General features: G+C 49.5%; 2 protein-coding genes across 4 annotated transcripts; one reads left to right on the top strand and one right to left on the bottom strand.

Moving 5' to 3' along the window:
* Positions 1-23,442: 23,442 nt before the first annotated feature.
* Positions 23,443-47,805, top strand: LOC109435494 (cytokine receptor common subunit beta). Of its 2 annotated transcripts, XM_088796688.1 has the most exons (14): positions 23,443-23,580; positions 30,740-30,981; positions 31,949-32,072; positions 34,641-34,831; positions 37,840-37,991; positions 38,075-38,243; positions 38,837-38,975; positions 39,140-39,297; positions 40,361-40,500; positions 41,506-41,665; positions 42,731-42,821; positions 43,023-43,080; positions 43,874-43,977; positions 44,611-47,805. In XM_088796688.1, the coding sequence occupies exons 2-14, from the start codon at positions 30,906-30,908 to the stop codon at positions 45,731-45,733; spliced, it is 2,685 nt and encodes an 894-aa protein (XP_088652814.1). In that variant the 5' UTR covers positions 23,443-23,580; positions 30,740-30,905; the 3' UTR covers positions 45,734-47,805. The 2 variants fall into 2 exon arrangements, with proteins under 2 accessions (XP_088652814.1, XP_088652816.1); XM_088796690.1 differs by lacking the exons at positions 23,443-23,580; positions 30,740-30,981; positions 34,641-34,831.
* A 2,720-nt stretch (positions 47,806-50,525) lies between these two features.
* On the bottom strand, positions 50,526-68,523 carry LOC109439819 (cytokine receptor common subunit beta-like). 2 transcript variants are annotated; one of them, XM_074326333.2, is made up of 14 exons: positions 68,382-68,523; positions 63,245-63,435; positions 62,163-62,286; positions 60,067-60,257; positions 59,418-59,569; positions 59,164-59,332; positions 58,434-58,572; positions 58,111-58,268; positions 56,909-57,048; positions 55,742-55,901; positions 54,563-54,653; positions 54,304-54,361; positions 53,409-53,512; positions 50,526-52,774 (listed from the first exon to the last, which is right to left on the bottom strand). In XM_074326333.2, exons 2-14 carry the CDS (start codon positions 63,318-63,320, stop codon positions 52,000-52,002), a joined length of 2,337 nt encoding a protein of 778 aa, XP_074182434.2. In that variant the 5' UTR covers positions 63,321-63,435; positions 68,382-68,523; the 3' UTR covers positions 50,526-51,999. The 2 variants fall into 2 exon arrangements, with proteins under 2 accessions (XP_074182434.2, XP_088652812.1); XM_088796686.1 differs by lacking the exons at positions 60,067-60,257; positions 63,245-63,435; positions 68,382-68,523 and having other exon boundaries at positions 51,860-52,774; positions 62,163-62,288.
* Between the last annotated feature and the right edge of the window lie 1,472 nt (positions 68,524-69,995).

Below are 69,995 nucleotides of genomic sequence, written 5' to 3'. Positions count from 1 at the left end.
GGTAGTAAATGGCCATCAACTGATTGGATGGCCATCAGCTGTGGCTACTTGGCCGTCAGCTGTAACCAGTGAGCCATTGGCCACTAATATAACTGCTGTGGCTACGCTAGCAAAAAATGGGGGCCCAGCAAGAAGATGGTGGCTGAGCTAGAAAGAGCGGATTGCAGAGAGGCAGATGCCGCCAGCGAGAATATAGTGGTATGACTCCCCTACCTATGGCTCCGTGGGTGTTCCTTTTGGGCCTGACCACATCCTGCATTCTTATGTGGGGAGAGGGAGCTGAGACCCCGCAGGCCGGGTACAAAACCGGGTACAAGACCGGGTACAAAAAAGTAATACAAATGCCTACACTGTGTTTCAGCCAGAAATACAAGGGAGGTTTAGCATTTAAACATCTACAAGTATTCCCCACTGCATCAGACATTAAAGGAGAAAAACTATATGGTCATCCCAACAGATGTGAGAAAAAAAGTTGATATAGTTAGAGATCCATTCATGATTAAATCACACACACACACACACACACACACACACACACACACACACACACGTCTTAGTGTACTGGGAATAACCTGACAAAGACTGTCTTCAAAAGAATCTACAGGGAACATCATTCTTAATAAGAAAATATTAGGATAGTAATAGCAGGAAGTAGTAGTTTAAATCCTTTAAAAAAGCAGGAAGAAGTCAAGAATGCCCATTAGTGCCCATCTTTTCAAAACAAGGTCCTGGTGAGGCCAGCATGGCAATAGAAAGGCATTAAAGTGTGAGGACTGGAAGGCAGAAGCACAGCTGTTACTACTCACAGTTGATATAATTATCTACGTGGACAACCCAATAGAATGTACAGGCAAATTATTAGATGTGATAATAAAGTTTAGTTTAGATAGTAGAGTTTATATGACAGATTCTATTAATACTAAAAGTTGATTGCCTTCCTATACACCAACAATAAACAATTTGAAAGAATTTTACAACATCAACAAAATCTTTAAGATACTTGGAAATAAATCTACCTAAAAGCGTGCAAGACCTGTATGTGTAAAAGTATAAAATTCAACCGAAAGACTAAAAAAGACCAAAATAAATCGAAAACAACCGATGTTTATGGATGGGAAGCTAATACATTAAGATGTCAGCTCTCCCCATTGACCCACAGATATCCATAGGTTTAAGGTAATTAGGAAAAACACTCCAATAATTTTTGGGGGTTTTGGCTTGTTTAGAGTTTCATAAACGTATTCTAAAATGTAGATAGAAGAGTAAAGGAATTGGAATAGCCAATGTAGTCCTGAAGAAGGCAGTGATGAAATGTGCTCTCCAGATAGCAAGACTTACTATTATAAAGCTATGAAAATGAAAACAGTGGGTTTTTGGCACAGGGATTGACAATTCTGCAACAGAGCAGAAGAGAGAGCCCAGAAATTCCATGAATATTTGATATGCACGGTATTTGTTATGATGGAGGTAGCTTTGCAGATCAGTGGGGAAAAGGAGGAACAAAATCAAAGAATGGGGTTTGGGCAAATTGCTTAACCGTATGGAACACAAAACCAATGAGACTGGATCCGTAATTCGAACCATTCCAAAAGGCAATTTAGATGTATTACGTCATAAGAAGGAAAAGCAATACTTTGAGAAGATATATAGGCTACTATCTACCTAATATTGAGGTAGGGAAGGATTTCTTAAAACAAAAAAATACATAAATATTAATAAATTTGACTACATTAAATTTAAGAAGTTCTGTTCATGAAAAAATGCAAAGGAAAAGATGAGCCAAAAACTAGGGGATATTTGCAGGACATATAACTGACAAAAGACTCGTATCCAGAATATATAAAGAACTCCCACATATCAATAAGAAAAATACAGGCAATTGTATTAAGCATGAGCAAAAAATATAAGCAAGTATCCCACTGAAGAGGAGAAAATAAATGGCCAATAAATATATGAAAAGATGCTTAATAATAATAAGAGGAAAGGAAATTAATTCAACCTTTTGGGAAAACCACTGGCCATTATTTTGTAAAGTTGAACAATCGTGCACTTTATGCTCCAACAAGGAACTCTTGCATGGGACCAGGAGACATAAGCGGAAATATTCATGGCAGCTCTTGTTGCCATAACCCCCCACTGATAGAAACAACCCAAACACTCTTCAGGAGGACAGTGGGACTGCACGGGGAGGAAGACACAGGTAGATAGAAATGATTGGTAATATGTTCTAGTGGGTCTGAATGGTGGGTTTATAGCTGTGTGTTACATTGCACTTTGCAGCTTACATATATGTTACGTTTATTCTTTTCTATGTTTCAAATATGACTTTAAAGGTATAATAGAGATTAAAAGTTGCGAAGTCAGTTTCCGTGGAGATTCGTATTTTCCAGTTTTCAGACCTTTGGCTTCATTCTATGTGAATGAATTATTTTGACCTAGTGTATGAAAGTGCACTCGCTCGCTCCCTGCCTTGGCTCGCTCTGCACGTTTTTGGACATGAAGTGACACCGATCAATTCTTTCTTTCCTGGCTCCAAAAGGGGCACGGCAGCAGCCAGGGGTGACATGGCCCTTCTCTACAGATGATGCTGGTATTTCTGAAAAGGAGTGACTTCTAGTCTTTATGTGCCCAAGACTGCAGCAGGCAGTCCGCGAATGTGACGGATGTCATGGAAGTGAGGCTTTCCTGAAATTAGGGCCGGATGAGGTTGTGGATTGGTGAGCCTGGCCTTGGAAAAGAAGGGCTGAGGCAGGAGTCTAGTGCTGTCGTGAGGAAGGGACTTGGAACTCTCTTCCCAGGCTGAAAACTTTGGGACTTTCCACCTTTGAAGTTCTGGTTAATGCTCCATTTCCCTGTACAAGCAAATACAGTAAACCCTTAAAATAGCCTTGGTTTGGAAGCTTGTCATTAGGGCCCAGGGAGGAATGGGACTAAAGGAAGGAAAGGCGGGTATATGTAGCTGGGCTGGGCATGGGAGGGTGGAGGGTGGAGAGGGGAGTTCACGCTAAAAAGGAAAGGGAGGCAGCTGCCCACTTGGAAGCTGCTGTGAAGAGAGGGGAAGCCGGGGACACTGTCTGGCCCTGTGGGTGAAAACCTGGGTCCTGTCTCCATCACTCCCTAGCTGGGTAACTGGGGTAAGAGACTCAGTTTCCTCATGTGTAAAATGGGCTAATAATAATATTACCTTCCTTTGTCATAGAGTTTTGTGAAAATGAAGAAATGTATCTTGCACATTGACTGGCATACAGCACCCACTCAGTAAATGCAGACTTATATAAAAAGAGGACCACCTACAAAGAGGTCACTAAGCTTTCACAAGAAGCAGCATTTGAGCTGGGGAGCGTGGCATGGCAGGGGACCGGGGGCACAGGGAAGGTTGGCTGGAGTCTGGAGGGACACAGACACATAGATCATACTGTCCCACCACCTCCCTGCCCAACTTGTCCTGTAGCAATTCCTCGGGAGAAAGCTGCCCCGCTACCCCACCCCATGTACACTGAATCATCCAGGAACTGTGGTTGGTGATACAGCTATTACTGTTAAGTGGCCATTTGTAAACTGTGTTCTTTTCCTCTCAAGCCTTACGAGAACTCATCAGGTTTCCTGTAAGGGCAGGATTGACTTGTTCATCCATTTGACATTTAAACAATGTACACTTGGACCCAAATAACACCAGTTGGGATGTTTGGTGATTTGGGTCCAGGGCTTATGTTCTTTCTGACAAGAAAGTGAAGCCTTGGCGTAACAACATTAGCTCTTGCAGATCTGAAAGCTTTACAATCTCAGAAACCTGGGCAACCAGAGGTCTGCCTTTCCTCCTTTCAAGTTCAAAATTGTTATCATTCCAAACTCTCCCCTCCTCCCGCAGCCCTAGGGCTGGCAGCTTCTTCCTACAGTTGCTTCCTCCATGACAACTTAACATTCTCTTTCTCTCTCTCTTTAAATGTTTAGTTACCTAGTTAGCTTTATAGTTAATTAACAATTCTTTATGTAAAGTTTTCTCTGGTCACGTAACTGGCGTGATTTCTGTCTCTGGCTCAGACCGTGACTTGTGCAATAAAGATAATTATATGCATTCCATTGTCATTGTCTGGGACTTAAAAAGTCAGTGTTCCAGACCTGATTTCACCAGCAGTTTATAAAGTAATCAAGTAAACGATTCCTTGGCTTGTCCTCTCACCATGTTCCCATCCTCTTGGGTTATAAAGTTCCACCTGCTACACTGCTCTTAGTTCCAGGATATGCTAATAGCAATGTTAACACTAATACTGATATACAAATACTGATCCGATCCTACTAGTAACACTAATACTATCATTGGTTATACATTTCTTATGTACGTCATAGTTCCTTATTTGTATTTTCTCATTTAGCTTTCAAAACAATTCCATAAAGTATTATCCTCACTTTATACACAAAAGACATTGATACCCAGAGAGGTTAAAAGACTTGCCCAAGCACTCAGAGCTCTAGGAGGCAGGACCAGAAATCAGCCCCAGGTAGGCTGACTCCAGAAGCTGTGTGCTTCACCTATTGGCTGTGGTGTTATGGAAAGAAACAGGCTCTGGACCACAGCTTGGCCACTAACGTGATGAGTGACCAAGAGGCTGAGATATTGGATGTTCAATCGTGTGAAAGGACAGCCTAAGGAATGGAGGGAAGGAACCAGGGAGCCAGGTGTTCAAGCCATCGGTGAGTGATGGGGGTGGACTGTTGGTAGATGCCCCCAACACCGAAGGGAGTGGGGGTACAGCCTGACACTGTGAATTTCAAGAGCTGAGGTTTTTAAAAGGCAGGAATGGGAGGAAAGCATCCTCCACTGGAGAGAGATGTGGAGGAAGCTGTGTCCTCCGGGGAGGACAGGTGTGTGGGCAGAGCTAGAAAAGTGTACCAGCTTCCTGGGGCTGCCTTAACACAGTACCACCGACAGGCTGTTTAACCATTTAGCCAAAGTGTCCTGTCTCAGTTCTGGATGGCAGAAGTCTAAAATCAAGGTGTTGGCAGGTTGGTTACTTCTAAGGGCTGTGAGTGAAGGGTCTCCAGGCCTCTGTCCTTGGCTTGTAGACAGTCATGCTCATGTTACATGGTGCTCTCTCTGTATGTGTGTCTGTCTCCAAATATCCTCTGTTCATAAGGACACAGGTACATTGCCATAGGGGCCCATTTTGACCTCATTTGACCCATACTAAGCTAATTTTCAGTTGGCTGCCTCTGTAATGACTCTATGTCCAAATAAGATCATATTCGAGGGAGTGAGGGTTAAGACTTAAACATGTGAATTTGGGGGTGGGGGTGCAATTCAACTCTTAACAATAATGACGGGAAGAGTCAGAGCAGAGACTAGAGAATGGGAAGGTCATAAATCCCTTGAGTTCCCATGAGTACAGGGAAGGGTTTGGGCAGACGGAGGGATCTGACAAAGGGTCTGATTAAGAAACATACAGGATACTCTGGAATAAAGTTCTGGGTCATGGGTGGGGGGGGCCTTAGGAATCTGGACTCTGGCAGTGACTGGGGTGACCCAGGAAGTCAGTGTGCGAAAACTGGTGCTGATGGTCTCTTGGGGGAGGTGGTCACCAATTCCCGCTGGCCGGGAGCCGCTGGACAGCTGCCCTGTCTTGCCCTCTTGGGAGTTCAGTGCCTAGTGGGGAGTGAATGAAGGACTAAGGCCTCCTTGGGGTCTGCTCTCTCAGGCAGTGTTGAAGGTCACTCCTTTTAGAAGTAAAAAGACAGGAGGCCCCCCACCCACAGCCATCAGAGCAGACTTAGCATCACTGAGCACCACTGAGCATCTGTGCAGAGTAAGGTCCATGGAGGTTCCAGAACCTTGGTGACTTCCCTCCCTTCACCAGATGGATTATTGCCATCAAGTTTTATTTTGTAATAAGTAGGAAAAGAAAAATCCTAAGAGTGTCTAATGCCCTTAGGGCAATTTTGAGACCTTAGTGGGTACTGAAGTACACAAATCCCCGAGGCTGCAGAGGGAGTGGCTGATGATGTGGAGAATTTCTGGAGCCTACAAGAGAATCCACTGCATCGAGGGCCACCCTGCTGACCAAGCTGAAAGGAAGAAACAGTGCTGGGGGTCAAGTCCCCGGGGCAGTGCCCAGAGGGGAGAGGCCCTGATGGTCATGGGCCCAGGGCCAATGATGACCCCATGCACTCTGAATCTGCTCAGCTCTGCTCCCCAAAACCCAGTCTCCCCCTGTGCCATCACCTGAGGCAGTATGGCGTGAGAGACCCCACGTGTCCAGTCGACACCTCCTCTCCCATCCTAATCACCCCAAGACACATGCTTACCACTTCCTCTGTGGTACTCAAACTATCAATTCAAAACAATCAAATTATGCAACGGAGAGACAGCAGTCTACAGATAGAGATCGGACTAAAACAACCGTCTAGAGAAGCAGGATCTGATGCAGTGCCTCCGGGAAGATGTGTGACGATAGGAAGAGAGTCTGAGAACTGCATGGGTCCTGGACAGGTCTTGCCAATGGTGAGCGACTCCATATTGCCAAGATGTCAGTTCTTCCCAGCTTGATCTATAGATTCAACACAATCCCAATCAAAATCCCGGGAAGTCATTTTATGGCTATCAACAAACTGACTCTAAAGTTAATATGGAAAAGCAAAAGACCCAGAATAGCCAACACAATATTGAAGAACAAAGTTGGAAGACTGACGCTGCCTGACGTGACTTACTATAAAGCTACAGCAATTAAGACAGTGTGGTAGTGGTCAAAGTATAGACAAACAGACCAATGGAACAGAATAGAGAGCCCAGAAATAGACCCACATAAGTCTAATCATCTGAATTGGGACAAAAGAGTAAAGGCAATACATGGAGTAAAGAAAGTGTTTTCAACAAACAGTGCCGGAACAACCGGACACCCACATGTGAAACAATCAATCTAGACACAGACCTTACACTCCTCACAAAAATTAACTCAAAATAGATCATAGACCTAAATATAAAATGCAAAACCATGAAACTTCTAGAAGATAACATAGGAGAAAACCTAGATGGCTTTGGGTATGACATGACTATTTAGATACAACACCAAAGGCATAATCCATGAAAGAAACAATTGATAAGCTGGACTTCATTAAAATTAAAAACTTCTGCCCTATGAAAGATAATGCCAAGACACATCTGATAAAGGGCTATCATCCAAAACATTCAGAAATACCACTACACACCTATTAGAACAGTCAAAACCCAGAACACTGAGAATACCTGGTGCTGGTGAGGACGTGAAGCAACAGGAACTCGCATTCATCGCTGGTGGGAATGAAAAATGGTGCAGCCACTTTGGAAGATAGTTTAGTGGTTCCTTCCAAAGGAGCCGAAAACTTGAGTCCACACAAAAACCTTCACAGGGATGTTTATAGCAGCTTCATTTATGATTGGCAACTCTTGGAGGTCATCAAGAGGTCCTTCAGTGGGCGAATGGATAAACAAACTGTGGTTCATCCAGACAATGGAATATTATTCAGTGCTAAAAAGAAAGGAGCTATCAAGCTGTGAAAAGACACAGCAACACCTTAACTACATGTTACTAAGTGAGAAAACCAGTCTGCAAAGGCTGCATATTGTATGATTTCAACTCTATGACATTCTGGAAAGGGTAAAACTATGCAAACAGCAAACAGATCAGGGGTTGCCAGGGGTTACAGGAGGGGGAGGGATGAATAGAGCACAGAGGATTTTTAGGGCAGTGACACTATTCTGTAAGGCACTGTAATGGTGGATACACCTCATTATGCATTTGTCCAAACCAGAGAATGTACAACACTGACAGTGAACCCTAATGTAATCTGTGGACCTTGGGTGATAATGATGTGTCACTGTAGGTTCATCAATTGTGACAAATGTACCCTCTGGTGCAAGATGCTGATGGTGGGGGGAGGGTATATGGGAAATCTCTGCACCTTCCTGTCAATTTTGTTGTGAACCTAGAACTTCTCTAAAAAAAAAATCAAGTCTTAAAAAATTTTTTTGTAAGCTCAAGATGAAGGCCTGCCTTGTTCTGCTCCTCCCCAGCTGGCTTCCTCACCTTGCATCTGGTGCTCCTGGGCCCCATCCAGCAGGTGTGTCGCTAGCCTGACCCTCAGAACAAACCTGCTTTCCCTGTCACTGTAATCAGCCTGGGGAGGGGACACCCCTCTCCTTGGGCAATTGCTGCCTAACACTGAAGTCTCTTGACTCTGAACTCTCCTCCCTGGAGACCTGGTGAAACAGACCCAACTCTCAGGAGGGAGCGTTTTGTTGGGCAGGGATTTTCCCGTAACTCCTCACATGAGAACAGTTGCTTTATCTGTCTCTGCACAGATGAAATGCCGATAGGCTCTTATCTTCCTCATGACTCCAAACCACACATAGTTCGGTTCCTGGTATCGCCTTCACCACTTTGGCCCACCCTTGAAAAACAACAGCAGGTGGTTTTGGGGCCTCCTGTATAGTTCTCCATTTTTGGCTCAGGATACCCATGCCAGTGAGGAGATGTGTGTTGGTCACTTTTCTGGCCTTGGAAGAGCTAGTGGTCCAGAGCAGAGTCACTGAGATGGTCCAGAGATGGGGGGTGGAATCCTGAGGGTTCAAAACACAAATTCTCCAACCCCAGGAAGTCAGACTAGCTCCCCAGGAACACAGGTTCCTTCCTGAAAGAACATTTTTCCGTGTGCAGGGCTCATAGCAACTGCCCTTGAAGACCTCGTCTCCCCCAGATCTGCTCCTGCCCTTCATGTACCCACCCAGCTGCACAAAGAAGCACCTGATGGCCACCCCTCCCACTTCGATAGGGTGACATGATAATGTCATCGCCAGACACTTTAAATATGTCTAGAACCTATCCGCTCTTTTCTACCTGCTGTCACCACCAAAGTCCCACCCAGAACCATCTTCCTTCTGGTGACTGCCCACTCAGCTGTGTCCCTGTCTTCAGTCTGTTCTCAGCATGGCAGCCTAAGCTATCTGTTCAAAAAGTAAATCTGATCATGTCACTCCTCTGCTTGAAATTCTCATAGCTTCTCCAAGGGAGAGAAAGGGCCAAGATGGAAGGCGGTGTCTTTTATAACCTAGTATCAGAAATGACATGCAATCTTCTGTCCGATTGGTCACACCACGATCGACCCTGGCACAGCACAGTATGGGACAACATGGAAGTGAATTCAGGAAATGGGACTCATTGGGGGTGATTTTGGAGATGGCTAACGAAACCTGTAGACAACAGACCTTGGCTGCCACATTGCGTGTTTGTTGAGTTGAACTGAGTGAAAATGAAGAAAATGAGTTGAAATTAAATGTTCCTGTTTTCAGGGTGAAGAGAAGGAACAGGATAAGAAAGCTTACACTAATATCATGCCCACTATATACTAGCCATGTACATAGGCAATTTCAGTGACTTTCCCCAATAGCACTATGAAAACGAGGTGGGGATGTCTCCATGATATAGATAAGACCACCAGGGAGGCCAGACCTTGGCACGCATTCCCTGCACCCAACCCCTTCTAAAGCCATCCTCATCCACAGCTGGTTATCTGTCTATGATACTTGGATTAGTTGAGTCTGATTCTCGTCTGAGAACTTGAACAAAGGAGATTAGGTGAAAGAGTGAGGATTTGGTGGTGGGAATAGAAGCTGAGAACCACACTCTGGTGGACATTGATACATCACCGAGACTCCCCGTCAATGAAAGACTTGTTACCCCAGGGGCTGGGCGTGCTGTTGGCTCAGCTGACAGCCTCTTCAGGGACAGACTCAGCAACAGAGCTCCACCTTGCCCAAGGTCATGCCCTTTCCTGGGAGAGGTGGTGAGAGGGCATATACAATCACTAATGGATGCAGTATAAAGGCCTGGCCATCTTGGCCCAACTCAAGACAATTCTGAAGGGACATTCTGGCTACTGTGGGATCAGTCAGGGTGCTTGTGAGCCTTAAACACAGTTTCACGTCCCTCTCTTCTCCATCCTGCTCCCATCCCTTCCCTTCCAGTTTTTTATTCCAAGGGCTCTCCTTAGTAAAAACCCTACACACTAACCTGTCTCAGAGTCTACTTCCTGAGAAAGCTGACCTATGACAATTGGTAGCAGCATTGGTTCCAGAAAGCAAGATGAGGTTTTGGATCTGCCCAGTTGGCAGTGAGATCCAGCACTGGTGGTAGGCAGAGCATACATAGCATGCAGCACAAAGTGTGAACATTTTCACCCGTAGCAAAATGTGAACCCTTTCACCAGTAGCAAATTGTGATGGCAGACATTAGTGTCACTCTTAAAGATCTAAAGGATGCAGGGGTGGCAGTCTCTATACATGGTAAAGGGCCCTAGTAGAGACACATGATTGAGACATATGATTGTGACCATGTAGCCACAACTGGCCTGTAGTGATTTGGGTTCATCGAATACACCAAGTCATGATGTGGGGCACGCCCAGAGTATCATCACGGGAAGTGGTGCCCCTGAGATCAAGCATGAAAAGGCTCAGAGGGCATAAAATAAACAAGTTGTGTGAATAGGTTGTCCTGTCTGCATCAGTGTCTGTCCCTTAGCTCACAATTAGGCTGCATTGGGTGGGAGGGCCCCTTAGGACAAGCTGACACAGGAAGAAAAAGCTAAGCTTGATTCATATATGGGTCAGCTGGGTATGTGGGTCAGCAGGCAGGGCTTGGCGGTTGGACTGCAGCCCATCTAGGAGTGGTCTTGGAAGAGAGTGGCAAGGAAAAGTCCTCCCAGTGGGCAGAGCTTTGGGCAGGGCATCCAGTCATTTACTTTCTGTGGAAAGAAAAGTGGACCAAGGTTAGAATAAATATAGACTCATGGGCCGAGGCTGTGGCTGGGCCTGCATCACAGCTCAGCTTCTGCTGCCTGTCCTGTTTCCTCTCCTTCTCTCTTGTAGGTTTTGATCTCAAGGGCACATCTTAATAAACACTCTCAACACTCTGAATTCTATCTCAGAGTCTATCAAACAGGGATCCCCCCTGTGACATAGGGAGAGAAAGCAGGTGTCAGAGATCCTGAGACGGAAGAGCCCACTGGAGCGATCAGTAGTGCCGGGGATCGGGCTGACGTGCTAACAGCAGTGGTAGGAGGAATAGGGCAGAAATAGAGGGGAGTGGTCACCGTGGTGGCAGGTGCTGCTACGGAGTCCCTGACAATGCACTCAGTCCCCGGAGCTGGCTCAAATTCTCAGCCACCTGCAGCTCCCCAACTACTTTCTTGGTTCTGCAAAATTTGACTCTGTTGTTTCCCAGGGATTCCTATTTTCCTGCATGGGGCAGACTGCCCGTTGTCCCCCAGTTTCTGTGCTTCCCAATTTTCTAATAAAAGAATTTGTACTGGACACAAAGTGTAGTGGGTTAATGGTGGTCCCCCCAAAAGGTATGTCCACATCCTAACCTTCAAAACGTCTGGATGTGAGCTTATTTGGAAAAAGGGTCTTTGCAGATGTCATTAAGTTAAGGATCTTGAGATGAGATCATCTTGGATTGTCCAAGTTGGTCTTAAATCCAATGGCAAGTATCCTTGTAAGAAGAAGGCCAAGGAGAGATGCAGGGAGAAGGTGGGAAGACTATGTGAAGACAGAAGCAGAGATTAGAGTTATGCAGCCACAAGCCATGGGACACCAGGAGCCACTAGAAGCTGGGAGATCTGAGAGGGTTTGTGGAGTGGACAGAGAAGGGCGTCATGAAGAGGAAAGAATATATAATATGGAAAAGGGTGCAACAGCGAGGGCCCTGTTCGCTGCAAGCAACCAAAAACCACTGAAAGTGGCTGAGCAGTAAGACATGGAGCCTGGATGTGGGGCAGTGCTGTGTGACTCAGCCCAAGGTTTCAACCACATCATGAACCCACATGCCTCCCTCCTTCTGCTCTGACAGCTAAAAATGCAGGTGATGATGGCTGAGGTGGCTCCAGGTGTCACAGGCAGAGGACAATGTCCAGAGGTAGGAAGGACATCTTTTCTCACAAGGAAAGGTTTCCCTTCAGATCTCATTGGCCAGATTGAGTACACATGACCCTCCCCAAGCCAATGGCTGGAAAGAGGAGAATTACTATGGATAGTTCAGACTAACCATGTTCTGCCTTCTTGGGACTGGGGACAGGGATATATCCACGATCTGAATATCTTTGCTTCTTGGGGTCTATATCTATTGCTTATTGTTTCTGTTTACTCTCACCCATGGTGGTTTGTTTCCTTGTGCATTTAATGATTTTTAGTTATGGGTTTTGTGGAAAGTCAACATGGTTTGGCAAAATAAATAAATAAATAAATAAATTTTAAAAAATGGTGTCTTCTACAAACAGGTAACTAGAGCTTGGTGATTGAGAGGTATTTGGGGTCCAGCTGTCCTACTGCTCCTCCTGGTGACTGTCTACGTGTGTGTTTAAGGTAAGTCACATGGTTGCATGTCCACACTGTCACACATGCTCCCTCTATCATCACAGCTGCCTGGAGGGAAACCATAGAAAACAGGACTTCAAGATAGGCAGAGAAGGGTGCTCTGTCTCCTAACACCCTGTCCTGTTCAGGGCACAGTAGGCCTGCCCTTACCATGACTCCAGGATTGGGTGCACACAGAACAGGCTACCACCACCAAATATGGCCAGTCCCATTCCCAAGGAGTTCTCACTGGGGGTCTCTCTCTTTGGGCTTCACCTGTGGCCATATTTTCAGGGTCTTCACACCCCACCACAGGCCTTCTCCTATTCCTTCTCTTACCCCAGACCTCTGGCTGGAACCCAAAGTTTCCATTGCCTTCTTCCTGCTCTGCCCGGGGACTCTCCAGATTCCTGAAACTTAGTTAAGCAGAGAATGTTTCTGGCAGGAAAACAGGGTCCTCACTTTTCATAGAAAAAATTAAATTAAATTAAATTAAATTAAAGCTTGCAGAACTCTCCAGAGGTCAGGGCTGAAATCGAGGTTTGGGTTTCATAGCATGTGTGTGGATGGAACTCTCCAGGGGAAATGCAGCTTGAGGAGAGATGAGGGCATGGATGGGCCTTGGACACCCCATCATCACTTAAAGGACGGGCAGAAAAAGAAGAGATGGCAAAGGAGAAATAGAAGAAAATCAGAACGTATGTTGTCCTGGAGGCCAAGACACAAACATGTGTCAAGCACTCAACGTGCAATAGCATGGAGTTGTAGCTTCCACGGTGCTGTAAGGTGATCCTGGCTTTGGCAAAATGGAGGGCCTTGTTGGACTTGTCAGAAGCAGCGTTCATGGATCAGATTTCCCTGGGCTGAGGAATAAGGGCTGAGGTGAGACGTGATGACAAGATGAATGTAGACAAGACTCTTTAGAAATGGCAAGGCTCTCCTCTGCCTGAGGAGGTAGCCCCTGACCGTTCCAGTTAATGCTGCAACCTGCTCTTCTCTCACCCACCCAGTCCCCTCAAACAGCTCTGTGTCTTTTATCTATAGCACATACCCCCTTCCCAAATACTCCATGCATCCCATTCTTTACTAAATTAGTATGCTCCTTGTAGACGTCATGTATCTCCTTTGTGGGACTTATAAGAGTCCCAAAGGCAGAGACCTGTATCCGAAAACAGATACTGTTTTGTTCACTGATAGATATATCCTCAGTGCCTAGAACAAGGGATTGGCACCCAGTAAATGTTGAAACATATTGATTGGATGAATTAATGAATGAATGAGAAGGATGGGGCTTGAGAAGAATGCGGGGGCAGGGGGAAAGAGAGCTTTGTTTCTCAGGATGGCAGCAGCCTGATTATGTTTATGGCTGAGGGAAACTCCTGGTTTAAAAACACAGGAGAGAGAAGTGGGACTTGATGACTCGAGGTCTTAGAAATTAGGAGTTTCAGAGCATACTTGGAGAGAATGGCTTGGTTTGGGGAAGCTGGGAGAGGTATCACATAGGCAGCAGAGTAGGTTCATGGAGTCTTTTAAATAAAGTCTCTGACGGGCTCAGAGTTAATGCCCTGAGTAATGGAAATCCCAGAGTTGGTAGTCTCTTTGGAGCAAGGTAGTGACAGATCAATCTGGTGACTACCTGGGGTCATTGTGTTGCACAACTCAGGAGACACCATTCACAATCTGATAAAGCACCGTGTAAACGGTGCTCCCTGAAGTTGTGCAAATGGCAGCCCTGTGAGGAAGGGCTGGCGCCAACAGGGGTACAAGGCAGGACCATCCAATCAGAAGCTCTTGGGGACATAGCAAGACCTGACTAGGGGGTAGCAGAAAGGACAGGTAGAAAGGTACAGAAACCTGAGTTTTTGCCAGAGGAAAATTAACACAAATTCAGATCTAATAGCAGGTGGGAATGTAAGAGGGTCAGAAATACAGAATGTAAATTGCTCATAGAAAGACCTTCAGGACCGGGGTTGGCTGTGCAGCAGAGATAACGAAAACTGTTGTTTTGGTCATTGCAGTTGCCCAAGAAAGAAAAAGGAAGTCCACTTAGATACCATAACACTTAAAAAATATATACGGTTGTAAATAAACGTAGTCAGGTAGACATGACTCACAAAATGAATTCATGACACATCCAAAAAAGGACTATTGGAAGAGTCTGTGACTTATGAGATCGATGGAGGGAGGCCACCTATGTCCTACTGAGGTCATCTTTGGTGCCTTTACATTCCTATTTAATCCAATCCCATCCTGTCCACTCTATTCAACTCAATTACGTTCTGGTGCATTCGACAGATGTTAACTGAGAATCCACAACTCCTTAGCATCAGAGATAAGAAATTAATGGTGTGGTTTCTGCTCCTGACTGGTTGTCAGGCTAACAAGGGAGATAAAATGCAAGAATCTACAACAGAACGTGGAAGATGCTAAAATGGAGGTTCTGCAGGTCACGGGAGGGGCAGGAGAAGGCTGGGTGAATCCAGGCCCCTCCTCTTGCTGAGTTTCCTGTGGAGATGAAGCAATGGTGAGCTTTCCGTAGTCATCTTTCTACCCAAAGTCCCAGGAACCGGGGTGTGCAGAGGAAGGAAAAGGTACAGAAAGCTCAGGATTTCATATGACTCCTGGGATCCCTTACTGTGCTCAAATTCATAAGAAGTAGCGTGGGCCTCAAGTCAGCCACTAACTGGCAGTGACCGTGGGATGCTACTCACTGCCTGAGACGGGGAGTGGGGGTGTAGGCTGAGTCCTATGTGGAGGCCCTTTTGACTGCCTGGTGCCCTCCTTAGCTAGCCTGAGTAGGTCTCGGGGGTGATGAGTCCAAGGGCAAAAGCCCTCACTTCCAAGAAGGCTTTCCAGATAGCCCTTTCCTCTGCTTGGCAAGCGCCTCCATAAACTCCAAGATCCAGCTCTGGGGGCGCCTCCTCAGTGGAGCCTCCTATGGCCTCCCAGGAGATGAGTCTCTGGCTTCCACCCCTTCCACTGCTAGTGGGGGGTTCTCACCGTGCCTTGGAGGGAGAGGTTTGCACATCACCCTCCCAGACTGTGAGTTCCATGTGATCAGGCACTGTTTGCTCATCCTCGTGTTCCATTACCTAGCACACAGCAGGTGCTCAATGCCTCTTGAATGGATGAACACATGAGTGAATGTCAAAATTTTATATCCTCTTTCACTACCCACAGCCAACGTCACTGCCCCTGGAAGGCTTGCCTTGCCTCCCTGGGTAGACGGTATCATCTCTCTTTTCCTCATACTCTCATCGGATGTTCTCTGAATATTGACTACAGAACGCGGTTGGCAAACATCCTCTGTAAAGGACCAGATAGTGAGTGAATACAGCTTTGCAGGCCTTACGGTTTCAGTTGCACTTTACCATTGCACTGCAAAAACGACATGAATGAATGAACATGGCTGTGTTCCAATAAAACTATTTATGGACATTGAAATTTCAATTTCATATAAGTTCCGTAGGTCACAAAATTTGTTTTCTTTTCATTTTTTTCAACAATTTAAAAAATTTAAAACCAGTTTTAGTTCATAGGCTGAACAAAAACAAGCTATAATTCATATTTGGCCTGCAGGCCCTTGTGTATCAATACCTGCTATAGAATTTATTAAGACCTGATTACTAATGTGCTTATTTTGGTCTCTCCTATTATTCCATAAAAAGAGTATAATAATTAAGGACATGGAGAGAGATGGGTCTCTATTCAAATTCTGATTCCAGACTTCCTCCCCCATCCCTCCTTCCCTTCCCTTTCTACCTCCCTCCTTCCCTCCTTCCCTCCCTCCCTCCCTCTCTCCCTCCCTCCCTCCCTCCCTCCCTCTCTCCCTCCCTCCCTCCCTTTTTCCCTCCTTCCCTTCTTTCCCTCTTAAAGTCCCAAGGCAGGTCCCACAAGGCAGGAAGGCAGCCAGGATTCATGCAAGGAGGGTGTGTTCCTTTCCTGGGCTGCCATAATAGAGTACCAAAAACAGCGTGGCTCAAAACAACAGAAATTTATTTTCTCACAGTTCTGGACACTTAATGTCCAAAATCAAGGTGTCCACAGGCCATGCTCTCTCGATGGATCTAGGGGGAAATTCTTCCTTGCTTCTTCCAGCTTCTGGTGTTTTCCAGCAATCCTTGATATTTCTTGTCTTATAGATGCATCACTCAAGTCACATGGCTGTCTTCTCTCTCTGTGTCATCGCATCTTCCTCCCTCTTTGCATGTCTCTGTGTCCTCATTTCCCTTTAAAAAAGGCGCCAGTCATATTGGATTAGGGCCCACCCTCATGACCTCATTTTCACTTGAATCTCTGTAAAGACCCTATTTTCAAGTAAGGTCGCATTCTGAAGTAGCGGGGGTTAGGACTTCAGCATATCTTTTGGGGGGGGGCACAATTCAACCAATAACATGTGTGTCTGAACAGGGTAGCAGCCCAGCACGGAGGGGCCTACATGCGAGTGGATGGGTGAGCAACTAACTGAAGACAATATTCTGGTTTCTCTCAGCCAAGAGGAGAGGTACAGAGACATCTGGGAGAAAGCTGGAATAGACCCTGCACTGTTGAATTAGAATTGGGAGTATCATTTTCAAAATAATATAGAAATACATATAGCTGTAACTATGTGTGTTCATTCAATCATCATTCATTCATTTATTTCCTGGCTCTGTCCACTGAGAAGTTCTGAGGACAGTGACACCCTAGCAGCACTGAGCTCTGAATGCCATTCTCTACTAAAAAGAAACAGAGTCCCTTGGAGAAATGCTCAAGTCCAAGGCTGGGGCAGGAGAAGTCCAAGATAAGATGAGAATATTTTATGACATTAGAAAGTCAGGAAGACCTTAAGGAATGATGGGGTATGTCCAAAAAACACAGGAGCCAATTTGAAGGAGCTCTCACTGGCCAAACCTGGGATGATTAAAACATCTAAACAAATAATAATAGTAACTGATTGCAATCCATTTAATAAAATAGGAATCCATGAGTCCACATTGATTAAATAAGTGAATAAAGAAGTGGGGAGGAAAGATCTTTCTTACAGCAGAATGCCAACTAATAAATGTAGAAGGAATGATGCAATTAAAAAAATGGCAACCATCATGACAATATTTAATTTAGTTAAGGAACATCATTGAATACTAAATCAATGGGTGAAAGTAGGATGATGGATGGAATTTCACATAGTCTCAAAGTATCTCTCAACCAAATACTTATTAATTACAAAACGGAGCAGAGTAACTTTACAATGGAGAAACTTGGTCGATGCACTCTTAGTCAAGTCACCAGAGTGAACATCACCAATAACAGGACAAATTGAAAGTGAAACCTGAGAGGACACGCTGCAAAGAATCCAGCATCAGTTCTATGTTATTCTGGCCAAAAGTGCATAACCTGGGTCTAACCATGAGGAAACATCAGACAAACCCAAATACAGAGACGTTCTGCAAAATGGCTTTAAGATATCAAGGAAACCTGATGCAACTTTTCCAGATTGAAGGAGACTGGAGAGGACCACAACTCAATGCCGTGGGTGGTCCCGCATTGGCTCCTCTGCTATAAAAGACAATATTGAGACAGTTAGTGAAGCTTGAATGGGATTTTCAGGTAAAGGGTATATTGGAGTTTTTTGGACAGCCCTTAACATTTTCTGTATTTTGAAATCATTTCAGAATAAAAGTAAAAAGAAAAAATGCGGTGTTACCACAGACTGGTTATGTTACTTTTGACAAATTATTTCACTTTTTATGCCTCAGTTTCTTCATCTGTAACGTGAAAATAATAACAGGTACCTAAAGGATACTGTGAGGAATAGAAGAAATCGTGTGCGTGAAGTATGGGGTCCAGTGTAAATGCTCAATCTGTGGTCATTATTAATGTTATGTTTTTGTCAATATTTTACTGTATTGCATAGAATCTAAGATATTATCCGTTGCAAGCTACATTATTATTTTATATGCCACTGGAAAAATAAAAACTGGGCCAACTAAGCCGACAAAGTGATTCTTCTCACTTAGAATTTTTAATGCTTATTGAGAGAGCTCTTTTAGACTTACTTAAATGTAGACTTTTTAAAATCCTATGTCACTCTGGTGATTACATAAAAAGGAAATTATAAGTAAAATGAAGTGGTTGAAGTGTGCCTAAGTCTTCATTCCATTTGGAGCCTAGAGCTCCTGAATGGTTTGATTCAGACACTCCATGTCTTTGCTTTTCCATCCAACGGCATTCCCTGAGTCATCGAGGGCATCGGCGATGCAGCATCTCTTTCATGAATGCACCACTATTACCTCCGGCATTTTCTTTCCAGCCTCAGATACCCACCACTTGGCATATAGTCAGAATTGTTATATGAGAAAAATGAAGGAAGGAAAAAAAGAGAGCGGGAAGTAGGTTAGGAGAGAGTGGCTACAAATTTTATCTGTCTTTCTTATGCATTTATTTTTATAGCCAATATCTGATTATTCCAATATCTTTGTTTCTTGGGGTCTGTATCTATTGTTTGTTGTTTCTGCTTACTCTCTCCACGGTGGCTTGTTTCCTTGTGAGTTTGTGATTGGCTATTGTGAGCTTATAGATGGGAAATTGAGAATTCTTCCCCCAAAGAGATCTGCATTTGTTTCCACTGGAAGACAGGAACACCACTATCCTGGAATCGATTTCGGTCCCTCCAGGGCCCTGAGTTCAAGGTGAAAAATCTTAAGTTCAGCTGCCCATTTTGTTAGGAGCCCAAGGCTTCCATTTCAGGTGGTCAGAACTGCTAATTCAGCATTTGCAGTGACAGCAAATTCAAGACCACATTTCCTGTTTGCTTAATACTCAAGTTTCAACTCATGATTTTGTTGATTTTAGTTTTTGTTTTTGATTTTTGTTTGAAAAGTGGGTGTGCCTTAGAGAAGTTCTTCACTTCTTGAGAGCCCAGGAAAATGCATTTGAAGATTAAGTTTATCCAGGATCTCAGGGTTTTGTAATCAAGGATCCCTCAGCGTATGTAGGTCGTCACACCAACTGAAGTCATAGATCCTCCACTGTCTTCAGGCGCTTGACTAACTGTGGAAAGTCACCATGGAGCAGCAGGGGCCGGAGTAACTTCTTTTGATCCCATGCAAGTAGTATGCAGGGGACTTACGGGCCTTTCCCCAGATTTTTTCTGGATGTCTATTTCACCCCTTAACCTGCTTTTGTCCACTTTAAAGGGTATTCTGTCAGGATTTGATGACTTTCCCTCTTTCTCTGTACTCCTTCTGACCGAAGGGGCAGGGGATCAACTTGTGCTGGCCTGCCAGCTTCCTCTGTGATTTTCACTTCTGCATCATAAAATTGAGAGCAGGTCACTGCCACATCCTCGATTGGTTGCTTTGGTTGCTACTGGTACGTTTTTGTCTGAATTTCTTAACTAATTTTTTGTTCATTTTGATTAGTATCCAGGACATATAGTCTATGCTTTTGCTTTATTTCCTCATTTAATCTAGAAGTCTAAAATCTGCATTTTTAACAGCATCTCAGAAGTTGCAGGTGGTCTTGAACCATAATTTCGTTCAGATATGGGGTCACCTGTGCCGTAATAAAGTTGGAACGAATAAGCAGAACAGAGCAGGCTTGTGAATAATGTTAGTGTCAGAAAGTCTTTGCCTGTCAGTTTGTTTAATTGAAGCATTTAAGATGCAACCAAACATAAAATGATTCCATACAAGTGAATTTCAAAAATAGGCACAACAGGAGCCGGCCCAGTGGCTCAGGCGGTTAGAGCTCCATGCTCCTAACTCTGAAGGCTGCCGGTTCGATTCCCACATGGGCCAGTGGGCTCTCAACCACAAGGTTGCTGGTTCAACTCCTCGAGTCCCGCAAGGGATGGTGGGCTCCGCCCCCTGCAACTAAGATTGAACACAGCACCTTCAGCTGAGCTGCCGCTGAGCTCCCAGATGGCTCAGTTGGTTGGCGTGCATCCTCTCAACCACAAGGTTGCCTGTTCAACTCCCGCAAGGGATGGTGGGCTGTGCCCCCTGCAACTAGAAACGGCAACTGGACCTGGAGCTGAGCTGTGCCCCCCACAACTAAGACTGAAAGGACAACAACTTGAAGCTGAACAGCACCCTACACAACTAAGATTGAAAGGACAACAACTTGCCTGGTAAAAAAGTCCTGGAAGTACACACTGTTCCCCAATAAAGTCCTGTTCCCCTTCCCCAATAAAATCTTTAAAAAAAATAATAGGCACAACAATTCAGTGTGGCGGTTCCCCAATAGTACCCAATATAAGTACCATATGATCAGCAATTCCACTTCTGAGTATATGCCCAAAAGAAGCGAAAGGTGGGATTTGAACAGATATTTGCACACCTGTGTTCATACAGCATTACTCACAATAGACAAAAGGTGGAAACAACCCAAATGTCTACTGATAGATGAATGGATAAACAAATGTGGTATATCCATATAATAGCATATATGTCTTAAAAAATAGGGAATTCTGACAAATGCAATAATGTGGATGAACCAGGAGACATCATGATAAGTAAAATAAGCCAAACGCAAAAAGTCAAATATTTATAATTCCACTTATATGAGGTACCAAGAAGAGTCAAATTCATAGAGACAGAAAGGAGAATGGTGCGTGGCAGGGGCTTGAGGGAGAGTAAATGGGAGTTAGCGTTTAGTGGGGACAGAGTTTCAGTTGGAAATGATGAAAAAATTCTGGAGATGGATAGTGGTGATGGTTGCACAACACTGGGCTCCCTGAGAGCCCTTCTGGGGTCCCCAACCCTCAGCCATCCCCAAGAACATGATTAAGTTTTTCTTGTTTTATTTTTAGTTTTGCTTGACTTGTTTTTACATCATTGGCAATTTTGTGTTTCAAAGTTGAACACTGTTAAATTCTGATATTCCATATTCAGGCCACCTCACGGCTGAGCCCTCATCACGCAGGGAGCCCAGAAGCTGAGGTGCACCTCTGCCTACGGTGGGGAAAGGTTTGACTCCTTGTCAGGAGCTCAGCCACGCTGGGAGAGGGAGCTGAGCTGCCAGGTATGGGAGTAGCCCATTAAAGCAACAAGCCCCAAAAAGAGAGAGTTAAGCCTCGATCACTTACTGCATTGGGATAAGCAAGAGTGGAAAGCCCAAGGGAGCCTGACTCACCCTTCTTCCATTTTCCCCCATAGAACAGACGGAGTGTCTGTGGAGGGTCAGAGGGATCCTCTCACTGGGGAAGGAGCCAGGACAAAAGGCTCCCTGGATGGAGTCAGAGGAGGGCGAGAGGAGAGGGCTACAAGTAGAAAAGAGCTGGATGCTGAGAGTGGGGAAAACAGCTGTGTTTTCCCCAATAAGGAGGCCTCCTTAGAGGTGCTTGAAGAAGACCTCTGCCCTTGGCCTCAGGTAAGAAGCCTGTGCATGAGCATGACTGACAGTCCTGCGCTGTGTGTCGGGGAGCTGGTGTGGAGGGTAGATTCCCCATGAGGCCTCTAGGGAAAGCTTTCGACTGCCTGTGGTCAGGCCTGGAAATCACACACAGGTGTGTAACTGGGAGCTGCACTCCTCACAGTGTGGGTCTCCTGCCCTCCTCTTGAACTGCAGTGGGGGTTAGACCTTCCCTCTGGGCAACAAGGTGGAGCTCCCCAGTTGCATAGATCCCTGGTGACCTAGACAGCCCAGCGCCCCACTGGTCTTCTCAGGCCCCAGTGCTCCGGGCCAGTGATGGGCCAAGTGGACAGTGGGAGAACACCACCCACTTTGATCTCCAGAAGGGCCTTGCTCCCCTAAACTGGGCTTCTGGTGGCCAGGCCTGGTGTGGCCCCTTCTGGGGTCCCCAGCCTTCAGCGCAGGGAGGACGAGCTGGGTCGGGAGCATCTAGGAGAGAAGAAAGGCCCTGGACGTTACTTTAACTCCCTCCTCTATAGCCCTGGACACACCGCTGCATGACCTCTCTCCAGCAGGAAGGGATTTCACACAACAGTTCTGACAGGACTCAGGTCCTGCAGCCACCACTTGGCCCTCCGGCCTGGGCTTGCGCCCAGGCACACATTCCAAGCTATTCCTGGCCAGGCCAACCCTTCCTGGCAGGAGGGAGGCTAGGGGTGCAGTGGCTCTATTACAAGTTCCCGGACCTCCTCACCCCTCAATCCCGCCCTGCCACTGAGCCCTGTTTCCTGGGAAGGCCTCGTCTTCACTCATTCTGTCTCTGCTCGGGAGAAGTGGCACTGCTTTCTCCTTCTGCCTCAGACTCCAATATGGCTCCGCAGGGCACTGTTCCAAGGCCTGTCTTTATTTAAAACTTCGTGTTTTGTTCTTCGTGAATATCTTTGCATTAATTTTGAGTTTTTACAATATTGCATTTAAATATTATTTCTCTTGATGACTAAGTGTTTGGGTGCCCGCTGAAATTTTGTAGCCAAGAGGGTGCCTCATTCAGTTTGTCTTAACACCAGCCCTGCTACGCTCAGGGAGTTATTCATTCATTCATTCATTCATTCCACACACAGTCGCTAAGGGGCCCCTCTGGGCCAGGGCATGTGCTGGGGAGAGAAATGTGAGCCACACACAAGTCAGTGTTGGGGACAGACAGCCATGGACACCGAGGAGTGTGAGACAGTGTAAGAAAAAAGGGAGCTGAAAGACAACAGGACACCGGGGGAATCAAAATAACAGCAGCTAACCCTTGGGGGTTATCGTGGCCAGGTCTGAGCTAAGGTCTGGCCATGCAGCCTCTCATTTCGTTCTCTCAATGAGCCTTTGGTGTTTTTAGATGCTTGTAAGTAACAGATGGGGGTCCCGAGACCTGGCCAAGTTACACGCAGGTAATTTGCACAAGGGCACACTCTGAGCAGTAGAGGAGGTGGGGGTCCAGCCCAGGTCCACGTGGCTCCCGGCTCTCACCTGCTCTGGTTATTGCAGCCACCTCCCCCTGCACCCCGTGTGGCATCAGGGAAGGCTGTGTGGAGGAACTTTGCACTTGAGCTGACAGAGGATGCGTGGGAGTTTACAGGGAGACAAGTGGGGTAGAAGTACTTCTCGCAGAAGGAACATTTGCAAAATCATAACTTGGTGTCCACAGTTCTAAGAAGCTGGGTGATCTTGTGGAGTCACTTGTGCAGAAACCGGCCTGGGCATCACTTCCGCTTTCTGCTTCTCCATTTCCTAATGACATCAGCATAAATAGGAAGCGCCAGAGGCTCACTGCTGCCTGGAGACTCCAGCAGAAGGTTGGTCTGTCCCACCACAAAGAGGTATGGCTTGGCTTTTGGGGGTAGGCTGACGGGTGGGGTGGGGAGCAGGAGAGTGTGGGGAGACTGGGACAGAAGGGACAGGAAAAGTCTGGGGGTGTTGAGTGGGCACTTGTGCTCTGGGGACTTGGGGAGGTAAGGGCTTGGCCTCTTGGGAAGACCTGAGTCCAGACTCCTGGGGCAGCTGGTGGGTGAGGAGTCCATCAGGGGTGCCAACCTGCTTGGGTGCTATGTGAAGGGCTTGGGGGGAGGGCGGACCTCGCTGGCGGGATCCAACTGTCCTGGAAGCAGGAAGGCTGCCCAGGGTGGTGGAGAGCTCAGGCCTGGGAGTCAGACTCCTGTGTACTGCCTGTCTTTGCTTTGTTTACTGTGGTGTCACTGACGTATTGGTGGTAGTGAGAACAGTCTCTCCTTGCCCTGAGTTTCGTGTCCTCATCTTTGGAATGGGAAGAGCAATGATAGTCCCTGACATCCTGGGGGGTTGGGGGGGAGGGAGAGTCCGAGAGACCAGAGGAATGCAGGGCTGTGGAGAGACTGGAAGGCGGAGGGTGACTGAGACCTGGGGCCCTGCTGTGCTCAGGTCTAGGGATGGGGTGGCTTGGGAAGATGAGAAGGGGCCAGTCCTTTGCCCACAGACATATTTTTCTCCCTCAAAGAATGTTTTCAGTACCACACTCCACCCTAAACCGCGTCACTTAGCTGGGTTTGGACCCAGGTGTGTGTGTGTTCTGCCCCTAAGTGTGTTGGTGGCTTGGATGGGCATCTAGGGGTGTCTGCATGTGTGTGCAGGTACGTGCCAGTGTATGCATTTGTCTTGTGGGTGGGAGGAAAGATGTTTCAATGGGTTCGCACTAGGGTACGAGCCTGTGGAGCCTCCGGCAGACAGTCCCCAATGCCAGGCTGCCTCTGTGCAAGTTTCAGTCTTCAATGGCGATTACACTTTTGCATAACCAGATTCTAATTCTCTTCTGCCTATTATCTTTCCTGTTTTCTAATAGTTTTATAACAAGTAAAACATTTCCTAGTAGCTTTAGGTCACTTTTTTTTTATTCGTCAGCGTTACTTATGTTGTAGTGTATCTACCAATACTACAGACTAGTTTGTGAGTTAATGGGTGTATTTAGTAGTCAACAAGTAAATGTATGGATATCACTCTATGAAAAATTAGAATAATCCAGCTATGCAACATAAAAGACCAAGTTCCAATTATCTCTCTCCACTAGTCCCACGTCTCACCCTCTTCACTTCTTCAAAATATGCCCTGCAAAACATTTTCTAAGCATGCTGCAAGTATATTGGTTTTCTTTGTACATAAATGGGATTATTACATACGTACTGTTCTAAGACTCATTTTTTCACCTCGTGTTATGTTTCAGCAACTTTGCCCAATAATGCGTATAGATGTAACTCATTTATTAACCCTAAGAAGTATGTGGCATTTATTAGTATGGGCACACCACGATTTACGCAATCCCAGACACTTAGGTTATTTCCAATTTTTCCACACCTATGAAAGTGTTTCTATAACCCAGATTCCTAGAAGCAGAATTGCTGGGCAAGAGATTGTGTATTTAAAAATCTGATAGCTACTGTCAAAACATCCTCCAAATAGCAGAATTAACATATGTCTCCACAGTCGTGCATAAAAAGGCTGATTTCTTTTTAGGGAAAGGAACAATCTTTTAATTAATTGGGTCCAGTATCATGGATGAAAATTATCTGGTTTTTGCTTGGATTTTTCTTTCCCTGATTGTTGGTGAAGTTGTGCATCTTCCATAAGTTTATTAGCCATGCGGGTTCTTTTTAGGTCGGCCATGGATCCTTCGTCCATTTTCTGATGGGTTCTTTTTGTCTTTCACATATTCCCTTTCCGAGCGAGTCATTCATTACATGTATTAACAATTTATTCAAGTATGTTGAAAATATACCTTTCCAGATTATCACGGGTCTTTTTTCTTCACCATGTTTAAGATACCTTGTTTCATGTAAAAAAAAAAAAAAAAAAAAAAAAAAAGTGTTAATTGCTTCTAATTCAAATCTGTCATTATTTTTCACTTTATGCTTTTTGGATTTGGTGTCTTGTTCAACCCCTAACATTAAAGAAATATTTGTGATGCTTTCATAATTTTTAGTTTTGACTTTTAGATCTTTAATCTATCTAGTAATATAAAGTATGAATCTAGCTTTAAAAACCTATCAGCTAATTGTCTCAATATCATTTTATGAGTATGCAGTCCACCCTTGCCTCAGTGATTTATTTTTTTATTTTTTTTGGGGGGGAGGGGAACAGGACTTTATTGGGGAACAGTGTATACTTCCAGGACTTTTTTCCAAGTCAAGTTGTTGTCCTTTCAGTCTTAGTTGTGGAGGGCGCAGCTCAGCTCCAGGTCCAGTTGCCATTTCTAGTTGCAGGGGGCGCTGCCCACCATCCCTTGCGGGAGTCCAACCAGCAACCTTGTGGTTGAGAGGATGCATTTCCAACCAACTGAGCCATCCAGGAGCTCAGCTGCAGCTCAGCTCAAGGTGCCGTGTTCAATCTTAGTTGCAGGGGGCGCTGCCCACCATCCCTTGCAGGAGTCGAAGACTTGAACTGGCAACCTTGTGGTTGAGAGCCCACTGGCCCAGGTGAGAATCGAACCGAAACCCTTTGGAGTTAGGAGCACGGAGCTCTAACTGCCTGAGCCACCAGGCCAGCCCCCTTGCCTCAGTGACTTGAAGCGCCATTATTACTTCACTGTTTCCTACTGGGTTATTTTCCTCACTGTTTTCTGTCTCATCTGTCTACTCTTATATTCCTCATTATATGTACAGCTAAGAGAGCCAGTCTCATCTTCGGTTTGTTATAGTTTAGAATCAGTTTGTCAAGCCCATTAGAAGTCCTTTTAAAAGATTTTTGGAATTTTGATTTAGATTGCATTGAATTTAGAGTTTACCTGGGGGAGGACTGACAGCCGGGGGCAGCTCCTCCTGTTTGTGCCACTGATGAGAAGGACACAAACATTTCCCCTTTGCCACTGAGGTTGCTACAGGTTTCTAGTAGATGCCAGAAATGCCAACCTTCCCTTCAACTCCTCATTTGCTGAGATTTATTTGCTTGATCAGGAATGGCTTTTGTAATATGTAGGAGCGTGTGTCTCGATAAACATCCTCTTCTCCTTGAATCTGTTAATCTGTTTCTTTTCATCATGAATAGATTTCTTACCGGCTCTCGGTTCATTTCTGGAATAATCTCTACATGGCCACGATGCATCCTTCCTTTAAAAGCCTTTGTCAGATTGTTCTCTGAAATTGTTTTTGTCTGGAGTGAATTTGTGTTTTCCTTTTTTTAAATTTTCATTTCCACTTTTTATTCCTGCCATTAAATTGCTTCACGAGTTTGGGGATTTTCGTGTGCATGTTAAGTCTGAGGGAGAAGGTGTTGGATGGTCTCTTCTTCCTCTCCCTCTTTCTCCCTTCTCTCTATCATCCTCTTGCCCCTATGCTTATCCCTCACTCTTAGTGAATTTTAACACTTGTGTTTTTAACATACATATTTAACTTCTATTTTCCATTAGCAAGTTGGTTTAGTTAATGCATACATGCTCCTCCAAAACAAGACAAGATCTTTAGCAAACTTTTAAGTGTCTGCTGTCCACGCTAACCTTACCGCCAACTCCCATATTAAAATCACCTGAGCTTTACGTCAATATTGTTATCTTGTATTTATTTATCTTCACTCTGTACAGTAACAATTCTTCTTTACTTAATTGTAAGTCTGATTGGTTTATTTTCTCACCGCTGATTCCAGTATCATATGCTTTCTTTCTTTCCTTCTTGGACTTTTTTTTTTTTCTGAAATACATCTCGAGTCATTTTTTTTCCAGAAAAGATCTGAAACACTTTCTTTGTCCTTACATTTCCAAAATGTTGTGGGTTTTTTGCCCTTGAACTTCAAAGTAAGTTTGACTTTTTATGATGCTAGGTTTAAGCATCTTTTCTCTCTGTTATTTTCAAGACATCACTATTTGTTTAGAGTTCAGAGTCACTAACTTTTTGAGAAAATCGTACCAACCTGACCCTTGCTGCATTGAAAATAACCTGGTTTTTTCTTTCCTTTGGGAAGTTTCTAGGCTTGCCCTTTTATTCATGGATGACTGAAAGTTCACCAGCACGTGACTGAGTATAACACTATTAAAAATTATTCTTGCTCTTCACTTAGTGAACTATTGCCTCCTTTAAAGCCCTGTGACATTTTCTTCTATTTCTAATTATATCTGTTTGGTTATACATGGAAAATCCCCTGTGGCTTAACAATATAGTTTATTTTTTTTCCCTTCACGTAAAAGATGTCCAGAGTTAGGCAGTCACAAGCTGGTATGATTGCTCCACAGTGACAAGAGGGATCTAGGCTTCTTTCCTTTCTATTGCATGTGGCTCTCATCCTCAAGATAAACTTTATGGTCCAAAATGGCTGCTGGAGCTCCAGCCATCACTTTCAAGTTGCAGGCTGGAAGAAGAAGGAAAGGTAGGAGGGAAAAAAATCGACCCCTCCCACCTGAACCTCCTCCCTTTAAGCAGCCTTTTTTGGAAGGCACAGCTAACATTTCCATTCACATCTCCTTGGACAACATTTAGTCACATGACCACACCTTGCTTAGGAAATATAATCTTTTATTCTGTGAAGCAAAAAGTACAGCTAAAATCTGAGCTTCTGGTACCAAGGAGGAAGGGGATAGCTAGTGGCTGACACTCTCTGCCATTGCTGCCCTCAATTCTTTCTGTCCTCTGCTTCTAGATGTTGGAACTCCTGGATTTCTCTTCTAGGTCTCAGTGTTTCTCTTAGACTTTCCATCTCTTTGCCCATTTGCCCTGCTTCAATATGTGCTTTTGTAACATGACTGTTGGTAGTGTTCACTCTGGAATTTGGCCCACTACTGAGGGTTTTTTTTTTTAAATTATGGATCGCATACCTAAGAAATGCTAAGATGTCTGTTTATTTGTTCTTTGCATAGCAATCTGTTCTTTTAAATGACTATTTCTCAAATCTCCCTGAGAATGATAATTAAGACATTTTAAAGTTTTGTTTTGTTTTTGCTGTATTTGTGTGCTTGTGTAGACACGTCTATTGGGTCAGTATACATCAGAATAGACACGTACAATACTGATGATTGGGAAATAACAACCACTCTTGGCTTCATGGTTAAAAGCATAAACTCTAGTTCCCACCTGCTGTGGCTTTCAGTCCCAGCATGGCCCTCACTATCTATGTGGTCGTGGACCCTCTATCTGTGTCCTCATCTACAAAATGGGGACTTTAATAGAAGTAACCTACACATGGATGTATTAATAGCTGTAAAGCCTTTTGAACAGTGCCTGGCTCACAGTCGGCATTTTATACTTAAAATTCACTAATATGAACTTTCTGTGTGTATGTGAATTTTATGCAGTGTTCTTTGATGACATTAATTTGTGTTAACGCTTTACGATACAAAGATAGTAATCCTTTCTGCATAATTTTGCTGCAAACTTTTTTTGCACTTTGTCCTTTGCTATATGGTCTGGTTATTTTTATAAAATAGAGACAATTTTGCTTTTATGTACTTCTATGTTTCCGCCTTTGTCTTTCTAATTTCTTCCACTGCCTTTAAGCTTAAAATGTTTAAAGGTATTCACTTCTGTGATTGGCAAGTTTAATACGATTTGACTTCTTACATTTAAATTTTAAATTGACCTGATTGATATTTGGGAACGGTGTGAGAGGAATTTAGGCTGATATGCTTTATGTTGTTATTCAATTATCTGAGCACTTTTTATTATTCAACCACTTCACATTGATTCATGATTCCTTCTTCATCATGTAGCACATTCTTGAGTAAAATAGCGTTTGTCCAATGGTTAGTAGGTCCATTGATCTATCGCGAGTGTGTGTGTGTGTGTGTGTGTGTGTGTGTGTGTGACAGCAACACACTGCTTTTTTGTTGAATCTTTCTACCAAATCTTGCTATTGGATAAAGCCTCCTTATCTTTAAATATCTCATGAACACCTCACATGTATGTTTTCTCTTCTGAGTTCTTGGAAAAAAATCTTAGATTTTGTGTTAAACCTATAACTTATTTGGGGAAGTATTGCTCTCTTCACACATGTAGCATTTCTATCTGTAATAAGACCTCAAGAGAAGCTCTGTGTTTTCAGGCTAGTCCCAGTAGGCAGCCACAGACGCACCAGCCCACAGAGACTCGCACTTGCCCACCCTAGGGCATTGCTCTGTCTGCAGGAGCGTAAGTGGACAAACACTCCTTCCGCTCCAAACAAGCCTGCCCTTTTTTCCTGAGCACTCTATAAGCATCATCGTGTTTGGTTCTCTTCGTGACACTTATGTGAGATATGTGTCCTTGTGTCCATTTTACAGACATAGAGAGTGAGGTTCAGGGAACATGAGTGAGTTAGCCCAGGCCACCAGCAAGGGTGGGGCAGAGCCTGTGTTGAAGGTGAGGTCAGCTGTGTCCGGAGCCAGTGCTTTTCCCAGCAAGACAGCTGTCAGTGTGTGTGTGTGTGTGTGTGTGTGTGTGTGTGTGTGTGTGTGCTGCTTGAGTGAAGTTTCAGACTATTTTACAGGGAGAAAAGGAGACACAGCTACTGTTCTACTCTTATGGGTACTTCCCAGGGACTGACTAAATGAAAAGAGGAAATCCCCAGCCTCCTGCTAAGAAAAGGGAACTGGCATTCAGAGAGGGGAGTGGGAGGAGTGCCAGTAAGCGGGGCAGGGCAGGAAGGGCATCAGGCCCCAAGTGTGTGAGTGAGTGTATGTGTGATTGCAGCCAGCATAGGGCCCTAGGACCCAACAACCCAGTGACCCCCCCCAAAGCAGATGTCCATCACCAGCTCACAGGGAGCTCAGGGAAAATCAAATACCAGGCCTCTCTCTCGGGTTTTCTGCACAGAGATCCGCAATGCAGGACCCAGGGGGGACTCACTTCTTCAGAGGTCATTTGTACCTTTCGGTCATGAAGACACTGAATCTAATGGGAAATGGACAGTCCAGTGTCAGGCTGAGGCAGCAGTGGGGCTGGAGCCATGCATCAAGGCCATTGCTGGGTTTTCCCCAAACGTGGGCCAAGTCGCTGGGGCTGCAGGATGAGGAGGGGGCAGACTCCTCACTCCCAGGTGACTTCTCCTCCGCAGGCCTAGAGAAGGCAGAGTCCTGCAGGGAGGATGCACAAGAGCAGATGACATGGCTGTGGCCTTGCCACCTTCTATGGAGGAACACATGATTCCAGGCCAGTAAGACTGGGACGCTGCCCAGCCCTGGACCTACTGTGCCGGCCCTGCTCATCCAGCTGACCTGGACATGGCACTGACCCCATGGCTGCCCCCCGTAGCCCTGCTGGCCCTGTGCTGGGGGCCCAGTGTGGCAGGGGCCCAAGGTGAGCCCGACTGCTCTCTCCCCTTTCCTCCCCTTCCCTACCCACTCCTCACTGCTGGGCCCCTTGGGCCAGGCCAGCCCATCCCCAAAATATCCCCTGGGAAGCTCCCAGACCCTGGCAGCTCTGGCCTTGCCTCCCTCCCTTCCCTTTCCTCATTTCTTCTCTCTCCCTGCTCTTTCCTGGCTCCCCATCCCCCCTCCCACACTCCTGCTCATTCTCCTCAGGCCTCCTCTAGAGTCCTTGTCCTCTGTGTCCCTTCCTGCCCTCATTTCTCAGTGTGTCATTCAAAGCCTTTGACCTCCAGGCCGGCCCTTCCAGCCTTTTCTCTGCCCCTCCTTCTCCCTCAAACGCTGCTCCTCTGACACTGGCCGTGACCAGATCCCACCTCCCTGGGGCCCTTGGCCTGGGAGTCTCTCCCTGCTTCAGCCCCAGCAACCCCTTCGTGCTTGGAGGCCCAGCTGGGACGCTCCTGAGGCCCATGCACCCCCCTCCCCAAGGGCTCCCAGAGAACGTGACTTCTCTGATCACCATGGGGACCATGGTGATGGTTCCCTTTTCCAACCATCAGGCCTGGCAGCTGACCAAGGACCAGGGTGGGGTGGTCCCAGAGCAGGGCTCTGCCCATCGCCTCTCAGGGGTACATTGGTGCCTCTCCTCCCAGGCTGCACCTGGGGGTCCAGGGCGGGGCCTGTGCCTGGGGCACATCCCTGTCCTGGGGTGGCAGCACCCCTGGTCCAGGAGCAGGGCACGGCAGGGGCTCAGGAAATATACTGCGAATCAGCTAGAAGAGTGTGTGTCTCTCCAGACGGAGGGTCCAGAGCCAGCACCCTCATGCCCTCAGGCCCCGGCCCGCCGGGAGCCTCTAAAGGATTCTGGGAGATTCCTCCCCAGTGCCAGGCAGCCAGGGGTGGTGACAGGGACACCTGGAGGGGAGAGGTGTGACCCCCTCCTGCCTCTCCCGGGTCAGGGACGGTCCCGATGCAGACCCTGCGCTGCCATAACGACTACACCAGCCACATCACCTGCAGGTGGGCGGCCACCCAAGACGCCCAGCGGCTCATCAACGTGACCCTCCACCGCAGGCTCAATGAGTGAGTGACCCTGGGGCCCAGGGGCTGGACGGCAGGGAGGGTGTTGCTGTGTGGGGCTGTGCCTGCCGGGTGGGGCTGCATGGAGGACGGAGCAGGGGGACCCTGCCAAGGGGCTCCTGCTCCGTCAGGTGACCTGCCAGGCCCGGGTGCTACTCTGTTTCCCTGAAATGAGACCTAGCCGGAAAGTCAGCTCTACTGCCTCTTTTGGAGCAAAAATTAATATAAGACCGGTATTACGTTATGTTATGTTATGTTATGTTATGTTATGTTATGTTATGTTATGTTATGTTATGTTATGTTATGTTATGTTATGTTGTTATGTTATGTTATGTTATATAAAACCCGGTCTTAAATATTATAGTAAAATAAAACCGGGTCTTATAGTAATTTTTGCTCCAAAAAACACTTTAGAGGTGATGGTCCTGCTAGGTCTTATTTTCGGGGAAACATAATAGCGTCTGATGCCGGGGCTTCCGGGACGAGCGTTGCGTTAATGTTGTTGACGATGGTGATAATCTCCCCTTATTTTGTCACAACTTCACAAACTACCCCCACACAAGTCCATCTTAGGTCATCCTCACTGAGAGGTGGGCAGGGAAGGCATAAGATGCCCAGTTCACCGATGAGGAAACCGAGACCTTGGAGCTGAGGTCCTTCCCCGGCCACACAGTGGCTAGCTCCCTGTGTGTGGCCTGCAGGCCTGGGCTCCAGCCCTCCCCGAGGCCCTGCCACCTCCAGAGTGAGGGGTTTGTCTTTGCTCCTTACATGGCCTCTGGGACATATGCCATTGGGCAGGTGCCTCACACCGTGCTGGCGTCTTGTGAGAATGTAACTCACAGTAATAGAAATAATTACACAGCTGGTGTCACCAGGTTTGGGGAGCCCTCTCAGGGGCTGCCCTAGGGAGGAGCCAGCTGTCACACCCACAGCACGGCCATTCAGCGCTGTCCTGCTCTCTGGGAGCCTCCGTCTTCCCTTCTCCACCCTCCTCACCACCACCCCACCTCCTACCCTTGGCTGTGACCTGCCTTCTGCACTGGGACACCAGACCCCCCCCCGGAAGAGAAGCCCCAGCCCCCTGCACGCTCTCCCTGCAGGCGCATAAGTCTGCAGCCTCCCTGGATCTGCCTGAGGGATTTCCTGTCCATCCAGTCTGAGGCTGCAGCCGGGTCCCATCTGGTCTTGCTGCTCAAGGACATCGCTGCCACCATGGTCCCCATTCACCCTGTGCCATCGATGGGCCCTCTGGCAGGAGCATTCCCAGTCACTGAACCACGGGGCCCAACCCCCACTTACTTACAGAGACCAAGCAGGGCTGCAGCTCGTGGTGCCTCCTGCCCTGTGTCCTCCTCCTGGGGCCCATCCTCTGCCTCCCTTTGTGGTGACACTCCTCTAAGGAGGTGTCTAGACCCGCTATCCAATGTCTTTCCAGTTATTCTCTCCTGAAGCCACTCTCCCAAGATTCTGCTGCCCCCACCAGGCCGCCCGTAGTGCTCTTGCTGAGGCCACAAAGCCCTCCTGGGTGCTAAATCTAAGTCTCAGCCTTCTCCCTCCTTGACCTGTGTGCACACTTGACTCTGACCGACCACAGCATCCTCCTGAAACCCCTCCGTCTCCTGACTTCGGCCACCACACTCCCCCCTTCTCTTTGTGTCTTCCCGGCCCACATTTTTCTGACTCCTTGTCTGCTCCCTTCTTTTGTCTTGAACTTGAAGGGTGAAGTGCCCCAGGGCTCAGTTCTTGGACCTCCACTCTCTTAGGTTGAGATCCAGCCTCAGGCTCTGGACTACTGACTCGCACTGTTCTCCCCAGCCCAGACCCCGCCTAAGCTCCAAACCAATAGGCGCACTTTCCTCTCTATATTGTCCCCTAGAAAATAGGTGTCTTCAATCCCTAATGTCCTAAACCAAATTCCTGCTCTGCTCCCAAATGACAGCTCCTGCTCCAGTCTTGACATCTCACTTCACTAACTGGGGGCCCCTAATGGTTCAAGCCAAACAACTGTGGGGTCTTTATTGTTGTTTAAATGTCTTTACCACTGTTCCTTCCCCATCAGAGCATCTCCTCCATAAGCAAATGCTGTCAACTTCATCTTTAAATAGAAATGAATCTAGCTTATGTGAATACCACCACTCTGGTTGAAACCACTTCCTATCAGTTGGGATATTCTAGAAGCCTCCTAACTGGCCCTTATGCATCTACTATTGCCATTGCCCCTCAATCCAATCTACCCACAACCCAACAACCAGAGGAATCCTTTCAAAGCATACGTCAGAATATGTCACTCCTTTCTTTGCTCGTAACTCTCTAAATTTTCTCCACTTGCGTGAAATCCAATTTCCTGAAATTCCTGTTAAGTGTTGGCCTCCTGTTACCTCTCTCAGTTATTTCCTAGACCTCCCATTCTCACATACTCCACTCTATGCGCAATGTTTAGGTGCCTAGGCATACAACACTACAAACCCGAGCCTGCCCCAGGGCCTTTGCACTTACTGTTTCATTTACTTGAAATCCCCTTTCCCCAGTATTCTTCTTCACTCTGTACTAACCCATGTCCTCTCCTGGCAGGGACCCCCCGAAGCCAGTGTCCTGTGACCTCAATGACAACATGCCCTTGTCAGACTGCCCTTTTCCCCACTGTGTGCCTAGAAGATGTATCATTCCCTACAATCTTTTCGTCATTGCCGACAGCGACTACTTCTCATTCCGACCAGACAGGCCTCTGGACACACAGCTCACTGTTATTCTGACCCAGCACGGTGAGGCCTGGGGTCCCTGGCCAGGGGTGGTCGCCATTGTGGACAGTGGGTCCCAGTGGTGGCCAGACTGCAGGTGGTGGGCTTGGGAGGAAGTGAGAGTCTCCAAGGGGTGGAGACACGGGTTTGGGGTTGGGTTTGGTCTTTTGAGGGACGAGGATATGGTCTCCTATGATGGAGACATTGGAATAGGTACAATGCGAGGTGCCCCTGGCCAAAGTACCCCACCGCCCTGGCAGTTCCACCTGCCTTCCAGCACTGAAGCTTGCCTTCTTGAAGAGCCATTCTTATGATTTGCATAAAAACTTCTCAGTTTATCGGACTCATCTTTGTTGTCTCCTCCAATCCATCCTACAGATGAGGAACTCGAGACCAGAGAGGTTTTGTAACTTTTCCAAAGTGTCAGCACTGAGCAGAAGTGAGAGTGAAGGGTCAGACTTGCCAAGTGCTTCCTGCATGTTAGATGGAGCTCACCACCTTACTGCCCTCTCTGAGTGGCCCCAGTGTCACACCATGGCCCAGGACAGTCAGTGGTTTTGGGCGGGTCAATAGTTTTATTTAGTTAGGTTTTATTTGACTATATATTAAAAGAAATATAACCAACTCTTCCAATTCATGCAGTCAAGGAAATTATTGCTCAGAGTGAGGCTAAATAAAAAATGGGGAGCTGTAGTACAAAAGTTCGCATTGACATGGCAAAACCATGCATGTCCCAGGCTTTCGGAGACACCGCTGATTCTTACTTAACTCTGCAAACAAGATCAAATTAGATACTGTTTATACTGCTATTTCACTAGTGATGACACAGACAGAAGGAAGGGAATGCTCATGGCCTCTCAACAGCTGGTGGCAGAGCTGAGACTCAATCCCAGGAACTTTAACACTGAGCCACCCCATGCTGCTCCTTGCAAATGTCAGGTGGGAGGGGGCTGGGCCTTTGCCTCCTACCTCTGTCTATGGTACCAGCACAAAGCTATTGCCTGGAAGAAGGGGTGGGTTAGGCCACACTGAATTCATTTCCAACAGTGTGATCCCTTACTAAAGGTGGGTGTGTGCCACAGGTAAGGGGCAGTGGGCAAGGTGTCCCTGGGAGGTCGGGACAGGCTTCCCAGAGGAAAGGGCTTTGCAGGGAGCTATGAAGGGTGGGAGGGAGGAGAGCGCAGGAAGAGCAGAAGAAACAGTGAGTGCAAAAGTTAGGAGACTCAGGCGGGTTGGAAAATCTGTTAATAATTATGTCCTGGGCATCAGCTTCAAGAGGGCTGGACAGTGGTAGGAAGGAGGGGGACGTGAGGGCAGGGGCCTGACCTAGAGAGACTTCTGTGCCCTGCAAGGGTTTTCAGGTCAACATCTAGGCAATGGGGAGTCGTTGAAGGGGCATGACATGATCTGAGTGGGTGTGAGGTTGCCGGAGGGGATTGATATGCAGGGTAGATGGCAGGAAATAGGAAGCGGCAGGAGATCAGAGGTGAGAATGCAACGTAAGGCATTCATCTCAGGGAGAAATGATGAGGATTCAACTAGGGTATGGCCGGGGGATGGGAACATGGGCGATACAAATCAAAGTTAGGATATACATGCAATTCATTCCTGAATCTGTTCCTTCACGGAGCACTGTATGTACCAGGAAAGCAGTAAATAAGCCTGGCGGGATCCCTGCCCCTGCGAAGCGTATGCCCTAGAAATAGGGAAGGCATCATGGTGGAGACGGGGGCATCGTAGAAATGGGAAGGGGGTGGGGGTTGCCTCCTGGAACACATGTTAGTCGGCAAGTCAGCTCTACCCCAACCATTTTGGCAATGAATCAGAGGTCCTGAGGTGCTGGGGAGGAGAGAGCTGTGCATCTGATCTGCTCAAGCCTCCCACATTTGGAGATCTGGAAGTTTTACTTCCTTGATCAGTTTCTCCATCTGTGGAATGGGCTGGTGGACTCAAATCTCTCAGGTTGGATTAATAGGTTTTTTGTTGGGTTCCCAGTCATTTCAATTGGTGGCTGCTTCCCAGAGCTCCGTGCTGACTCCCACGCCATGAAGGCTCAGGGCTAGCAGTGCAGCGATTGATTAGTGATGCCTGCCACAGCTGTGGGTGGGAAGGAGGTGCCCTGCACTAGCCATTAGGGCTGAAGGCTTTTTCAAAGCTCCAGTTCTCACATGCTCTAATGTGTCATGTTCCACTTCCAGCATAAAACATTTACATCTTGTCTGGGCTCTTATTGAATTCTTTGTATTTGAAAGTCATCCCCAGAAGGCAGGAGCTATGCCATTCATTAATGAATCTGCCAGCCCATCTCTGTAGGTCTCAACACACGTATGCTTACTGTTTGTTGATGGAATGATTTCTTGAAAATTTCAAGGTTGCCTACATGCATTTAGTCATTTCTTCATTCACTTAGTACCCCAAATTCATTGAACCCCTACATTTCAGGCTCAGGGGAGAGGGTAAGGGGTCAACAACCAAACTCTGCGAACCCCAAGCTTCTCAACCACTTGGGGAGACAGACGTGGAAACACAAACCCACCATGGTAAGGACCATGCAATGGCTATGGTGGGACAGAAAAAAAAGCAGGGATTCAGCCTGGGGAAAATTCTAGAAGAAGAGACTTTAATGCTGCGCTCTGAGAGGTGCCGGACTCTGGGCAGGTGGAAACCAGAAGGAGGAGGGTGGGGAGCACAGAGGGAGTCACATGAGCCACAGGCCCTGTGCTGGCAGGAGGCCACGCAGGCTGCATCCTGGCCAGTGGGGACATGGGGACAGGGGGGCTGCATTTAGAGATTAATTGCCAGCGCCTTGTATCCAGCTTGGGCTATATGTGCACAGTGACCCGCACAGCCTCATTCCCGGTCACACTGAATCCCCACGATTTGGCAGATGAAGGGCCTAAGGCCTCTAGAGGAGTGGGGTCTTGTCCAAGGTCACTCAGCTGGTCAGGGCACCGCTGGGCCTGGAACCCAAGAACGTCCACACAGAGGGCTCGCAGGCTCTTAACCAGGCACGTGACTTCCTCTCCCTGCAGTGCAGCCCCCCGCACCCCAGGACCTCCACGTCAGTGCTGCCGGGGACCAACTCCTGCTGACCTGGAGTGTGGCCCTCAGGGCTTCCCAGAACCAGTGGCTGTCAAACCTGCAGTTTGAGGTGGTCTACAGGCGGCTTCAGGACTCCTGGGAGGTAGGGACGTCAGCCCGCTTGGCCCAGAGCCCACAATGACCCGGCCCAGCGCGCACCTGCTCCAGCGATCACTCTCCCAACAGGATGCCCCCACGCTCTACACCACCGCTCCAAACGTCACCCTGGGGCAAAAGCAACTCATGCCCAGCAGCACCTACGTGGCCCGAGTGCGCACCCGGCTGGGCCCAGGCTCGGGGCTCTCAGGACGGCCCAGCCAGTGGAGCCCAGAGGTTCTCTGGGACTCCCCAGCAGGTAATGGACCCAGTGGGCTGATGGCCCTCTGTGGGGAGGGCAGCTCATTACAGCCTGGACACAAGGGGTCAGGGGCCCAACTGCGGATTCCTACACCCTTCTGTGCCATGTGTTTACAGTCGCCTCCCTGGGCCCACCCCACCCCCACCCCCCGCCCCACCCCACTCCACCCCCACCGCACCTCCACACCCCTCGGTGACTCTGCAGAGGCAGCAGCAGCATCTTGCTCAGCCTGGACCCCAGGGCCTGCAAACTTTCTGGCCAGAAATAATTACAATGACCATCACAATGGTGATATGAGCAGCTGTGTTTTCATGAGCTGTACTACGTGCAGACAAACCATCATTCTTGTGTCAAGTCCCCCAACACTGACACTAGATGCTGATTGGTTTTACGTGGGGAGAAGGCAGTCCACAGATTCCACTCTCTGACCTGTGGTCACAGAGTGGGCAGGGTCAGGCTGAAGTTTAACCCCTGGTCTTTGGGGCCCCAAAGCCCTTCATCTTTCGGTGCTGAATGTCATGCTGGGCAGCCACTGAGAGCTAGGGAACGAATGAAGGAGGGAATGAGTGAGGGACTGTCTCCATTTCCAGGGGACAAGGCCCTGCCCCAGAACCTCCAGTGCTTCTTCGACGGGGACACCGTGCTCAGCTGCTCCTGGGAAGTGAGGTCTGAGGTGACCAGCTCCATCTCCTTCGCCCTCTTCTACAAGTCCCGCCCCCACGCTGAAGGGTGAGTGTCCCCTCTTCTGTGCCTCCCTCCCCTAGGCACTGCCCTCTCCAGGCCACCAGTGCTTTGGGGACCCCCAGCCCCACAGTAGCTACAGCTCATCCCCAGGTCTCATCCCTCCTGTCGTCCCTGCCTCCCCCTGCCCTCACCTCTGCCGTGATCCTCAGGGAGCAAGAATGCTCCCCAGTGCTGATGGAGAAGGCGAGCGGCCCTTACGTCCGGCAGCGATGCCACATTCCCGTGCCCGACCCCTGGAACCACAGCCTGTACACCATCTCCGTTCGGCCAAAGGAGGAAGAGAAATTGATAAAGAGCTCAGACAACAGTGAGTTTGCCCCCAGCCTTCTAAGGGGGATGCGGTCTCAGGATGGCAGTGTTTCACTGTGTAACCCCTATAACTCAGGGTTCCCTATGGCTCATGCTCACGTTTGTCACGTTCAACAAAACGCAGGCCAGTGAACAAAGTGAACAAAATAATTAGAATCTCTTCTTGAAGTTCTCAAGAAGCAGAACTGCCACAATGACCTTGGCAAATAATATGAAGGAACGTGGAATTGATATCCCCGGGAGCACGTCCTCAACACCGTTTCCTCCATTCTTCTGGCTGCGCTCTCCTGTTCAGCGCTGCCACCTCTTCGCTAAAGCTCCTGCCGCCGGCCAGGCCCTCCCGAAACTCCCACCAAATTCTCCTTCTAGTCCCTGATTGGGTTTTTCTCATTCCAGTTTCTAAAGTCCTCTTCTAATGCAGCTTTTCAGTCTTTAACAATTGACCCATGATTTCCTTCATCAGCTGGGGACCAGGGTGTGTGAAAACAAGCTGCAGTTCCTTGCAGGGTGATAACCCTGGTTCCTGTTACGTAGCAAGGGCCCCATGCGAACGCTCCCCCATTCGGTCAGGATGACCACGTCTCCCACCCAGTCTTTGCTGTGTGTCACAGGCAGCCAGCTTGGTGTCCTCAGCAAGGCACTTCATGGTTCTGGCTCAGATTCTCTGTCTGTAAAATGTGACAAGCTGACAGCACCTACGCTTAGGGTTGTTAGAATTCAGTGAACTAACCCATGCAGACTGACGTGGCTAGCAGAGCCTAGAAGAGTCACTACTCCAGGATAGAGTCCATCATGGTGATTTTGTCTTCACGTAAACACTAGCAGTAACCCATCCTGTGGGTTGTAAGACTACAAAAAAGGTTTAACTCAGTGTCAACCAAGAACAGGGCTGCTCAGGTCACAATGGATGACATAGTGAAGTGGGGTTAAGTCCCCGAAATGGGCGGGACCTGGGGCCCATGGCCAGGGGAGACAGCACCTGTGACCAGCATGGAACACAAGGAATGTTCCACGGGAGGGAAGTTTGGAACAATGTTTCCTGAAGATTTTGCTTCCTGCAGTCCAGCTGGCTCCCCCAACACTCAACGTGACCAAGGGCAGAGACGGCTACAGCCTGAGCTGGGAGGTACAGGCAATGCTCTTCACGCACATAAAGCACACCTTCCAGGTCCAGTACAAGCAGGACACAGCCTCATGGGAGGTGAGGGGTGTGGCATGGTGGGCCTTGGGCATGGGGGGTGTGGCCTGGTGGGGCTTGGGCGTGGGGGGTGGGAGACTATATACAGGAGGGCACAGTCTGCCAGGTGCCTGGATTCACAGGTGACGAGTCACGGACGCCACTGGGACTTGGTGATCATGACCTGTGTGGTCAGCAGGTGACTGTCCCTTCCCTTGGTGAAGGAACCAAGGCTCAGCAGGTGCTGTGACTTGGCCAAACTGAACACATGTAACTCAGAATTGCAAAGGGATCATAGATGGACGTCAGGGCAGGGAGGGCCGAGAGATGCTGGATGAAGGGTTTTCAAAAGTCATAAAGGGGACATTACTTTGGAGGAATCTAATCCGGAATACAACTGTGCAGACTCTAAGAGCAGAGCGGCTCCTGATGAAACGGGCAGGGCTCCAGCGAGGGGTTCGGTCTGGATCCCACCCCTGGTCACCCTCCAATCTGTGTGTAGGACCTCAGGCTCTACAGAAATCAGACCAGAAATGGCGGAGCCAGCCCCTGACCCTCAGGCTGGAAATGGGGAAACTGAGGCCAGGAGAGGGTGGGTCAGTGGTGAGGCTGGGATTGGGCCACCAGCCTCCTGAACCCTGTCTCAGAGTCTAGAGTCAGTCACCCTGCACCGCATTCCTGGGAGGGTCAGACTTGTGGTCCAGGCGGCCCCAAGGAGCTGGGAGGTGGAGGGGATCAAGGTGTGGGTGGGACATAGTGACCCTGTCAAGGCTTCTGGGCCTCAGTGTTGTCACAGGGGTGCTTGCAAGAGGTGTGATACCCGGTCCCATCCGGACTGCTCCCTGGTGTACCCCTAGGGAGGGTCCTCCATGGTGGGGCTGCTCCTGACTGAGACCTGGGGTCTGAGCGTAATCTGGGGCTGATGGGTAACAGACCTGGGTTTGAGGGGGGAGGGGTTGCAGCTGTGCTGACATCAGCCTGAAAGTTGCCTCAGCCTCAGCACGCCTGCTGATACCCCTGCCCCCACAGGAGAGCAAGACGGAGTCCCTCGAGAACACACATATCATGTCGTTGCCACCTCTGGAGCCCTCCACCACGTACCAGGCGAGAGTGAGGGTCAGGACCCACGATGGCTACAATGGGATCTGGAGCGAGTGGAGTGAAGAGCGCTCCTGGGACACTGAGTGGGGTATGTCTCCCCGATCTCCACCCAACTCTCTTGCTATAGCCCAGCTGGGAAGGGACAGGGGTGATGTGGGCACAGAGATGTGGCCCCACCCAGCACAGCATCCTTCCCTCCCACATGTCACTAGTGACTCTGGGTGTGCAACACAGACCTAAGGCGAGGCCTTGAGAGAGCAGAGAAGAGCAGGTCTCATCAGCCGTCCTTCCTCAGATGGGATCTTAGCCCTCTATTAATATGACCATGGTTTCATAGCCTCTGTGGAAGCCACTACCCAGTGACCATCAGCTCAAATTTCCAGTTACCATGGCAGCAAACATCAGGAGCTACAGGCAGAGGTCTGAGATGGGAAGGTTTTGATTCGATTCTTAATCTTCCTCATTCCCTGCACTTGCTCCTTTCATTTGTCCCTCACATGTCACCACAGTAGCCACCAGGAGACAGTACAAGACTGGGCTAGGAGGTAGTTACAGAGAGAGAATGGAGGAGGTGTTGGCAGCAGGCGCCCCAGTCCCGGCAGCCTTCCCAGGGGACGAGCCCCAGGGAGATGGGCATGATGAAGCAGAAGGAAGAGCTGGCCTGCTGGGCCCGAGGGAAGAACACCAGGGCCTCTTGGAGGGGCCCAGCCTCTGAGGGGCTCCAGGCTGCCCAGCACGAAGGGTGGGGGCCCTGAGAGGCCTTGGCACCAGCTGCTTCCTCCGCCAGCATGGGTTTGCCCATCTCTGCCTCTCCATTCCTCTCTGTTGCTCCAGGCCAAGCTTATATGCTGCCTCCTTCAGGAAGTCCCCCTAGTTTCCATGGGCTGCAGTCACTGTCTCCCCCAGGCACCTCCTGCTCCTGGAAAGGATCTACCCCACTGTTCCCTCTCCACACTCAAACATTGTGTGTGGGGTACAGACCGTGCCCTCTTCTTCAGGCCCCTGTCTGGCCCCTCTGTACCCTCCGAGGCAGTGAGCTTCTGGAGCACTGCATGTGCACAGAGCAGGCTGGGCTGGGGGGACACCGACCAGAACTCCAGCCTGCCCCTCTCCAGATGCTAACGCTCGTGTTTTCTCCCTGGCTGCCCGGAAGTGCTGCCCATGTGGGTCCTGGCGCTCATCCTGGTGGTCACCACCCTCGCCTTACTCCTGGCCCTCCGCTTCTGTGGCACGTACGGGTACAGGTAAGGGGACTTCATGATGGGTGGGAGTACCCAGGACCCCAGGGGGACTTCTGGTCCCACATCTGTTCCCTCTGCCACCCAGTCCTTGCGGGTTCTTGGAAATCCTGCTCTCTCCCTGAGCCTCAGTTTCCCCCGTGTACACGAGCATGGGCAGCTGTCCTGAGGTCTCTGGCAGCTCTCAGCTCCCTGCTTTCTTTCCAGGCTGAACCGGAAGTGGGAGGAGAAAATCCCCAACCCCAGTAAGAGCCAACTGTTCCAGGTAGGATCTGGCTGTGAGGGTGGTGGGTGGTCAAGCTCCTGTGCTCCTGCACCCATGTCCCCATGCCCTGTCCTCTTCCCCTTCCTGGGGGCTTTGAGATTCAGCAACGGTGGCCAGGATGGGCTGGGAAGCTCTAAGAGTTGGGCCACCACCTGCAAATTCAGCCCTGCAGACCCCGGGGCCCCACAGATGCAAAGGCGCCCTGGCTGTCAGGGCCCACGTGGAGCAGGGGAGAGACCGAGGAGGGTGGGGTGGTGGGAGGCACGTTGGTTCCCTGAGGACAGGACAGCAGAGCTGAGCTTTGAGGGATCAGGGTGGTGTCAGGTGGGAAAGGTCACTGAGGGCAGAAGGCACATGGGGGGGACAGACACACGACCCTTCATGAAGGGAATGGAGCAGGTGGGCAATGAAGCTGTGGGCGCGGCACGTGCGCTGAGATGGCCACAGAGGGAAGGGAGCCCTTTGGTCAGGCAGGACCAGCTCTGCCTGTGGAGGGTCCCAAGGCCAGTGTGGGACGAGCAGGGGTCGAGCACGAAGACAGCAACAACCCCGATGACAGGCTCACCGGGACAGGCTCCCTGTCCTCAGATGCTGGAGTGGAGGATCCCAGGGAAGCCCTGACCCTCTCTGGCGCCCCCTTCCTGGTGTCACGAGGCTGCGGCCTGTCCTGAGCAGGCTGAGATTCCTCCCATGTCTGAGGGCTCACTGATCCCCTGTCAGCCCCACAGCCCTCACCCCACCGTCACTGTCTCCTGGCCCCACACTCACGGGCACAAATGCCCTTCTCTTCCAGAACGGGAGTGTTGGGCTCTGGCTCCCAGACAGCATGGCAGCCCTCACCAGCAGGAGGCCCTCACAGAAGGGACCATGGGGCAGCGGCTTCCCTGGGCTGGAGAGGTGAGTGTCTGGGTCTTGCTCCCTGGGAGGTGGCAGGGTGGCTCGGTGGAGGTGGCCTCTGGCCTGTGACTCAGTATGAAGGGATCCATGAGGTGGCTTGCCCTAACGCAAGGGGCTCCCATTTGGACATGGGGAAGACCTTCCTGATTCCCAGGTGAGCAAGGGCCATAGCTCAGATTTGAGCAGAGGCAGGAGACTGGAGCTGATGAGCTCTCGGGCCCTGCTGCCTCTCAGGGTGGCTGCGGGGCTGCACACTCTCACGGTTAGCTCCTGTGCCACCAGCGACCACGAGCCCTCAGAAGAGGGGACTGTATCCTGGGGGACGCGGGGAACGAGGGAATGACTGAGCATGCACAGGCTGGGCACATGTGAAGGAGCAGGGGCTGAGCGGCCATACTGGGCAGAGGAAGACCTTGAACAAGACCGTGGGGCCTGGAAGGCAGCCCCACAGGAGACAGAAGGAAAGTGCGGTTGTCTGCTCTGGGCCTGCACACCACCATGCCCTGCTCTGTGCTCTCTGTGAGCTGGTGGGCTCAGGCGCCTGTAGAGGCCCCTGCTTTACAGCCCCTGGTGCCTGAGCTGAGTTATCTGCCCAGGGTGGTCCCAACATCTCTGTACCTATTCTCCCCACAGGGTGTCCCATGTAGACTACGTGCAGTGCGAGGTGTCCCCTCTCACCACAGAGGACCCGAAATGTGCCCATGACTCACCATCGGAGCCTGACCCAGCACTGGCTGCCTCGGACCTCCCCACAGAGCCACCCCCCGGCCCCCAGCCCTGCCTGTCAGCTCCGTCAAGCAGGCCTGAGAGCCAGGTTTCTGGCTTCGACTTCAATGGCCCCTACCTGGGGCCACCCCACAGCCTCTCCCTGCCTGACCTCGTGGGCCAGGAGGCTTCCGCACAGATGGGCATGAGTCCGAAGCCGCTGCCTCCAGGGTCCCTAGAGTACATGTTCCTGCCTGCAGCGGGGCAGGTGCAGCTGGTCCCACTAGCCCAGGTGATGAAACAAGGCCAGGCCGCAGGTGTGGAGAGGAAGCCCTGCCCAGAGGCTAAGGGCAGCCCTTCCCTGGAATCAGAGGCAGGCCCTGCCCCTCCTGCTCCTGGGCCGATGGTGGGTGGTCAGGACCCGGACAGCCCCATAGCTCTGCCCACTGCCTCTGGGGGCCCTGAGGACAGCATCGTGCCATCTGGTTACGTCACCACTGCAGACTTGGCACTCATTCCACTCAAAGGGACATCGTCTGCTTCGCGGGTTTCCCCTCTGGGCCTCCCCTCATTGCAGCACCAAAGTATCAGTGCTGGACTGGCCAGTGGGCTCCCTGGAGCCCCAGCTCCCACGAAGCCAGAGTTTCAGGATTATGTGGAGCTTCCTCCGACCATGGGCCAGTCCCCTAAGTCCCCTCTGGGCAGTCCTGCCCCTCTTGCAGCCAGCAGCCCAGTCCTGAGCCCAACAGAGCCCCAGGGAGATGTGGCCCCGGTCTCCCCACACCCTGAGGGGCTCCTGGTCCTGCAGCAGGTGGGGGATTATTGCTTCCTTCCTGGTGTGGGCTCTAGTCCTCTCTCAGCCCAGAGTAAGTCTTCTTCTCTGGGACCCTGTCCCGAGATCAGGGACCTGGACCAGGTGCTCCAGGCCAAGAAGCCGCCATGCCAGGCTGTTTCCCAGGTGCCAGCCATTCAGCTCTTTAAAGCCCTAAAGCAGCAAGACTATCTGTCACTGCCCCCCTGGGATGTCAGCAGGCCTGGGGAAGTGTGCTGAGACCCTGTGGACCCTGGGCAAGGCGAGTGGAAGGACAGGATCTGACTTCCTTCCTGCCCTGCTTTTCTCCCACCAGCCTCTGGTCCCTTCCATACTCATTTCTACAATGACTCACGGAAAATGAGTCAACCACCTACCATCTACCTTCTCCCTTGACCTCCAGCAAAATCAAGCTTCTCTTCTCTCCTTGTCTCTCTCTCTCTGTGTCCCTCCCTCCCTCTTTGTCTCACAGACACACCCACACACATACCCCCTCCACACTTTTCTTTCAAATTCACATATTTTTAGGTTCTGAATTTTTAGAATGCTCCGTACGTACTCATTCCATTTGCCCTCATTTTCTTTTTTACCAGGTTTCCTTGCTTTTGCTAGTGTCTTCTTTTTCTTTTCACTGATTTTGTTTTCGAGTGAGTTTGAGGTCTGAGCTAAGCCTGTTCTGAGATGTCATGTCTCAATCAGAGCCCACTCTGATGCTGACGCGTCTGGTTGTGTTAGACGACCTGTGTCTGTGACCTGTCCCTCGCAGGAACAACGGCAAGATTCCAGCCCAGGTGCAGGAGGCAGGAGGCACCAGGGAGGGGACCTTGGAGGCTTAAGACTTGGAAAAGTAGTAAAGGACTGGACCTGCTTTTGTCAGGCACTGCAGCCCCAGAGGTGGTGACAAAGCACCAGTCTCAATTGCCACTCTAAGAAACGGGCGTGGTAAGGGTGTGTGCAAGGGAAGAACTGTTGTTCTGAGCTCAGGGGGAGCCCTTCTGGTCTCACCAAGGTTACTGGGGAGTCTCAGGGGGCCTCAGGACCTACACCTACAGACTGGCCACCGTGTGTAGTCCTGGTTCCTGGCTGAAGTGATCTCCTTCCTACACCCAGGCTGCTAAAGCTTGGAAAATTCAAGAGGAGAGGGGAGTCCAGAATCCAAGTCTACTGTAGAAAGTTTGGAAAGAACTGTTCAACAAAGGAAAAAAGCAAAATTATCAAAGGGCACATACACCTTGGAGTTTACAGTCCAAATCGCCTGGCTGCCCTTTTTCCAGAAAGACCTTACAACTCCAGATGCCACCAGCCACGTAGTGGGGGGCTTTTGGTCTATGTCTAGACCTCGTATGGGATTATGGTTCTTTTACACCTTTGCCTTCCTACTATGCGAAAAAGTAGCATTATATTGTTTTCATTTGCATTATTTGGTAACTTTCAAGTTTGCACGTATTTTCATATTTTGTGAGCATTGGTATTTTTTTTACTGGGCTAAGCCCATCAAGGACTTTGTTCTGTTGGGTGTTTATCTTTTTCTGATGAAGTTTTTAAAACTATTTATGTATGGGATTTCATGCGTGGTGCCAATTTTGTTGTTCTAGTTCGTGGTTTGTCTTTTAATTTTGTATAGGAGGTTTGTGGGCGTACACAATGCCGACTTTGCTGTGTCGTCAAGAGATCTCCGGGGAAACGACTTCACAGCCCCACTTTTGGTTCAAATTTACAAAGGCCTTCCCCACTTCAAAACTGCATTTGTCCTAATTTATTTTTTTTTTCTAATTCTTTTTACGTTTCAAGCTTTTCGTGTAAAATTTTAATGATTTTGGAATGTACGCATGTGAATTGAAGAGCCAGCTTCATGTTTCCCCCAACGAGCGGCCCAGGTGTTCTTGCATCATTTGTAAAATCGCCTGTTCTTCATGCGAAGTGCCACTTTTATGATATAGAAAGTCCCCGTATACACTTAGTCAGTTGATAACCTTTCAATTTTATTACATGGTTCTCTCAATGGCACCCCACTGTTTCGTTGTTCTAGCTTTATATGTTTTCATACAAGGCAGAGCAAATGTTCTTTTGTTCACATTCATTACGGCAGTGTTTGTGGTCAAAGGAAATTATCAACAACTTAAATATTCACCAATAGTGAGATGAGTAGCAGCATTTTCTTACATTCTAAAGTAGAAGCCTGCGTTAACAATGAATGATGTGGACCAATGAATATGTATTAAAAAGAAGTCCAAGATTTTAATTCCAAAATGTTCAGACGTTAATGGAAAAAAAATGCAATAAAATATATTTTATTATAAAACCAAACCAAACTGTAAGCTTACGTAGATGTGTCGGAATACTTGGGGGAGGATGCTATTTGAAACCTCAGTTGCATTAAGAGGGATGAATTCTGTTAAACGGCAGGGACTTTGGTCTTTGAGGCACGAGTGTGAGTTTAGGGATAGTTTAAATGAGAACAGAAATGCTGTGCTTATGAGTGAGCAGCAGGGGGAGTTCCTGGGACAAGCCAGAAGGGACGGAGTGAAGAAGAAAGATGGTGGTGGTGGTGGTGGTGGTGGGGCTGGGGGTGGGGAGAGTATAAAGAACATACTCATGCTAAAGAAATTATTTGTTGTTTCTGAAGTTCAGATTTAACTGGGCTTCCTGTATTTGCTCTCTAATGAGAGTGGAGAGCTGAGGAAGAGACTGAATTCCCCATCAAAATAGCTGAGGGTTATTGAGAGCTATTCCTGGCAGGCCCTGCTTAATTGATGTAGGGGGAATCAGCTCATTTAATCTTCACAACCTTCTGAGGCAGATGGTACTATCTTTATCGTACCCTTTGTGTAAGTGAGGAAGTAGAGAGGTCACATCACGTGTCCCGGGTCAACCAGCCAGTAGGTGGCAGTCAGGATTCAAACACTGGCCTTGTGGTTCAGAGCCTGCCCTCAAAAAAAGCAAGTCTCTCACCTGGATGCGAGATGATTCACATTGCTGGGCAAAGCAGACAAATCCATAAACCAAGCTGATTCGGGGGAAGGGGGAGGCTGTGACAGAAGTGACCATGAAAAATGTTTGTATTTGCCTGGAAGCTCAATAATAAGGGTGCACGTTCTCGTTCACTGAAGTCCTGAGAGACCTGGCGTGGAGGATGATGTCTCCTCACCTGTCTGCCCCTGAGGACTGTGCATGTAGCAGGTGATGACTAAGGAATCGTGATGGCTTGAGGCCTCCAGCAAGTTGTCCCTGAGATGGAGGTACACATGCACATGTGGGGCTGGGGATGAAAGGAAAGGGGACGAAGCAATGCTAGGCAGGAGGGGCTGATGAAAGATCTGCCAACCCACAGAGAACTCTGGAGCAAAATGTGCCTTTTTGAAGGGCCCCACACTGGGCAGAAATGGCCAGGTCCTGGGGCCTTTGTGTTGGTCATCACCTAGGGGCACCCTGAGAAGAAGCAAGGAGTCACAGCTGGAGGCTATCAGCAGCTGGGCCGTGGGCCTTTCCTGAGTGGGGAGCTGAGCGGTGTCTGAGTCTTTCACATCTGTTTACCTCCTGAAGGACATCTTGGTGGCGTCCAGGTTTTAACACTCGTGAATAAAGCTGCCATAAACATGGGTGTGCAGGTTTTTGTGGGGACATAAGTTTTCAGCTCTTTTGGGTCAATACTGAGGAACATGATTGCTGGACCATACGGTAAGAGTATGTTTAGTTTGTAAGAAACTGTCAAGCTGCCTTCCCAAGTGGCTGCACTATGTTTCAGTCCCACCAGCAATGACTGAGAGTTCCTGTTGCTCCACCTCCTCGCCAGCATTTGGTGCTGTCAGTGTTCTGGATTTGGGCCATTCTAATAGGTGTGTAGCAGCATCTCGTTGTTTTCACTTGTAATTCCCTAGTGACATAGGATGTGGAGCAGTTTTTCATATGCTTATTTGCTACCTGTATATCTTTTTGAGTGAGGTGTCTGTTCAGGTCTTCTGTCCATTTTTTCAATAGCGTTATTTATTTTCTTATTGAGGAGTTTTAAGAGTTCTTTGAACTGAAAAAGCAGAGACCCATATGATTTCACTGATATGTGGTATATATACCAAAAACAACAAAAGAACAAGACAAACAAATGAGAAACAAAAACTCATAGACACAGACAATAGTTTAGTGGTTACCAGAGGGTAAGGGGGGAGGGGGTGGTAGATGAGGGTAAGGGGAATCAAATATAGGGTGATGGAAGGAGAACTGACTCTGGGTGGTGAACACACAATGGGATTTATAGATGATGTAATACAGAATTGTACACCTGAAATCTATGTAACTTACTAACAATTGTGACCCCAATAAACTTTAATTTAAAAAAAAAGAGTTCTTTGAAAATTTTGAATAGTAATTATTTTTTTATCAGATGTGTCTTTTTCAAATATTTTCTCCCATGCTGTGGCTTGCCTTTTCATTCTCTTGACCAGGTACTCCTATACGCTTTTAGTGAGAAGTAGTTTATTAGACAATATCAAGCAAAATGGAACATGCATAACTTTTGACCTTGCAATTTTGTTTGTAAAAATATTTGGGATACACACCCAAAAATATAGGTGCATAGATGTTTATAACAGTATTGTCTGCCTTCCAGAAAGAGAAACCATAGGAAGAGCAATAGTATAGTCCCTTAACTATTGCCTCGGATAGGAAGAGATGTGTATGGTGTAATATCATGTAGCCAATGAAAAGAAAGAATATTATTGGAAAGAGCTCCAAGATACATGAGTTTTAAAAAGTAAGGCCTGGAACAGTGTTTTCAGTAGATCACCTGTTGTAGAGGGCTGGAGGGAAGTAATCAATCTAAGCTCCAGTTTATAAATGCAAGAGGAAAAACTTTCAAGAACACGCAACAACCCACAAGAGGGGTTTTTCCATCTAGTGAGGGGAGAATTGGGACATTTTTAGTCTCCATACTTTCAAACTGACTTTTTTATGTTTATGTGTTACTTCTGTAAAATAAAGCCAATATTTTAAAAAGTATGTTAATGTATCGGAAGCAATGAAAATGAAAAAGAAGAAACAAAAGCAAATATCTATTTATTATCACAATAAAAGCAAACAGAGCCACTAAGACAAGGATTCTCAGATCTGATCAAATAGTTTTTAATGCAACTCTAGTCTGTTTTCAAGATACATGACTGTCATGCGGGGTCTCTGGTCCCACTCCCCACACAAGAACGCAGGATATCACGAGGCCAAAAAGGAACACCCACGGAGCCATGGATGGGGGTTCATACTACTATAGTCTCATTGGTGGCTGGGTTGGAGACACAGGAAGCAGGATCCACACGATCCGCAATCTGCCGTCCGCTTCTCTGCCAACCAACCAACTCCCTAGTGTAGCCACAGCAGTTATATTAGTGGCTAATGGCTAAGTAACAGCTGGTGGCCATCTAATAACTGAGCCAGCACCTTTCCATGTGAGGCCGAGAGCCTGGAAACTGCTCTCTGGGACTCTGTCTCCACAACACCCCAAACAAAGGACTTGAAAGTTGAAAATAATGGGATGGAAAAGACATATTAGGCAAATGCTAATAATGATAACACCACCACAGCGCAGGGAGCACTATTAATATCAGATTAAACAACATTTAAGGCCAAGTGTATTAAATAGGACAAAGAAGGATATTTACAACCACAACAAAATAACAATCCTTGAAGATATAATGATCACAAACCTTTTAAAATCTAACAGCATAGGACAATCCATCAGGCAAATCCTTATAAATATGAGAGAATTTGATAAAACTGAAACCCCAGTTGGAAAATTTAATGCATTTGTTTCATACTCGTATTTGGAAAATCATATAAATAAAATAAATTTATAAGGATGCAAGGGGCTAGGCCAAGTACAAGGCACACAGCAGATATTCAATAAATGTGTAAATGAATGAGAGGAATTATATGAGCTGACAAATAGCATATAAATTTATGCCAGGCACTTTACTCTCCTAGTCCTCCTGGCCACTTTACAAGATAGGCACGATTATCATCCCATTTTGCAGATGAGAAAACAGAGACACAGAGGGGTTGGGAACTTTCCTAAAGATAGGGAACCCACACACTCTAGCTATAGAATTGGAGATATTACTGTCTTCACTCTACTGCCTCTGGAAAGAACTTATATGAAAACAGTAATTAACAAGTGAGTTATATAGATCCAGGGCAGGAGCCAGGGGATGGATCAGAGCGAGAACGCAGACTCCAGAGACTCAGATGAGCCGGGGGAGTGGCCACACCTGTCCAGGCCTGAGGTCATTCCTGGGTGGTGTTGCTCCTACAGTGGCTTCCTTGCTGAAAAGCAGGGTTGTACCTGCTCCTTCACATTGGACTGGCAAAGGCACTTGGCCAGGATATTATAATCTGAGCACCACCTTCCAGGAGTGAGAACATGTCCCGGGGAGAGGAGACAATAATCACCCACCTGCTAAGGACCAGGAGCCCCTCAGTGTATCAGGAGGATGGGGTCACATCTCCTTGGGGCTCCCCTAAGTTCAGGCAGCAAGGCTGCCCAGAGGAGAGTTGGGGGACTGGCCTGTGCTTTGAGGGAGATCCACTGATTTCACGGGGGCTGGGACTTCAGGGTGGGCACTTGTGACTCCAGGAGGGAGGCAGTGATTCTGGAATGAGGGGAGGCCCAGAGGGGAAACGCGCGAAGCAGACGATGCCCCTTTGAGTGGAATGAGTGCCAAGTCTGCAGTGGTGACATAACCAGATGGCACGATGCTGTCCTCAGGGCCCCCAGAGGCAGTGGGCAGAGCTATGGGGCTGTCCGGGTCCTGACCACCCACCATCGGCCCAGGAGCAGGAGGGGCAGGGCCTGCCTCTGATTCCAGGGAAGGGCTGCCCTTAGCCTCTGGGCAGGGCTTCCTCTCCACACCTGCGGCCTGGCCTTGTTTCATCACCTGGGCTAGTGGGACCAGCTGCACCTGCCCCGCTGCAGGCAGGAACATGTACTCTAGGGACCCTGGAGGCAGCGGCTTCAGACTCATGCTCATCTGTGTGGAAGCCTCCTGGCCCACGAGGTCAGGCAGGGAGAGGCTGTGGGGTGGCCCCAGGTAGGGGCCATTGAAGTCGAAGCCAGAAACCTGGCTCTCAGGCCTGCTTGACGGAGCTGACAGGCAGGGCTGGGGGCTGGGGGGCGGCTCCGTGGGGAGGTCCGAGGCAGCCAGTGCTGGGTCAGGCTCCGACGGTGAGTCATGGGCACATTTCAGGTCCTCTGTGGTGAGAGGGGACACCTCACACTGCCCGTAGTCTACATGGGACACCCTGTGGGGAGAATAGGTACAGACATGTTGGGACAACCTTGGGCAGATAACTCAGCTCAGGCACCAGGGGCTGTAAAGCAGGGGCCTCTACAGGCGCCTGAGCCCACCAGCTCACAGAGAGCACAGAGCAGGGCACGTTGGTGTGCAGGCCCAGAGCAGACAACCGCACTTTCCTTCTGTCTCCTGTGGGGCTGCCTTCCAGCCCCCACGGTCTTGTTCAAGGTCTTCCTCTGCCCAGTATGGCCGCTCAGCCCCTGCTCCTTCACATGTGCCCAGCCTGTGCATGCTCAGTCATTCCCTCGTTCCCCAAGTCCCCCAGGATACAGTCCCCTCTTCTGAAGGCTCGTGGTGAGCCGATGGCACAAGAGCTAACCATGAGAGTGTGCAGCCCCGCAGCCACCCTGAGAGGCAGCAGGGCCCGAGAGCTCATCAGCTCCAGTCTCCCGCCTCTGCTCAAATCTGAGCTATGGCCCTTGCACACCTGGGAATCAGGAAGGTCTTCCCCATGTCCAAATGGGAGCCCCTTGCGTTAGGGCAAGCCACCTCATGGATCCCTTCATACTGAGTCACAGGCCAGAGGCCATCTCCACCGAGCCACCCTGCCACCTCCCAGGGAGCAAGACCCAGACACTCACCTCTCCAGCCCAGGGAAGCCGCTGCCCCATGGTCCCTTCTGTGAGGGCCTCCTGCTGGTGAGGGCCGCCATGCTGTCTGGGAGCCAGAGCCCCACACTCCCGTTCTGGAGGGGAAGGACATTTGTGCCCGTGAGTGTGGGGCCAGGAGACAGTGACGGTGGGGTGAGGGCTGTGGGGCTGACAGGGGATCAGTGAGCCCTCAGACATGGGAGGAATCTCAGCCTGCTCAGGACAGGCCGCAGCCTCGTGACACCAGGAAGGGGTCGCCAGAGAGGGTCAGGGCTTCCCTGGGATCCTCCACTCCAGCATCTGAGGACAGGGAGCCTGTCCCGGTGAGCCTGTCATCTGGGTTGTTGCTGCCTTCATGCTCGACCCCTGCTCGTCCCACACTGGCCTTGGGACCCTCCACAGGCAGAGCTGGTCCTGCCTGACCAAAGGGCTCCCTTCCCTCTGTGGCCATCTCAGCGCACGTGCCGCGCCCCCAGCCTCATTGCACATCTGCTCCGTTCCCTTCATGAAGGGTCATGTCTCCCCCCCACATGCCTTCTGCCCTCAGTGACTTTTCCCACCTGGCACCACCCTGATCCCTCAAATCTCAGCTCTGCTGTCCTGTCCTCAGGGAACCAACGTGCCTCCCACCACCCCACCCTCCTCAAGTCTCTCCCCTGCTCCACGTGGGCCCTGACAGCCAGGGCATCTTTGCATCTGTGGGGCCCCGGGGTCTGCAGGGCTGAATTTGCAGGTGCTGGCCCAACTCTTAGAGCTTCCCAGCCCATCCTGGCCACCGTTGCTGAATCTCAAAGCCCCCAGGAAGGGGAAGAGGACAGGGCATGGGGACATGGGTGCAGGAGGACAGGAGCCCCGACCACCCACCACCCTCATAGCCAGATCCTACCTGGAACAGTTGGCTCTTACTGGGGTTGGGGATTTTCTCCTCCCACTTCCGGTTCAGCCTGGAAAGAAAGCAGGGAGCTGAGAGCTGCCAGAGACCTCAGGACAGCTGCCCATGCTCGTGTACACAGGGGAAACTGAGGCTCAGGGAGAGAGCAGGATTTCCAAGAACCCGCAAGGACTGGGTGGCAGAGGGAGCAGATGTGGGACCAGAAGTCCCCCTGGGGTCCTGGGTACTCCCACCCATCATGAAGTCCCCTTACCTGTACCCGTACGTGCCACAGAATTGGAGGGCCAGGAGTAAGGTGAGGGTGGTGACCACCAGGATGAGCCCCAGGACCCACGTGGGCAGCACTTCGGGCAGCCAGGGAGAAAACATGAGTGTTAGCACCTGGGGAGGGACAGGCTGGAGGCTCAGGAGGTGGGGGCGGGTGCGGCCTGGTCAGTGTCCCCCCAGCCCAGCCTGCTCTGTGCACATGCAGTGCTCCAGAAGCTCACTGCCTCGGAGGGTACAGAGGGGCCAGACAGGGGCCTGAAGAAGAGGGCACGGTCTGTACCCCACACACAATGTTTGAGTGTGGAGAGGAAACAGTGGGGTAGATCCTTTCCAGGAGCAGGAGGTGCCTGGGGGAGACAGTGACTGCAGCCCATGGAAACTAGGGGGACTTCCTGAAGGAGGCAGCATATAAGCTTGGCCTGGAGCAACAGAGAGGATTGGAGAGGCAGAGATGGGCAAAACCATGCTGGCGGAGGAAGCAGCTGGTGCCAAGGCCTCTCAGGACCCCACCCTTCGTGCTGGGCAGCCTGGAGCCCCTCAGAGGCTGGGCCCCTCCAAGAGGCCCTGGTGTTCTTCCCTCGGGCCCAGCAGGCCAGCTCTTCCTTCTGCTTCATCATGCCCATCTCCCTGGGGCTCGTCCCCTGGGAAGGCTGCTGGGACTGGGGCGCCTGCTGCCAACACCTCCTCCATTCTCTCTCTGCAACTACCTCCTAGCCCAGACTTGTACTGTCTCCTGGTGGCCACTGTGGTGACACGTGAGGGACAAATGAAAGGAGCAAGTGCAGGGAAATGAGGAAGATTAAGAATCGAACCAAAACCTTCCCATCTCAGACCCCTCCTGTAGCTCCTGATGTTTGCTACCATGGTAACTGGAAATTTGGGCTGATGGTCACTGGGTAGTGGCCGCCACAAAGGCTATCAAACCATGGTCATATTAATAGAGGGCTAAGGTCCCGTCTGAGGAAGGACGGCTGAGGAGACCTGCTCTTCTCTGCTCCCTCAAGACCTTGCCTTAGGTCTGTGTTGCACACCCGGTGTCACTAGTGACACATGGGAGGGAAGGATGCTGTGCTGGGATGGGGCCACATCTCTGTGCCCACATCACCCCTGTCCCTTCCCAGCTGGGCTATAGCAAGAGAGTTGAGTGGAGATCGGGGAGACATACCCCACTCAGTGTCCCAGGAGCGCTCTTTACTCCACTCGCTCCAGATCCCATTGTAGCCATCGTGGGTCCTGACCCTCACTCTCGCCTGGTACGTGGTGGAGGGCTCCAGAGGTGGCAACGACATGATATGTGTGTTCTCGAGGGACTCCGTCTTGCTCTCCTGTGGGAGCAGGGGTATCAGCAGGCGTGCTGAGGCTGAGGCAACTTTCAGGCTGATGTCAGCACAGCTGCAACCCTCCCCCCTCAAACCCAGGTCTGTTACCCATCAGCCCCAGATTACGCTCAGACCCCAGGTCTCAGACAGGAGCAGTCCCACCATGGAGGACCCTTCCTAGGCATACACCAGGGAGCAGTCCGGATGGGACCGGGTATCACACCTCTTGCAGGCACCCCTATGACAACACTGAGGCCCAGAAGCCCTGACAGGGTCACTATGTCCCACCCACACCTTGATCCCCTCCACCTCCCAGCTCCTTGGGGCCGCCTGGACCACAAGTCTGACCCTCCCAGGAATGCGGTGCAGGGTGACTGACTCTAGACTCTGAGACAAGGGTTCAGGAGGCAGGTGGCCCAATTTCAGCCTCACCACTGACCCACCCTCTCCTGGCCTCAGTTTCCCCATTTCCAGCCTGAGGGTCAGGGGCTGGCTCCACCGTTTCTGGTCTGATTTCTGTAGAGCCTGAGGTTCTACACACAGATCAGAGGGTGACCAGGGGTGGGATCCAGAGACTGAGCCCCTCGCTGGAGCCCTGCCCGTTTCACCAGGAGCTGTTCTGCTCCTAGCGTCTGCACAGTTGTATTCCGGGTTAGATTCCTCCGAAGTAATGTCCCCTTTATGACATTTGAAAGCCCTTCATCCAGCATCTCTCGGCCCTCCCTGCCCTAACGTCCATCTATGATCCCTTTGCAATTCTGAGTTACATGTGTTCATTTTGGCCGAGTCACAGCATCCGCTGAGCCTTGGTTCCTTCACCAAGGGAAGGGACAGGGACCTGCTGACCACACAGGTCATGATCACCAAGTCCCAGTGGCGTCCCTGACTCGTCACCTGTGAAGCCAGGTCCTTGGCAGGCTGTGCCCGCCTGTATATAGACTCCCACCCCTCAAGCCCAAGCCCCGCCAGGCCACACCCCCCACACTCAAGCCCAGCCAGGCCACACCCCTCACCTCCCATGAGGCTGTGTCCTGCTTGTACTGGACCTGGAAGGTGTGCTTTATGTGCCGTAAGAACTTTGCCTGTACCTCCCAGCTCAGGCTGTAGCCGTCTCTGCCCTTGGTCACGTTGAGTGTCGGGGGAGCCAGGTGGACTGCAGGAAGCAAAATCTTCAGGGAACATTGTTCCAAACTTCCCTCCCGTGGAACATTCCTTGTGTTCCATGCTGGTCACAGGTGCTGTCTCCCCTGGCCATGGGCCCCAGGTCCCGCCCATTTCGGGGACTTAACCCCACTTCACTATGTCATCCATTGTGACCTGAGCAGCCCTGTTCTTGGTTGACACTGAGTTACACCTGTTTTGTAGTCTTGCAACCCACAGGATGGGTTACTGCTAGTGTTTACGTGAAGACAAAATCACCATGATGGACTCTATCCTGGAGTAGTGACTCTCTAGGCTCTGCTAGCCACGTCAGTCGGCATGGGTTAGTTCACTGAATTCTAACAACCCTAAGCGTAGGTGCTGTCAGCTTGTCACATTTTACAGACGGAGAATCTGAGCCAGAACCATGAAGTGCCTTGCTGAGGACACCAAGCTGGCTGCCTGTGACACACAGCAAAGACTGGGTGGGAGACGTGGTCATCCTGATCAAGTGGGGGAGCCTTCGCACGGGGCCCTTGCTACATAACAGGAACCAGGGTTATCACCCTGCAAGGAACTGCAGCTTGTTTTCACACACCCTCGTCCCCAGCTGATGAAGGAACTCATGGGTCAATTGTTAAAGACTGAAAAGCTGCATTAGAAGAGGACTTTAGAAACTGGAATGAGAAAAACCCAATCAGGGACTAGAAGGAGAATTTGGCGGGAGTTCCGGGAGGGCCTGGCCGGCGGCAGGAGCTTTAGCGAAGAGGTGGCAGCGCTGGACAGGAGAGCGCAGCCAGAAGAATGGAGGAAACGGTGTTGAGGACGTGCTCCCGGGGATATCAATTCCACGTTCCTTCATATTATTTGCCAAGGTCATTGTTGCAATATTGCTTCTTGAGAACTTCAAGAAGAGATTCTAATTATTTTGTTCACTTTGTTCACTGGCCTGCGTTTTGTTGAACGTGACAAACGTGAGCATGAGCCATAGGGAACCCTGAGTTATAGGGGTTACACAGTGAAACACTGCCATCCTGAGACCGCATCCCCCTTAGAAGGCTGGGGGCAAACTCACTGTTGTCTGAGCTCTTTATCAATTTCTCTTCGTCCTTTGGCCGAACGGAGATGGTGTACAGGCTGTGGTTCCAGGGGTCGGGCACGGGAATGTGGCATCGCTGCCGGACGTAAGGGCCGCTCGCCTTCTCCATCAGCACTGGGGAGCATTCTTGCTCCCTGAGGATCACGGCAGAGGTGAGGGCAGGGGGAGGCAGGGACGACAGGAGGGATGAGACCTGGGGATGAGCTGTAGCTACTGTGGGGCTGGGGGTCCCCAAAGCACTGGTGGCCTGGAGAGGGCAGTGCCTAGGGGAGGGGAGGCACAGAAGAGGGGACACTCACCCTTCAGCGTGGGGGCGGGACTTGTAGAAGAGGGTGAAGGAGATGGAGCTGGTCACCTCAGACCTCACTTCCCAGGAGCAGCTGAGCACGGTGTCCCCGTCGAAGAAGCACTGGAGGTTCTGGGGCAGGGCCTTGTCCCCTGGAAATGGAGACAGTCCCTCACTCATTCCCTCCTTCATTCGTTCCCTAGCTCAGTGGCTGCCCAGCATGAGATTCAGCACCGAAAGATGAAGGGCTTTGGGGCCCCAAAGACCAGTGGTTAAACTTCAGCCTGACCCTGCCCACTCTGTGACCTCAGGTCAGAGAGTGGAATCTGTGGACTGCCTTCCCCCCACGTAAAACCAATCAGCATCTAGTGTCAGTGTTGGGGGACTTGACACAAGAATGGTGGTTTGTCTGCACGTAGTACAGCTCATGAAACACAGCTGCTCGTACCACCATTGTGATGATCGTTGTAATTATTTCTGGCCAGAAAGTTTGCAGGCCCTGGGGTCCAGGCTGAGCAAGATGCTGCTGCTGCCTCTGCAGAGTCACCGAGGGGTGGGGGGGTGCGGCGGGGGTGGAGTGGGGTGGAGTGTGGTGGAGGGGGGGTGGGGGCCCAGGGAGGCGACTGTAAACACATGGCACAGAAGGGTGTAGGAATCCGCAGTGTGGGCCCCTGACCCCTTGTGTCCAGGCTGTAATGAGCTGCCCTCCCCACAGAGGGCCATCAGCCCACTGGGTCCATTACCTGCTGGGGAGTCCCAGAGAACCTCTGGGCTCCACTGGCTGGGCCGTCCTGAGAGCCCCGAGCCTGGGCCCAGCCGGGTGCGCACTCGGGCCACGTAGGTGCTGCTGGGCATGAGTTGCTTTTGCCCCAGGGTGACGTTTGGAGCGGTGGTGTAGAGCGTGGGGGCATCCTGTTGGGAGAGAGTGATCGCTGGAGCAGGTGCCCGCTGGGCCGGGTCATTGTGGGCTCTGGGCCGAGCGGGCTGACGTCCCTACCTCCCAGGAGTCCTGAAGCCGCCTGTAGACCACCTCAAACTGCAGGTTTGACAGCCACTGGTTCTGGGAAGCGCTGAGGGCCACACTCCAGGTCAGCAGGAGTTGGTCCCCGGCAGCACTGACGTGGAGGTCCTGGGGTGCGGGGGGCTGCACTGCAGGGAGAGGAAGTCACGTTCTTGGTTAAGAGCCTGCGAGCCCTCTGTGTGGACGTTCTTGGGTTCCAGGCCCAGCGGTGCCCTGACCAGCTGAGTGACCTTGGACAAGACCCCACTCCTCTAGAGGCCTTAGGACCTTCATCTGCCAAATCATGGGGATTCAGTGTGACCGGGAATAAGGCTGTGCGGGTCGCTGTGCACATATAGTCTAAGCTGGATACAAGGCCCTGGCAATTAATCTCTAAATGCAGCCCCCCTGTCCCCACATCCCCACTGCCAGGATGCAGCCTGCGTGGCCTCCTGCCAGCACAGGGCCCTGTGGCTCATGTGACTCCCTCTGTGCTCCCCACCCTCCTCCTTCTGGTTTCCACCTGCCCAGAGTCCGGCACCTCTCAGCGTGCAGCATAAAAATGTCTTCTCCCTACAGTCTCAGGCCTCCCCGGGGCCCACTGTCCACACAGGGACCATCCTTGGCCAGGGACCCCAGGCCTCACCGTGCTGGTTTGGAATAATGGTGAGCTGGGTGTCCAGAGGCCTGTCTGGTCGGAATGAGAAGTAATCTCTGTCCGTATTTGTAAAAGACTTTTGGGGAATGACGCATTTTCTGGGCACACAGGGGAGAGAAGGGCAGTCTGACCAGAGCATGTTGTCACTGAGGTCACAGGACACTGGTTTCCGGGGGCCCCTGCCAGGAGAGGACATGGGTTAGTCCAGAGTAAAGAAGAATCACACATTCATAGCATTAATAGGTGTTCCCTTGTGTGAGGCTTTGTCTGGGGCCAGTGGGCCTGGCTGTGAACAAAACACGCATAATGCAGAGCAAACATCTTGACGGAGGGAGACACACATGAAACAACTGAATAAAATAGGTCGTGTGTCAAACGGAGGCAACTTTATGTAGACAAGTACACAGGGAAAGGGGAGGTGGAGTACAACCAGACATGGGTGTCCGGGGAAGGCAATGTGAGCATGTGACATTTGTCCCGAGGCAGAGTGTGAGACCAGAGAGGCACAAGTGGGAGTGACTGTCCTGGAGGTCAAGTGGGAACGGTGGGTCACCGGTGCCAGGTGAGGCCAACGAGTCAGGTAGAGAGGCTGAAGATCGAGCTTTAGGTTTAGCAACGTGAGATCACAGGTGAACTTGACTGGTAGAGGTGAAATTCTTATCAGAGTGGGATTAAGGGGGTAGATGGGAAAAGGTAGAGGAGTGTCCCCACAAAGGGAGGCAGAGGATGGGCCCCAGGAGGAGGACACAGGGCAGGAGGCACCACGAGCTGCAGCCCTGCTTGGTCTCTGTAAGTAAGTGGGGGTTGGGCCCCGTGGTTCAGTGACTGGGAATGCTCCTGCCAGAGGGCCCATCGATGGCACAGGGTGAATGGGGACCATGGTGGCAGCGATGTCCTTGAGCAGCAAGACCAGATGGGACCCCGGCTGCAGCCTCAGACTGGATGGACAGGAAATCCCTCAGGCAGATCCAGGGAGGCTGCAGACTTATGCGCCTGCAGGGAGAGCGTGCAGGGGGCTGGGGCTTCTCTTCGGGGGAGTCTGGTGTCCCAGTGCAGGAGAAGGCAGGTCACAGCCAAGGGTAGGAGGTGGGGTGGTGGTGAGGAGGGTGGAGAAGGGAAGACGGAGGCTCCCAGAGAGCAGGACAGCGCTGAATGGCCATGCTGTGGGTGTGACAGCTGGCTCCTCCCTAGGGCAGCCCCTGAGAGGGCTCCCCAAACCTGTGACACCAGCTGTGTAATTATTTCTATTACTGTGAGTTACATTCTCACAAGACGCCAGCATGGTGTGAGGCACCTGCCCAAATGGCATATGTCCCAGAGACCACGTAAGGAGCAAAGACAAACCCCTCACTCTGGAGGTGGCAGGGCCTCGGGGAGGGCTGGAGCCCAGGCCTGCAGGCCACACACAGGGAGCTAGCCACTGTGTGGCCGGGGAAGGACCTCAGCTCCAAGGTCTCGGTTTCCTCATCTGTGAACTGGGCATCTTATGCCCTCCCTGCCCACCTCTCAGTGAGGATGACCTAAGATGGACTTGTGTGGGGCGATTTTGTGAAGTTGTGACAAAATAAGGGGAGATTATCACCATCATCAACAACATTAACGCAACGCTCGTCCTGGAAGCCCCGGCATCAGACGCTACTGTGTTTCCCCGAAAATAAGACCTAGCAGGACCATCAGCTCTAACGCGTCTTTTGGAGCAAAAATTACTATAAGACCCGGTTTTATTTTACTATAATATAAGACCGGGTTTTATATAACATAACATAACATAACATAACATAACATAACATAACATAACATAACATAACATAACATAACATAACATAAAACATAACATAACATAAAACGTAATACCGGTCTTATATTAATTTTTGCTCCAAAAGATGCACTAGAGCTGACTTTCCAGCTAGGTCTCATTTCAGGGAAACAGAGTAGCACCCGGGCCTGGCAGGTCACCTGACGGAGCAGGAGCCCCTTGGCAGAGTCCCCATCCTCCGTCCTCCATGCAGCCCCACCCGGCAGGCACAGCCCCACACAGCAACGCCCTCCCTGCCGTCCAGCCCCTGGGCCCCAGGGTCACTCACTCATTGAGCCTGCGGTGGAGGGTCACGTTGATGAGCCGCTGGGCGTCCTGGGTGGCCGCCCACCTGCAGGTGATGTGGCTGGTGTAGTCGTTATGGCAGTGCAGGGTCTGCATCGGGACCGTCCCTGACCCGGGAGAGGCAGGAGGGGGTCACACCTCTCCCCTCCAGGTGTCCCTGTCACCACCCCTGGCTGCCTGGCACTGGGGAGGAATCTCCCAGAATCCTTTAGAGGCTCCTGGCGGGCCGGGGCCTGAGGGCGTGAGGGTGCTGGCTGTGGACCCTCTGTCTGGAGAGACACACACTCTTCTAGCTGATTCGCAGTATGTTTCCTGAGCCCCTGCCGTGCCCTGCTCCTGGAACAGGGGCCCTGCCACCCCAGGACAGGGATGTGCCCCAGGCACAGGCCCTGCCCTGGACCCCCAGGTGCAGCCTGGGAGGAGAGGCACCAATGTACCCCTGAGAGGCGATGGGCAGAGCCCTGCTCTGGGACCGCCCCACCCTGGTCCTTGGTCAGCTGCCAGGCCTGATGGTTGGAAAAGGGAACCATCACCATGGTGATCAGAGAAGTCACGTTCTCTGGGAGCCCTTGGGGAGGGGGGTGCATGGGCCTCAGGAGCGTCCCAGCTGGGCCTCCAAGCACGAAGGGGTTGCTGGGGCTGAAGCAGGGAGAGACTCCCAGGCCAGGGGCCCCAGGGAGGTGGGAACTGGTCACGGCCAGTGTCAGAGGAGCAGCGTTTGAGGGAGAAGGAGGGGCAGAGAAAAGGCTGGAAGGGCCGGCCTGGAGGTCAAAGGCTTTGAATGACACACTGAGAAATGTGGGCAGGAAGGGACACAGAGGACAAGGACTCTAGAGGAGGCCTGAGGAGAATGAGCAGGAGTGTGGGAGGGGGGATGGGGAGCCAGGAAAGAGCAGGGAGAGAGAAGAAATGAGGAAAGGGAAGGGAGGGAGGCAAGGCCAGAGCTGCCAGGGTCTGGGAGCTTCCCAGGGGATATTTTGGGGATGGGCTGGCCCGGCCCAGGGGGCCCAGCAGTGAGGAGTGGGTAGGGAAGGGGAGGAAAGGGGAGAGAGCAGTCGGGCTCACCTTGGGCTCCTGCCACACTGGGCCCCCAGCACAGGGCCAGCAGGGCTACGGGGGGCAGCCATGGGGTCAGTGCCATGTCCAGGTCAGCTGGATGAGCAGGGGCCAGCAGAGGGTTCTGGCTGTGGGCCAGGGGCCAGGCCTATCTCACCAGCTCTTGTGGTCTTCCACCCACTGCTGTTCCTTCTTCAATGCTTGAGGGGGGAGATATGGAAGAGGGTCAGGCCACCCACCTTTCTCTCCATTCCCATGGGCACAGCCAGTGGTGAGGGAGTGAAGGCTCTGATGCCAGAGAGGCAGGAGGCCTGTGCTCCAGTCCCTGCTGTGTCCTCAGCTGGGACCCTGGGTTAGTGCCTTCTCCTCCTGGCCTGGGGGGTCTGCTCACCTGCAGCTTTATAGCGGTCACCAGGGTATTGGAGTGAATTCTGTGTGTTCACAAAGTCTGCTATGGGAATACTGCCCGTGTGCTTTGCATAAAGCTCTTTAAGTGGTTTTGGTGGATAAGTTTTGGGGAACTACCTCCAACAGATGGAGACTTTCATCTCCCTGATCCTATGGATGCGCGTGTGCGCAGACACACACACATGCGCACATGCGTGCACACACGGGCACGCACACACATGCACACACATGCACACATTGAGCCACACTCAGCCAACACCGTGGACTCCGTGTCTCCTGCCCATTTCATCCTGTCTCTTCCCTTTTCTGTGCAGGAGGCTGAGCCTTTTGCCTTCCCTGACATGCTATGAAAAGAGCAGTCAGGTGTCTTGGCTTCTTTTCTTCCTCAAAATGTCTAAAACCTACAAAACACATAAGCACACACCCACACAGAGGCGTGCGGACCCCCGCAGAGGAACTAAGTGCCCCACAAGATCTCTTACAAACCTGGAGGATGCTGAGCTGGTCCCTGACCCAGGGATGACTCTGCTTCTCCTGGGAGCTTCTTCCCAAAAGAAGGAGTCCAGTCCTTCCCTATCAGCTAGGTTTGTGGTTGCCTGGCAGTTTTCCAGATTTAGATTAATAACATCTTGTTTAGCAATACATGGTAAACCTTTAAGGAAAAACTAGGGAAAGATTAATATAGAATTCGGTGTAAGGTTATCTCCTTCCTCAGGAAGAGGGTAGGAAGGAGGACCCATTGAGATAGAGTTTGCTAGGGGGCAGCGGGGGAGTTTGCAAGGGGGCAAGGTGTAGGTACAGAAAATGGTCCTTTTTGTACACCATCAGCATCCATCCTCAACTCTCTCCCCCTTTCTCTCCGTCCAGGCAAACCTGCAATCTTGACTGACTCTAACTCTTCACCCAGCTGCCCCCGCACAGCTGAACCAAACCACTCCAACCAGTCTCACTTTAAGTTCCTGAGTATGATCCAGAAGTGCTCCCCAACCCCACATGACATTTCCCCAGGCCCTTGGCTCTCTCCATTCCCCTTCTCCTAGGAGGTGATTTCGCACCTTCTCTATTCCCCTTATACCTAAAATCCCACTGTACCTGTTCCCACTCTCAGCCTCCGCCTGCTTTCTCCCTCACTGGGGAAATGGGTCAGGAAAAAACAAAAGATCCCGCCCCACAGATTCCCATCATGAGCTCTTGTACCTACACACTTCCCTTACCTTCTGCCGTCAATGCGCGCTCCATGCTGCTCTGCAAAGCCGCCACCCACCCACCTTCCCCAGCTAACGCACAGGCTCCATCCAGGCTGGCCGACTCAATGCCACGGCTCCACAAATCCTCCCTCCTTTCTCTCTCCCGGAGCTTCCGTTTGAGCCTCATTGTTGGATTACTGCCGTGAGCTACCACCACACGCTGTAATTGCTTCCTTCTTTGAAAGAACACTTTTTCTCGGTTCCATTTCCTTCTACCATCTCCGTGTTATTTCTCTTGTCTTCTTTGCAGTAAAACTCCTTCAGATTTTTTGCACTCAGCACCCACCTTTCTCTCCATCCATTCTGTCTTTACGTCTACTCGTATTAGGATTTTGCCCCCTCCAGCAACCGCTTCTTACCACCCTCACTGCCAACACGGTGGCCCAAGTCACCACCATATTTCATCTAGGATTGTGAGAAAGCCTCCTGAGATTTCCCTGTTTCCATCCTCGCCTCCCCTCATCATCTATTCATGGAAGCCATAAGCAGATGCCAATAAAAACTATCCAATGGTTCCCCTGTTACTTAGAGTAAAAGCAAAGTCCTTCCAGTGGCTTATAAAATCTAGCCCCCTGTTGCCTCTTTGATCTCCTTCCCTACTACTCCCCTCCTAAGTCACTGTGCTCTAGCCCCACTGGCCTTCTGGGTGTTCCTCACACACTCCAGGCATGTTCTTTCCTCAGAGTCTTTGCACTGGCTGTTCCCCCTGAATGGAAGGTTCTTCCTTTAGATAGCCACATATGTGCCTACTTGCCTTGCCTCTTTCAAGTCTCTGCTCAAACAGCACCTCCTCAATGAAACATGCCTTGACCCACTTCCACCTTCCTCCAAATTCTGGTGTCCCTTACACCTTATAGTACATATTATTGTCTAACACACTATACAATATACTTTTCTTAATTTTTTTTTGCATTTGTTTTTCTTCCTCCCCACTAGCTCCATTTCTTTCCATCACCTTCCTCTCCTCCACATGTTCTGTAAGGGCCAAGACTGTTTTATCTTCTCTTTTCACTGATACATCTCAAGTACCTAGAGCAAAGCTCAATACATATTTGTGAGATAAATAAATTTCTTAATATGAGTGATATTTCCTAATGCTAAAGGGGTCGATTCACCAAGAAAACATAACAATACCAAAATAAGTACACTCTTCATTTGAAAATTTTAAATACACGAAGGAAAAACTGACAGAACTGAAATGAGAAACAGACAAATCTACAATGATAGTTGTAGGAGTAGATAGGAGGTTTCAACACTTCTCTCAATAATTAATAAAACAATGAGTTAAAATATATAAGACTAAAACAATGCTATCAACAAGCTGGATCTAATTGACATTTACTAAATACTCCACCCAACGAGAAAAGAATAAATGTTTTTCTCAAGTCATTCACCAAGATGTATTATATTCTATATCAAAAAACTAAACTTAATAAACTTGAAAGAGTTAGAATCATACATAGTGTCTTCTAATCAAATCATAGGTCAATAATAATTAGAGATAAATACCTGGAAAATCCCCAAATATTTAGAAATTAGACTTTTCTAAATAACCCTTGGGTCAAAGAAAGCATCACAAGGGAAATCAGAAATATTTTTAACTGAATGAAAGTGAAAGGCAATATATCAAAATGTGTAAGATGCAGTTAAAGCAACACTTAGAGGGAAACATGGCTTTAAATAATTATATCACAGAAGAAGAAAGATGAAATCACTGATCTAAACTTCCAACTTAAGAAGCAAGAAAAAAAGAGCAAATTACACACAAATAAGTAAAAGGTGGAAATAAGAGCAGAAATCAGTGAAATAGAAGAATAACTAGAGACAATTCCAATGCTGTTTGCTGTTTTCAATCAATAAAGTTTATAAACGTCTAGCTAGGCTAAAAGAAAAAAAGAGAGAGAGAGAGAGAGAAGACACAAATTACCACTATTAAGAAAGAAACAGAGGCATCACTACAGATTAAAAGAATAATAAGAGAATATAATGAGCAACATTAAGCCATTATTTTTGTCAACTTAGATAAAGTGGAAAATATTCTTAAAAGACACAAATTACCAAAACTAAATCAAGAAGAATTATAAAATTTGTATAAGCCTATATCTATTTAAAATGTTGGAGTTATAATTCAAAACACTGTCACAAAGAAAATGCCAGGCCCAGGTGGCTTCACTGATGAGTTCTAATAAATAATGTCAATTCTACACAAACTTGGAGGAGGGAGTACTTCCCAACTCATTTTATAAAGTCATCAATACCCTTTTAGCAAAACCAGATAAAGATACTACAAGAAAATAAAATTACAGACCAATACTTCTTATCAACACAGACACAAAAATCCTTAACAATATTATCAAGTTGAATTTGACAATATATAAGGAAGCTAATACACCATGACGACATGGGGTTTATACCAGATATGCAAGGTTGATTTGTCATTTGAAAAGCAGCCAATGTAATTTACTACGTTAACAGATTAAAGGAGAAAAATTACATGATCTCAATATGCACAAAAAAAGCATTTGACAAAATTCAATACCCATACATGATACAAAAAGAAAAACAAAAATCCTGCCAGCAAAGTAGGATTGCAAAATAATTTCATCAACCTGATAAAGGGCACTTATGAAATGGCTACAATTTCTCCCCCTAAGATCAGTGACAAGGCAAGAATGTCCACTCTCACCACTGCTATTAGACATTTTGCTGGAGATCTTAGCCAATGCAATAAATCAAGAAAAATAAGTAAAATGGATACACATTAATAAGGAAAAAGTAAAACTATCTTTATTCACAGATGATACTTATGTACACGGATAATTTTAAGGGATCTACAAAAAATAAAAAGCTATGACAACCAAGTGAACTTAGCAAAGGTAGAGGATACAAGGTCAATATACTACATTTGGGAGAAAGGAATGGGCGGTAGTCAAAGAGAGTCAGTGCCCTTATACAACTCTGGGCAAGGGATGACCTTCCCCTACTCCTAAATTGAGCTCATGAAGCCACATTGAGTTTTGAGCCTAAATAGAGCATATCTCAAAATTCCACCTTCTGCATCCCTGTTCTCTGTTCCACACCCCCCAGTATACACAGATACCTCCATACACCCAAACACACAAACACACACTTCTAAATCTATGTGTCAGAGCTAGAAGGGATCTCAGAGATTGTCAGCTCCAATGCTTCTATTCTAAAGATGGGGAGACAGAAGCCTAAAGTTAAGAGGGACTATTTTCCCTGTCAGCAACACCTTAGTGGCAAAGCAAGGGACAGAACACAAATATCTGACTCCTGAGCTGTCTCCTCCAACCTCTCATTCCAATACCTGACTGAGAGGCCAAGCCCTAACCTCCCCAAGTCCCCAGAACACACCTGCCCACTCAACACCCCCAGACTCTCCCTGTCCCTTCCATCCCAGTCTCCCCACATTCTCCGGCTCCCCATCTCACCCATCAGCCTGTCCCCAAAAGCCAGGCACACAGACCAACCTTCTGCTGGAGTCTCCAGATGGCAGCGAGTTTCTCATGCTTTTTATTTATGTTTCTTTAGGAAATGGAGAAGCAGAAAGCGGAAGTGATGCCCAGGCCGGTTTCTGCACAAGTGACTCCACAAGATCACCCAGCTTCTTAGAACTGTGGACACCAAGATATGATTTTGCAAATCTTCTTTCTGCCAGAAGTAGTTCTACCCCACTTTGTCTCCCTGTAAACTCCCACGCATCCTCTGTCAGCTCAAGTGCAAAGTTCCTCCACGCAGCCTTCCCTGATGCCCCAAGGGGTGCAGGGGGAGGTGGCTGCAATAACCAGAGCAGGTGAGAGCCGGGAGCCACATGGACCTGGGCTGGACCCCCACCTCCACTATTGCTCACAGTCACATGTGAGTGTTGCTATAGACTGAATCATGACCCCAAAAATTTATATGGTGAAACTCTAACCCCCAATGCAACTGTATTGAGGATAGGGCCTTCCGGAGGTAATTAAAGTTAAATGAGTCATAAAAGTGGCGTCCTCATCCCATAGGATTAGTGTCTTTATAAGAAAAGGCAATAATCTCTCTCTCTCTCTCTCTCTCTCTCTCTCTCTCTCTCTCTCTCTCTCTCGTTTCTTCCCCTGCTTCCTTCCTCTCTCCCTCCCCTTACCCTTCTGTCCACTTCATGAGGACACAAGGAAAAGGTGGCTGGAAAAGGTGGCTGTCTACAAGCCAGGAAGAGATCTCACCAGGAACTGAATCGGCCAGCACCTTCATCTGGGACTAAAAAACTCCAGGACTATGAGAAAATGAATTTCTACTGTTTTAGCCACACAGTCCAGGGTATTTTGTTATGTCAGCCCCAGCAAACTCAGACAGTGAGTTTATGCAAACTGCCTGCATGTGGCTTCTCCGAACCTCAAGCTCCTCCCTTGTGACTTGGAGATGGTCATCTACAAACCTCAGAAAGGTTTTGAAGGAATCCGATGAGATGATGCCTGCCATGTGATAACCCGCAACTATGTTTATTCCTCTTAGTTCCTCTTCTGCCCTGCACCTTCCCACACTGTCCTCAGTTTTCATGTCCACCCCCAACCTGTTAATACCTCTTTCTTTGGTTGTCTACACACGCCCTGGCACTGAGGTGGTACTCGAGCCTGTGTGGAATGAGTGAATGTATGGACGAATGGATGAACGAATGAGTCACTCCTTGAGGACAGAGACTCCAGAGCCCACACCCCCTCCTTTCTCTCTCGGGTTCTATCCAGCCAGGCCCAGGACTGGGCGCACGAATTGGGGACCCTCACCTGGTGCTACATGGAGCTCAGTGTAGTGTGTGGACCCCAAGGATGGGCACCCTGAGTCCTGCTGCTCCGAATTCAGACAGTGGTACCTGCCTTTTTCCTGGTGGGAAGAAGGGCACGGAGGAGGAGAGGGAAAGAGTGGGTAACTGCTGGCATTCTCTCCTGACGGTTCTTTGATTACTTCTTGCCAGTAAGGGCACACCTGGCCAGGAAGAGTGTACAACACTTCTTTCCTTGGTGGGGAAAGTCCTCGCCCAAGGACAGGACTGGGGATCAGCCTTTGGTGGGGGCACACGGAATGAAGCCCCCTTGGGGTCCTGCATTTTCTCT

The sequence above is a fragment of the Rhinolophus sinicus genome, chromosome 1 (genome assembly GCF_057876585.1).
Source record: "Rhinolophus sinicus isolate RSI-liver-muscle chromosome 1, RSI-T2T, whole genome shotgun sequence".
Lineage (NCBI taxonomy): Eukaryota > Metazoa > Chordata > Mammalia > Chiroptera > Rhinolophidae > Rhinolophus > Rhinolophus sinicus.
Note: the sequence above shows the minus strand (reverse complement) of the source record. Positions and strands in the feature narration are given on the sequence as shown.

Excerpts from the sequence above, each read along its gene's own strand:
- LOC109435494 (XM_088796688.1), top strand. The coding sequence starts at position 30,906 with ATGGCACTGACCCCATGGCTGCCCCCCGTAGCCCTGCTGGCCCTGTGC. Across the intron at positions 30,982-31,948 it reads CAGTGTGGCAGGGGCCCAAG|GGACGGTCCCGATGCAGACC; the intron begins GTGAGCCCGACT and ends CTCCCGGGTCAG. Across the intron at positions 32,073-34,640 it reads CTCCACCGCAGGCTCAATGA|GGACCCCCCGAAGCCAGTGT; the intron begins GTGAGTGACCCT and ends CTCTCCTGGCAG.
- LOC109439819 (XM_074326333.2), bottom strand. The coding sequence starts at position 63,320 with ATGGCACTGACCCCATGGCTGCCCCCCGTAGCCCTGCTGGCCCTGTGC. Across the intron at positions 58,269-58,433 it reads TCCCGCCCCCACGCTGAAGG|GGAGCAAGAATGCTCCCCAG; the intron begins GTGAGTGTCCCC and ends CGTGATCCTCAG. Across the intron at positions 53,513-54,303 it reads GTAAGAGCCAACTGTTCCAG|AACGGGAGTGTGGGGCTCTG; the intron begins GTAGGATCTGGC and ends CTTCCCCTCCAG.